The sequence below is a fragment of the Sardina pilchardus genome, chromosome 3, assembly GCF_963854185.1.
Source record: "Sardina pilchardus chromosome 3, fSarPil1.1, whole genome shotgun sequence".
NCBI lineage: Eukaryota > Metazoa > Chordata > Actinopteri > Clupeiformes > Clupeidae > Sardina > Sardina pilchardus.
The window spans coordinates 35,174,079-35,243,790 of NC_084996.1; the positions used below are offsets into that span (position 1 = coordinate 35,174,079).

At 43.5% G+C, this 69,712-nt stretch overlaps 7 protein-coding genes and 1 long non-coding RNA gene across 15 annotated transcripts in view; 4 read left to right on the forward strand and 4 right to left on the reverse strand.

Annotated features, from left to right (window-relative positions):
* LOC134077443 (uncharacterized) overlaps positions 1 to 874 on the reverse strand; it is a 3,426-nt gene extending 2,552 nt beyond the window's left edge. Inside the window, exons 1-3 of the mRNA XM_062533043.1 lie at positions 759 to 874; positions 329 to 424; positions 1 to 143 (exon numbers count right to left, since the gene is read on the reverse strand). The exon at positions 1 to 143 is cut by the window's left edge and continues 91 nt beyond it. Coding sequence (XP_062389027.1) covers positions 1 to 143; positions 329 to 424; positions 759 to 815 — 296 coding nt within the window. The 5' untranslated portion in view covers positions 816 to 874. The remainder of the gene's footprint in view (positions 144 to 328; positions 425 to 758) is intronic.
* A 1,139-nt stretch (positions 875 to 2,013) lies between these two features.
* Positions 2,014 to 10,066, reverse strand: si:busm1-163l24.3 (uncharacterized). 2 transcript variants are annotated; one of them, XM_062533044.1, is made up of 6 exons: positions 9,962 to 10,066; positions 8,282 to 8,479; positions 5,826 to 5,932; positions 2,931 to 5,705; positions 2,497 to 2,717; positions 2,014 to 2,386 (listed from the first exon to the last, which is right to left on the reverse strand). In XM_062533044.1, exons 2-6 carry the CDS (start codon positions 8,463 to 8,465, stop codon positions 2,278 to 2,280), a joined length of 3,396 nt encoding a protein of 1,131 aa, XP_062389028.1. In that variant the 5' UTR covers positions 8,466 to 8,479; positions 9,962 to 10,066; the 3' UTR covers positions 2,014 to 2,277. The 2 variants fall into 2 exon arrangements, with proteins under 2 accessions (XP_062389028.1, XP_062389029.1); XM_062533045.1 differs by having other exon boundaries at positions 8,282 to 8,474; positions 9,962 to 10,046.
* A 430-nt stretch (positions 10,067 to 10,496) lies between these two features.
* On the forward strand, positions 10,497 to 13,710 carry phb (prohibitin). Its single transcript, XM_062533047.1, has 7 exons — positions 10,497 to 10,647; positions 11,167 to 11,269; positions 11,587 to 11,748; positions 11,846 to 11,988; positions 12,725 to 12,841; positions 13,035 to 13,130; positions 13,269 to 13,710. The coding sequence occupies exons 2-7, from the start codon at positions 11,185 to 11,187 to the stop codon at positions 13,479 to 13,481; spliced, it is 816 nt and encodes a 271-aa protein (XP_062389031.1). The 5' UTR covers positions 10,497 to 10,647; positions 11,167 to 11,184; the 3' UTR covers positions 13,482 to 13,710.
* Positions 13,711 to 15,806: 2,096 nt separating this feature from the next.
* znf652 (zinc finger protein 652) lies at positions 15,807 to 31,946 on the forward strand. 4 transcript variants are annotated; one of them, XM_062533048.1, is made up of 7 exons: positions 15,807 to 16,108; positions 16,292 to 16,350; positions 22,092 to 23,728; positions 24,406 to 24,553; positions 24,721 to 24,836; positions 26,579 to 26,723; positions 28,031 to 31,946. In XM_062533048.1, exons 3-7 carry the CDS (start codon positions 22,682 to 22,684, stop codon positions 28,687 to 28,689), a joined length of 2,115 nt encoding a protein of 704 aa, XP_062389032.1. In that variant the 5' UTR covers positions 15,807 to 16,108; positions 16,292 to 16,350; positions 22,092 to 22,681; the 3' UTR covers positions 28,690 to 31,946. The 4 variants fall into 4 exon arrangements, with proteins under 4 accessions (XP_062389032.1, XP_062389033.1, XP_062389034.1 ...); XM_062533049.1 differs by having other exon boundaries at positions 15,807 to 16,096; XM_062533050.1 differs by having other exon boundaries at positions 15,807 to 16,041.
* Positions 31,947 to 34,201: 2,255 nt separating this feature from the next.
* Positions 34,202 to 37,414, forward strand: phospho1 (phosphoethanolamine/phosphocholine phosphatase 1). Of its 4 annotated transcripts, none has more exons than XM_062533052.1 (3): positions 34,202 to 34,356; positions 34,759 to 34,808; positions 35,355 to 37,414. In XM_062533052.1, the coding sequence occupies exon 3, from the start codon at positions 35,440 to 35,442 to the stop codon at positions 36,301 to 36,303; it is 864 nt and encodes a 287-aa protein (XP_062389036.1). In that variant the 5' UTR covers positions 34,202 to 34,356; positions 34,759 to 34,808; positions 35,355 to 35,439; the 3' UTR covers positions 36,304 to 37,414. The 4 variants fall into 4 exon arrangements, with proteins under 4 accessions (XP_062389036.1, XP_062389038.1, XP_062389037.1 ...); XM_062533054.1 differs by having other exon boundaries at positions 35,477 to 37,414; XM_062533053.1 differs by having other exon boundaries at positions 34,212 to 34,352.
* A 1,021-nt stretch (positions 37,415 to 38,435) lies between these two features.
* LOC134076265 (uncharacterized) lies at positions 38,436 to 40,353 on the reverse strand. The gene is made up of 3 exons (XR_009938579.1): positions 40,036 to 40,353; positions 39,135 to 39,273; positions 38,436 to 38,846 (listed from the first exon to the last, which is right to left on the reverse strand). It is a non-coding gene; the product is annotated as an uncharacterized LOC134076265 (long non-coding RNA).
* An 11,593-nt stretch (positions 40,354 to 51,946) lies between these two features.
* LOC134075988 (uncharacterized) lies at positions 51,947 to 53,706 on the reverse strand. The gene is made up of 2 exons (XM_062531011.1): positions 52,992 to 53,706; positions 51,947 to 52,266 (listed from the first exon to the last, which is right to left on the reverse strand). The coding sequence occupies exons 1-2, from the start codon at positions 53,704 to 53,706 to the stop codon at positions 51,947 to 51,949; spliced, it is 1,035 nt and encodes a 344-aa protein (XP_062386995.1).
* A 13,803-nt stretch (positions 53,707 to 67,509) lies between these two features.
* The window catches only part of nmt1a (N-myristoyltransferase 1a), a 10,896-nt gene continuing 8,693 nt past the window's right edge, over positions 67,510 to 69,712 (forward strand). Inside the window, exon 1 of the mRNA XM_062533056.1 lies at positions 67,510 to 67,659. Coding sequence (XP_062389040.1) covers positions 67,550 to 67,659 — 110 coding nt within the window. The 5' untranslated portion in view covers positions 67,510 to 67,549. The remainder of the gene's footprint in view (positions 67,660 to 69,712) is intronic.

The following is a 69,712-nucleotide window of genomic DNA, read 5'->3' on the forward strand; positions in this document are numbered from 1 at the left end:
TCCAGCAGGGCCGCGGCGCGCCGGAGTTCAGCCTCCTCCTGAGCCCTGATCACATCCGTCACCTCGGAGCACATCCTCTCAGCTGAGCCAATCAGCTCTCCAAACACTCGCTCGCAGTCCGCCACACACGTCTGGGCCGACTCCTGATGAGCCACAAAATGGGAACACGACCCTATTTGAACTGCCCTGCCCGTGGCTTACGCACACACACACTCCTGCATGTGCACACGCACACACACAACTGGAGCTTTTGTATGGGGTGGGGTGCATCCTAAGCTCTTATGATCTACTGATCGTTTTGTTCTGTGATTGTATTGCTTGTGTTTACCTTGAGAGAGTCTGTGGCCTTCTTTAGGTCCTGCGCTTGCATCTCTGTCCTCTGGACACTCTCCAGGGACTTCTTCTGGGCCACACCCAGCAGCCTCTGGAAACACATGAATCATTCAGAGCCTGCCGTCATGCACGCAGAAACTGGACAGGAAACTCAGAGGTAATAAAATGGAAGGGCAGTTCGGCTTCTTTATTATAAACTGTAAACTACGCTTTGACAGGCTATATATGACAGTTTGGGTGGCAACAGCTTTCAGTCTATGCTTACTGAATTTTACAGTGTCCAAGATGGATCAGATTAAGAAATAATACCACCAGTCAGTATAAAAGAGACTATTTTGACTCATTATGTACTTCCATGCTCACTACATTCACCCAAATTGCATGCTGTAAATTGTCATGCTTTCAAAGTTCAGATATAGGCTCACCTGCTTGTCAGCACTTTCCACAACTGAGATGGTTTCATGACTCTTATGGGTGTCCATGACGCAGAGACAGCAGATAAACTGGTAGTCAGTGTAACAGAAAACCTCCAGTAGCTTCCCGTGGGCTACACAGATACTCTTCTGCAGTTTTGTGGTGGCACTGATGACCTTGTGCTTGTTCCCAACATTTAATTCATTATGAAGGTTGAAGTGAAGGTCACAGTAAGAGGCTAGGCAGGTCAGACATGACTGGGTGGCTTTGAATTTTCTCCCAGTGCAAACGTCGCAGCTCGCGTCTTCAGGTCCAGGGTACGCGGGCTCTGCAGACACAGGCTGGAGTCCTGTCTCCCTGAGTTTCTCCACCACATCGGCAAACATGGTGTTTTTGTTGAGTGCAGGTCTTTCATTGTAGACCTCCCTGCACTGCGGGCAACGGTAGACATTTCCTGTATTTTCATCCCAGCAGCGCTTAATACAGACTAAACAGTACGTATGTCCACATGGAATCGTCACAGGACCATCAAGCGGATCCAGACAGATTGGACAAGTGATCTGGTCCTGAGACAGTGCGCTGCTGTATTCTGCCATAGCCTGTGCTGTGCTGTGCTGTGATGGAAGGCAAAAGGAGCATAACCGCAGAGCTCTTTCATGCCACAGGCTCCTTTCAGTTTCATTTCCTGCTCAGAGCTTCATCTCTGAGTAAAGAGGTTATGTGGCACAATGTGAACAAGAGAACTAGCCATGTATTTTTTATGAGGTTGCACATTTTACAACTACACAATTACCATGCCTTTCCAATGCAAGGGACTGTTCTTTGTGCTTCAACACGTTTCTTATGGGGAGAATAGCTCATTATACAAATTCTGAGAGAATGACAAGTTGAATACATTGTCTCACACAAGGGCAAAACTGAACTTTTGGATGGATTTTGTGTGTGAGAGAGACTGGTCAAGACAAAATATCTGAATAGAGGAACCACAGACTGTACTGTTGATGGATCAGGTGTTGTACTGACTTATTAAATGTGTAATCATTCTCTCCTTTATTAAATGGATGGACAGGATGGTCCCTAGCCAAGCTAAGTCCTGCTACTTCTCCTAATTGGCTTTGTGAGACCATTTCAATGGGTAATGAAAAACAATTCAGATAGATTTTATAGCCTCTGTCAGATATGCTGGGCTGACACAGAAGAGAGTCACTGATGTTTCTACTCAATACTTTTTTGATTAATTAGAAATGCAAATCCTGAACACAGTACTATGACATTAAATGATTTTACTGTACAAACATTTAAAAAAATACATTTGGTATTGGTATATAAAAAACACAATTTTAAAAGACAAGAGTTGAATATCTTCAATTATACAATTTACCAAATTAAAGCAATCCACTAACGTGGCTGATAAAATATATCAGATAAAAATACTAAAAATATGTATATTTAAAAAAACTCATTTTACACTTGAGGCAAGTGTTTTCACTATTTTGGAAAGGATTACAGTGCACTTTTGATTCTGCTTGGTCATGGTTTGGCTTTGTCCTGAGTCATTGTTACTGGCACGTCTTCAATTCCATGAGCCTTCAGGGCCTCTGACAGACGACTCAGGTAACTGGAGTCTGGATAGCCATTTCTAAACAAACAAACACAATGTTTATTATAGATAAATGAACAAATGAATTAAAAAAATAAATACTTGATTGGTATTTTTGGTCGACTAATTCCATTACTGTGATGACTTACCCACTTTTACCACCCTCCATTTTCGTCTTGTGGGGAATGTTGTGCCACACAACCTTGGCCATCCTGTCATCAGTGGTGTTGCCCATGGAAATGGTAAATGTGAGACCCTGCCGAAAAGCCCTCTCAAGGAGTGGCAGGAAGCCCCTACCTCTTGGACTGAGAGGCAGATAGGCCTCAAAAACTCCCCCTTGGAACGGTGACCCTGGACAGGGATGTCCCTCCTAAAAACAACAGGGGTAAAGGGAATGAAGAGTCTGGATAACTCACAGAGTAAACTGTTCAATGATTTAGAGGATATCTTTGTCTTGAGATCTATAAGATCATATCTAAGATTATGTTTTATGTAGTTCCAAGCAGAGTTACAAGCTGCTCTGGTCTCCAGAACAACCATCACAAATGCATAAAGCTATAAGAACTGCGAATCCCATTCTTACATCTTGAATGCCATCAGAAATGGCATAGGTGATCTTGGCTGTGGTGTCTCTGGCATGGCCGGACAGGCTGAAAGGAAGCTCCACACAGCTCATGGTGCCACGGATACCCGGTACAGACTGTCCCCGTAAACGGCCAGCCAAGGCTTGGTCCTGGTTTTTGTTCTGGTCTTGGCTCTTATTTGGAAGTGACCGCTCTGTCCCTTTATTAGAGCAGAGCTGGCAGTGGCCATGGTGAGACATGCACCGACGACACAAATTCAACCCACATGCCATGCCTGCCAACTGTGAAGAACTCTCCCCACAAATGCATGTGGTCACTGTCGGACTGGGATGAAGGTTAGTCTGTTTGACAAATTCTTGTTCTTTGGACAACGTAGCGGGCAAGGAGGGTGGCTTTTCATCAAACCTCCGTGCCACTGCTCCTTGGCCTGTGTCAGCCGATGGGCTTGGAGATGTGTACGTCTTGCTTTTCCTGCCTGAGGTCCCTGCCCTTTCAACCTTCTCTCTGGTGACAGGCTCTTTCTTTGCTATTGGCAGGCTAAGCCCTCCAGCTGTGGGCTCTGATGTATTGCCTTTCCGTCTGTGGGTGCTTTCTGTAGGTTCTGAGGGGAGTCTCTCTCCTTTCTGTAGGTCTTTCTTCCTGTTTGTATTTTTTTCTGTGTCACTGCTGCTGGAACCTCTTTGGGTGTGGTCGGGGTCCAAGCCATCTTTTGAAGAGACTGGCTGTTTAAGGAAGGATTGAGAGGGGGCCTTTTGCCCAGGCCCTCCAGAAAACACTTCGCGCAGCATTGCATCCACCTGTGAACATAGGAGCTTTGGACCAATCAGGTAGAGGCTTCCTCTGACCTTTCGTTGGCTAACCTTGCTGAATCGCGAACGTACATCCGCGCAGCAAGCTTCAAACACCTCGTCCCCCTCGACAACGCCCAGATCGGACAACCGCAACTCCATAACGCTGAAGTCCGATGTCACCATGGAAACAAGTTTCTGAAGCTCACGCTGGCAGGTGACTACCACTCTTGACTCCGCTCCCTTCAGAACCACCTTAACACCAGAGTCTGCTCCTGACTGGCTTTCTGACATCTGCAAGTCGGACATCATATCATCCAGGCGCGTGTGGTATGCCTCCTTCATGTGGGACCACATCAGCTGTGGCACTATGACCTCGGCCGAGTGAACCCTGGTGATGCTGTTGGATCTGGGTCTGGTGCGGGTGGTGGAGCTCGTTGCCTGCGCAGCCTCTAGCTTCGCCTCCTCCTGCTTCACTCGGGTCCTGCCCGAGAAACTGCTGGCTCTCTTTAGACCAGAAGATCCTGAAGACCCAGGCGGAGGACCAGGCGGATGAAGTGTCTTCACATCTAAAGGAGTTTGAAGTGGAAGGGATGAGAATGAGGTGGCTGTACGAGTGGATATTTTCGTGGACATGGGCACGAACATGGCTGCAGTGGTCTGGGGATCCGTGCCTCTGAACAGAATATCCCCTCCAGTGCGTTCAGGTGGCGAAATGTGGAGTGCTGTAAAATCAATCCCAGCCCCTCCAGACAAGAGCCTGTCTCTACCAACTAACAGGTTTCCTGATGCCAATAGTGGCTCATTTTTAGTAGAGGGCCTCTGCAAATCTAAGTCTCTTTGATCTTTCAGGTCACTCATGTCTCCAGGCTTAGGCCCCAGCCCCCCTAACGTTACTCCAGAGCTCTTAAATCGAGCTGCCAGCTTGTACTCCATCTTGCGATCCCCTCCAGAGGTGCGAAGCATCTTGCCCATCCTAGGATCCTCCACTGTGGGTTTGGAGTCAAACCATTCCCCTTGGCCTGCATCAGAGGGGCTAGAGGCTGATGAAAGAGTGTGCAATGGAGAATGTGAGGGTGATTGAGTAGATGTGACCACGTCCTCCTTTCTCAGGTGATAGCCCTGTGTTAAAAACTGTTTGGCCTGAGACACGTCACTACTCTCTCCAACAATATACACATTTTCATCATCTTGAGTTAGCAGGAGCTTGGGCAGCAAGGACTGAACATTCTCCATGGCTGCACTGAGTCCTCCTCGCGTAGTATTGAGGGTGCTTTTAGTCAACTGAGCCCTACGCAAGGACGCCTCCTGCTGCTGCTGGAGCTGCCGTAGCTCTTTCTGGGCACGCGCCAGGCGTTTTAGTGTGCGTCCTGGAACCCCAGACTCTTCTGTGACCTTTGACCTGGTCTGAAAGAAGAGAGTGGTGAGACCGTGTGAGGTCTCATCCACCACCTCCACGTTGTAATCCCTGAGGATTTGCTGATACTCCTTACACCTCTGCAGGTATTGGAACAAATCAGAGTCCATAATCATGGAGAGATCCTCCACCTCTGCATCGCATTTCAACTCCTCCTCCAGCTTCACCGGGCACCGGGCACTTCTGGGTAGGCTTAGACCCAAGGCACCTCCTTCGGCACCCAAGTTCTCTACTTCCTGCCCTGCAAACGAACCCAAAGCTCCCAGTGCGAGTAGGCTGGAAGGTCCGTTTGACCCCGGCCACATCTGCTCCGACTGTGATGCTGTAGGACCAAACCCATTCTCCTCCTCTGGCCTTGGATTCTCGCCCCGACTGTGCTCATGTAACTCGAGGATGTGGGCCACAGCAGGCTGCATCTGAGAGTACGGTCCACTTAATGAGCAACGGTTCTCCTCTGGGGAGGGGAAGCTGATGTGGAGATCTGGGAATTGGCGCTGCATGCTAGTGAGTGCCTTCTTACCCAGTGGTAGCTGATGGCAATCTACAGTCACTGACATTGTCAAAATAACCTAGAAGACATGAAAAGAGATGTTTGAAGGAGACAGTCGAGAAGAGATTATCTGATGATGGCAAAGGCATATGAGTTCTGTGGCTTGAAACACTGTATACAAAATGACAAACCAGCTCACCATGTCCGGGTTGGCAGATTGTGCACCGGCTAAACTGACAGAAAGTTCGTGCCTCTGGCCATCCAACTCCAGAATGTGGGGGTGGTGGTGGAGCACGCTCAGTGCCACTGTATAACGTCAGAGAGGAGAGATCAATCACATTAGAGACCCAGTCTGACTCAGCACTGCACTAGCTGAATAACTTAAGCCACACACCTACACACACTTATTCACTACACACAAATAACCAGTATTATGCACGTGCATGCACGCGTGCACGCACACGCACGCACACACACACACACACACACACACACACACACACACACACACACACACACACACACACACACACACACACACACACACACACACACACACACACACACACACACACACACACACACACACACACACACACACACACACACAGGGCTCGACATTAACGGTAGCCCAGTAGCCCCGGGCAACCAAATTATGACAAGTGGCAACCAATTCCTGACTCCTGGTTGCCCCTGTGGCAACCAGATTTCCCCATTGTCCCTATAGTTTGATTATTATTGTCATTTTTTGGTATAATTATCAGTAGGCCACGTACACATACAGTATTTCAGCATTTCACAAATGTGGTGGGCAACGTAAACTTAATTTTCTGACTCGGGATGTCCTGGCAAATGAACGCAGCTAGTAGCCTAAACAAATTAAACTTTTTTCAAGTAGGCATAAAGATTAGTGTTGCGCGGTTCACCGGTACTACAAACTAAAAATGTCACAATGCCTAATGCTAGCCTACTACGATACTTTAAAGAATGACCGTGTTCTTCTGAAGTAGCCTAACATGCGTGTGCGCAAGGCACCCTCTCCCCTAGAAGCCTGTAGCTGTGCGTCTTTTCCCCCTCACACACACGTAAGCGCAGCTGTGCCATAAACAGCGATACATGGCAGCTAGTTTAAGTGATGCTATTGTAACACATAATAATAGTCTAATATCGAGTTGATTTGCTCTCTTGCATCACTCAAATTTGTGTTGCTAGCCTGTCTATGGGATTTAGGCAATTTGGGTTTAACGTAATTTAGAAGGCTACGCAACCTTGGCAAACTTTTACATCTGGCGATTGTTCCTACCATGCCGCTAGCTCAAATCATGTACTGTAGGCCTATACAATTCGTGTAGTGGTCACTAAAATCATTAATGAACATTAGAAGACACTTATCTCTTCTATGATCCCAAAAACGTTGTCTTCAACTTGTTATATTTTCGAACATTTATTTCATTTAATGATGATATAGAAAACGATGCATTGCACCTCTGATTGCATCCGTATGATGCGCAACTATCATCATTCACTAGTGTAGACTGTGTAGGCTAATTAGGCTACTCAAACCACGTATTTCTTAAAGTGACAGGCACTAAATTGCACCTACTGTACACACAACCAATGTGCACTCAATTAGCCCTTCAGACCACATTAAACATACTGTAGATACTGACAGTATCCAAGACATTAAAGATATGCCTTATTTTAGTGCACAGAGAGAACTGAAAATACTGGCGTTTAATAATGGGGCAACCATTTTTTTGTATTTGGCAACCAAAACCTCATGCCTGGTTGCCCAGTTGGCAACCACTTTTAAAAGCTAATGTTGAGCCCTGCACACACACAAATACAAAACAGTAAAAACTGTAAACACCCACAGGCACTCAAATACATAGACACTAGCCACAAATGCACAGAGTTCAAATAACAGATTGTCCCAACACTTTCCCCTGTACACATGATATATTCACCGAAACAATCCAAAAACACAAACAGCAATTATATTACATGGGCACAGAGCAAAACAACATTGAAAAATTGTCAAACTCTAACCACCCTACTGTATGGTATACACACACACACACACACACACACACACACACACACACACACACACACACACACACACACACACACACACACACACACACACACACAGCCTATCTCTACGGCAGGTCCCACCCACTCCCTCTAAATCAATTGCGGCAGCTCATAAAAAAGCCAAACCACATCTCCCCACGAGCCAACTGACAAAAACAACAACAACACAAATGCAAAGTTTAAAACAAGCAGGCCCACTGGAGCACCAGTCGGGCATGAAGAATAGAGCGGCAGGGCAGCAATATTTGTACTACTGGTGTAATCAGCAGAGCCATATCCATCAGCTGTCATGACATAAACAATGTCTGGATCGCCTAGAAGGCCCTTTCCCCATTCACTCTGGTCCTGTTTCCAGTCAGCATTCCTGGGCACAAACCACTCAGCTCCACAAGCACTCCCAATGAGGTTAGGGCAAGGACACACACGCAAAGTAAATAAGATGCACAAACTTAACATGCGTAGGCATCCTCTCTCTCATACACACGCACGCGCACGCGCACGCGCACGCGCACACGCACACGCACACGCACACACACACACACACGCACACACACTGACCTTTTCTATCCTCAAAGGTGACGAGGGCAGATTGCGGCCTGCCTTTGCTGACAGTGACAGACAGCACCTCACCTCCCCCATTGCTGGGGCGGAGGAAGTGTATCAGGAGTTTGTCGATGAGACGGTCACGCTCAACGTCACTGGGCAGGCCCACGACGTGTAACCCCCGGCCCAAGCCTGCCATCTGCTGGATCTACTCTGAGAACAATGAAAATATCCAACTGTGAAATTTGCATTTTAACATACCATTCAGAAAGCAATTGGTGCACAGGACAACAAATCATGCATCTCCAAATGCTGACAAACTAGGGATATCTTTCTTCTCTAATAGGAAGAACATAATATTTGTAAATAAAAATGAAAATATTGTGAAAATAAAAGGTAAAAGCACACCCGCAAGCTATATCTAAAGCAATCGATTGGTCCCAGTTAGTTCTAGCCTCTTTGATCGACTTGAATCATTGCTACATAACAACAAAGATACTTAAATACTTTTTCAACCGTCTCTGATAACAACTTGAAGCTTGGTTGTTGGTTGTTATGACAACTCATCAACAAATCCTGTGCTAAACCCTCTTTTAGGTCTATGGCTAAACCTAATGTCAAAAGCATTCTGCATGGAAGCGGCCACAGTTGCCAACCGGTTGTCTGGATGATTTTTAATAAGAGTCACTCATTAAGTTGCACTGTTTGCGCAAGCCATATTTTTGGAACAAATTCCCCAACCCATATTTTCACATAGTGGAACATGTAAGCCATTCTGGGACTCATGCTTGACCAGCCTTGTAGTTATAGGGAGAACTAAACAACCTATAGACTTTTATTTTATACATTATTCAAACAACTGACAACAAGTTTCACAAAGTCTTGCTCAGTGTTTTGCACGAATCAGATGTTTCCCAGTCGGCTTTGAAGGGCAACCCATTCCTGTCACGAAGTAAATCTTTATTCAGGTAGGCCTAGCAGTTCTTGACATTCAGAGACTGGCTCATCTGGATTCATAGACCCTGCCAAATGAACATATTTTGTCTCCCCTCTTCATTGTCCACACACAATTCTTGTCTCAAATATCCAAAGGTTTTCCCAACCTTTTCAACCTGTCCCCTCCCATCCACATAAGAACACTGATCTGATTGGAGGGGGGAATCAAAGCTTCCACAGTGGGACCACCACCTGGCCCCTGCATCCTTCTTGACTGCATCGGTCTATGGCTCGATTAAAATGATACAGTGTGAAATGTTCAACAAAAGAGCGTACACACCAAATCCACACAGGATAATATTACAAACAAAACCAAATTCAGCAGGTGGGCGCTACCTCTTGGTGCGCGCGGGACTGCTAGCTAGCTTACTAATTAACCACACCACACCACAACGTATTATTTACCCCAAAATGCATTGTCTACAAGACAGGCATAAAGGTATGGTTATACGTAACCGATCGATCAAATATTTATACCACCAATAATAACACATAGAGCTATTTTGAGTCCAAATCATCAAAACAAAGTTTGAAATGCAGCTATCTGCAAACAGAAACTGAATATAAATTTGTCACAGGGAAAGACTAGCAATGTGCTGCCCTTGGTACGATTATTCCCCGGTTAGACTGTCATTTAGGATGCATGTATATTCTGTGCGTATCACATCAGTCATCTCTCGGACGAGAAGAGTTGTTTACCTGACTCTGAAACGCAGAGAGAGAGAGAGCATTCGTACTTCGCACTCACGCCGACATCTTCGCAAACCAGGAAAGTGAAACTTCTATCAGGAATTGAGAATTGCATTTTTATGGTTTGCAGCTAGGTGGCGTTTTAAAATGAAACGGGGCAAATTTGAGAAAGGGGTTACAGAAGGACAGAGGGGCAGGGTTTTAGTGTCAGACAGGCTGGCCACCAGTTTGAGTTTGATAAATAAAAGTGAGTGCTGTTGGCCTTGCTTTACTTCCAGGGTTATTGCTATTAGTAGTCTAATTTAAGTGACATCTTATTTGTTTATTATGTATTGAATATATAGAGAAGGCATGCGATATTTTTACTATATTATTATCATTATTATTATTACTACTATTATTTGTTGTGGCAGACATGCCAATGATTAATAGTCTGAACAAAATGATAATTTTTAGATCAGCAAAGACCACCTGAATGCTCTTCAAAAGAACTACATCTACCGACATATCTTTGGCAGTTTGGACAGACCAATGCCATTCCACAGTACATGCTAGACCTACCTATGACAGAAGTAATCTGACCAATAAGACGAATTCTTATTAGGAGTCAAGCGCATGCTCAGTTAGCTCAACATTTCATGTGTGTCTTACATCGTGAGTCCGGTGGAGGTCACAGTGAATTGGTAAAGCATTGGGTAAGTACAGAAATAACAGAGTATGGGTGTGAAATATGTGTCAAATATCCGCACTAACGTATATTTATTACGTAGCAAAAACTCATAACTCTTCGATTTAAGAAAGTAGTTACGTTATTGAACGTTGCTGGAAGACGGACTGAAGAACGTCAAGTTCTAAGCTGTCTTCCATGCTAGTTTACATCAGCTAGCACGTACCCAGTGTAATGTTATCAAATGAGCTTTGTCACTGTATTTCCTGTTCAAGGAAATTGTAACTTCGACATTACTGACACTGAGGCGGTTTTGTAGGTGAGAGGTTACCTAAGCTTCTTTTACGCCACATGGTGTCTGCCTGGGTAGCCAAGATCGGAGAATCTTGTGTTCATTAACGTTATCGCCTGAGCTCCCAAGGATGTCCTAAGCCTTAAGGAACAAGGAAGGGGCAGAATTTGTCAAAATTGACGGTTTGACGTATGTTTTATAGAAGAAGACGTCTACCTTCCTCTCACTGAAATAATTTCTCTATGTATTTTTAAGGACTGATAATTTCCCATCATGGCCAAATTGTTTGAGTCCATTGGAAAATTGGGGGTTGCCCTGGCTGTTGGTGGAGGTGTGGTGAACTCTGCCCTTTTTAATGGTGAGTTAAATGGAGACCGCTTGTCGCATTTTGGATGGAATTTTGCTTGAAGCAGCGATGACTGTTGAATGGTACTTTTTGGTATTTTTTCAGACTTACAGCGTGTAGTACTGATGTGGTAAAGCAAGGGCACCTTGTGTAGGTTTACACAAGGATCTGCTTTCCTAAAATATTCTTTCCCTGAGTTGAATAGTAACACGCATACAATTCATGTATTACTTTCATTAATGCAAGTTAACACTCAATGTTTTTTGCACGTGGAGTAAAAGCCTACATGTTGATGTATGTATGTATGTATGTGTGTGTGTGTGTCATAGTGGATGCAGGTCACAGGGCCGTGATCTTTGACCGGTTTCGGGGGGTGCAGGATGCCGTAGTTGGGGAGGGGACACACTTCCTAATCCCCTGGGTTCAGAAACCAATAGTCTTCGACTGCAGGTCCCGTCCCCGTAACGTGCCAGTCATTACTGGAAGTAAAGGTACGTGCCGCTCTGTACACCTTCTCCATCTCCCCCTCACCGGCCCGGTCATTTGTGTGCATGGGTGGATATCTCAACATTTGTGACCCTCTTGCAGACTTGCAGAATGTGAACATCACCCTAAGGATTCTGTTCCGGCCCATTGCTAACCAGCTCCCACGCATCTTCACCAGCATTGGCGAGGACTACGATGAGCGTGTGCTTCCCTCCATCACCACCGAAGTGCTGAAAGCAGTAGTGGTGAGTGGCTGACTGTTGCCATCCGATGGTTCTGTCCTGATGTGAAGTACAGTAAGGATAGAGAGTGGAAATGAATGACCTTAGTCTGGGTAGTGTGTAAATAATTTTTGCTACATTGAACTATTCCTGCAGATTATCTTTAGTCCTTATTCAAGACACACTTATTTCTGTAAGCTAATGAGAAAATATACAAGGTCAGATAACATGATCAACAATTGGTTAAAGAGATGCTCACCGCTTTGAAGCTTTCCAGTTGTCGCCATGACCAATGTGTCTCTTATTCTGAAATATGTCTGGAGCGGATACAGCTGATGTGTGGCATCGCCAGTTTGATTACAGTAACTAATGTAACAAGTGAACCTACTACAAATGTTTGTTTGCACAAAGATGTGTTATTCATGCAAAAAGTGATCCTCAATCCTCACATAAAAATGAGCATATTGATGTTCTCAAGGTCTTGAATGGTATAGATATTTGCATGAAATAAAAATGTCATAGGCCTAAAAAGTTGAGCCACACAACAAACAGTACCCGCTCATCAAACAACTCGCATCTTAACTTTCCTGCAGTCTACATGTGTAACTGTGACTTATAAAATCACTATATTTATTGATACACTCTCAGAGCCACTTGTTATTAGGCAATGTGATCTGTTTTTGTTTGTACTGCTTTAGTAGAAATTATTACATTTTGACTGTGTTGGACTGCCTATATAATATTTTCTGTGTGTTTGTAGGCCCGGTTTGACGCAGGAGAGCTGATCACACAGAGAGAGTTGGTGTCCAGGCAAGTCAGTGAAGACCTGACTGAGCGTTGCTCCACATTTGGCCTTATTCTCGATGATGTCTCCCTGGTAAGGATTCCTCCGACTTCTTCTCTCAAGACTTTAGACTTCTCAACACCTCCTAGTCTGTGACTTCCTATGTTGCTCTCTCCACCTGTCAATCTTTTCCCTTGGTTTTGTTTGTATGTACATCCATGGTGTTTTGTTTGAGCGGTTGTGTTAGTCGGTTAGTCTCATATTGGCACGCCCTCTTTCTCTGCAGACACACTTGACCTTTGGTAAGGAGTTTACGGAGGCTGTGGAGATGAAGCAGGTGGCACAGCAGGAAGCAGAGAGGGCCCGGTTTGTTGTGGAGAAGGTAAGTGTAAACACAGATAGAAGATTGTAAATCTAACTGAAATTATATGTGTCTCTACATGTATACTCCCCTAAAACATGCAGGCTTCAGAGGGTAAATAAAACGCATCTGTCTCTCTCTCTCCCTCGTTCCCTCCAGGCGGAGCAGCAGAAACAGGCAGCCATCATCTCAGCGGCAGGAGACTCCCAGGCTGCCCTGCTTATCGCCAACTCACTGGCCACGGCCGGCGACGGCCTGGTGGAGCTCCGTAAGCTGGAGGCGGCAGAGGACATCGCCTTCCAGCTCAGCCGCTCCCGCAACGTCACCTACCTGCCCTCCAACCAGGGCACACTACTGCAACTGCCCCAGTGAGGGCAACAACACCCACACCCACACATATTTACACACACACACACACACACACACAGTAATGGACGTAACTCCAGACTGACTTGCGCATAGACTGCGTTGAGCCACTGAAAGGACTACCAATCTCAAACCCAGAACGCAACTCGATTGTGACCTTTACGTTGTCGCTCTCCCACTTAGCATTTCTTTGTCTCTTGCTTACTCTCTCTGTAATAAAAGTATGAGGTCTTCAGATCATGGTTGAGGAGCATAGACTTGAATGCGTGTGTTTGTGTGCATGTGCGTGTGTGACATTAACACTTGTGGTAAAAGCTTCATCTCAATTTAGCAAATGTTTCTGAAGGAAAACACAATTCCCAGATAGTGTCACACACTCACATTACTATGCAGTAACATGCTCCTTTGTGCATGTGTCTCCTCTGGAATGAAGCAGAGAGTCCAGCGTAGCCTTCTTTTCTCTGAGTTTTAAAGGCATAGGAAACACTTGACATGTGAGAAGTAACAAACTGAGTTGTGTTATGTCTGGCTAGAGGACAACGTGCTTATGGGAGGGGGTAGGGGTTACAAATCCAGTTAATAAATTATAAACGCCTCCAATCATTCAAATTCATTACTGGGAAAGATAGCTGTTGTATTGCCTGCTAGCTTATCAAAATTAGCCTTTTAAATTAATCTTGCCATTGATCTGAGGTAGATCTCTACAACAAGACCATATGTAACTATAATATCAAACATGTTGATGTAACAAAGTGATACTGACATGAGAAGGGTTGGAATTGACTTAATCACTTCCTTGAGTATGTGGCACTTGCGGGGAATGGCATATGGATCTCGCTACGTCTTTGAACTTTATTTGGAACGCTAAAGATATATTTCAAAAGATAGTACAAAGTACAGTGATGTGTCTTATTTTTGGTTGGAGTGTGTATGAGAAGTATGTGACTATGTCTGCACTACCAGTATCCTGCCCCTTGAGGGCTTAATGGGTCAAGGTCCTACCATGTCCAGTGCAAAATGTGCCAGAGTGCATTCAGGTCAGATTAGTCATACATACAAACAATATTGATTTGTGTTCGGCTTTGTGTTCTGCTGTGATTGATTTGTTTTTGTAAAAGTTGAAGGTAAATATGTGAAGCCCTGCATTCCGTGCTGAAAACTCAAATTGATTCAATAAAAAATATCATATTTCTACTGGAAAGATCAAAGTAGTATGCACTTAACTACAACAACATGGCTTGGGTTTATACTTCTTTTGTAAAGGGCAGTGAAAATAATTGGTTACAAAAAAATATTTGATGTAAAATGCAAGAGGGGTTAGATTATGTAACAAAGAGTTGGCAAACTCTTACAGTACCTCATGTTGACCACTAGAGGATTGTATTACCTTTATACTAAATTATTTGTACCAGTTGGAAGCCATGACTGATAAGAGTTGTATGATCTATGAGTCTCTCCTCACACATTTCATAAGTAACAGGTAAATAAATCAATAAGCTGTTTGGTACTGAAAGTACCCTAGAGACCGAAAGAATCTTGCAGCACGCTTAAATTGAGATTTGATGTGGTGTTAGTCATGCAGGCTATAAAAGAATCAGCTTCTCTCTTTGAGTCAGTTTAACCAGTCTGTCATAATTCTAGACACTAGACAAGTTGCACCATGGAATATGACATCTTTACTCATCCAGGTATTCCTCATTGCTGAGGAATATTCTGCTCAATATTTAATATTAAATGGCATGTCAATGTCTGAAACCAGCCTTCAGTTCCTAATCATGCGGTTAGAGCACTTAACATTTAGAACCTGTGCTACCCACACAGCTAGCAATGAATTAACCTAACAATCATGCAAGTCCTGTATGAACACATATTTTGCATTATGTTGCAGCAGGTGTACTGCACATATTAAGAGACACAGGATATGCCTCGATTTCCTGTAAAGCATGTAGGCTACCTGTTAAGCCCCCCACAGTGAATTTAAATGCAACCATTTTCCGTTGCAATTTCTTATCCTCATTTTTGTTTTTCAGCACCAGAGCTGATGATAGATTCCAGCCCCTCAACACCGCCCGTTTGAGTGTATCCTGTCTAAAACTATATATAGTTCACACAGCAAGCACTCACAATCTTATCAACTCCTTGTGCTCTGGTTCTCTCTCTGGCACTGACCAGTGGTCTCTGAGCTAGGCCTGGGGTGCCCCTGCGTCGTGTCTGACTTGCACTGACCATGGACTATGAACTGCAAACTAGGTCTAATGATGTGAAAATCAATGGGTCAACTGCGGGCTAATCTTTTCCATGTCCCTCCTATAAGCACCTGAAATATGAATTCTGGCCTATTACTACATAAAGCCACATCTCCTGTTAGGAAACGTTTTAATGCATCTTCATTTACCAATGTTTCAATCACGGACGGGGACGACTACGTGCGCGCGCCCCGTCTGATCAGGGCTCAGGCAGGGCAGGAGACGGGTGAAAATCCTCCGCGACGATATGCGCGCCCAGACCAAGCCAGACAGAAACCGCGCGGCAGCCCCATTAGAGCGCCTCTACGGGATGATGGATGGTTAGTGCTTGAGACATAGGCCGGGCGGCCACGTAGCGATGGCTTGCTCCTGACGGTAACGGCAAAGGTGGGGGTCTGTTTGCAAACACACACTTCTCGTTTCAAAACAGCATTGCGAGATTTACCACCCTATATCCCGTATGCCACATTTACTGACAACCGCAAATTTAGAGTGCAATACACTTGATTCTAAGACCTTATGGGAAGACAGACGCTTTTGAAGATTTTCTTGTTTTGTTTTGTGTCTCAGCTCTGAATCCCTGCAACTCTTGACAGCACGCGATGAGGAAGAGGGCGCTCGCGAATCGGGTGAGTAGCCAACTGAGCACAAGAGCTCGCTACAAGTTAATTTCAGCTTTTTACCTATATCGTTTATTTACAAAGATGACAATCAGCCATGAACTACAACAAAGAGGAAGAAATTCTACCGAGGGCGTTTTCATAGGTACAGCACAGCTGTGCGTGAGTAATTGTCAACAGCCTACTGCGTTTGTGGGTTTCAGCGGGCAAATTGCAATGCACAGGGTTTTGTTCCGAAAAGAGATATTTTAAAGCGTTCTTATTTAGTTGCTAACCTTAATCCGGTTGTCAAACAAAGCAGCACATACGCACAGCTCTGACCTGCAAGTAGATCATGCGTGCGACACCGTGTCAATGCAAACAATTTCAAAATCACAGCAGGTTTCAAATCAATCTGGGCGGTTTTTGGGTTAAAAAAGTGAAAGTCGTTTGCGATTAGGATTCGCTAGCGAGCTGAGTGTCACGAAGGTAACGTTAGCTAGCTAGCTAATTACCTCCAAACACTAGCATTCTTTGTGGTTGAACAGATCATGGCTAGCTACCTAGCTGGTGATATTACGTAAGATTGAGCAAGCAGTTACACAAACCCCTCAGAGCAAACAACCTTTGTAATTTAGTGCGGTGTCTTGTCGTCTGGTTGATGCATCTGCAGACACATCTGTGGTAATCGGTCGTCCGCTAGCTCGCTAACTAGCTAGCTCGCTAGTATAACTTGGCTAACCGAATGGCCTGCTTTCCTGTCGTCTTGACCAACCAATGTTTCGTTCGATTTAACCCTTTCTTTGCGCAGATTTCTAAAAGTTGACGATTGCCACGCAGTACTGTGTGTTTGTCCTTATGCTGGTGCCCTAAACAATTAATATGTATGCAAATGTTTTGAAATCACTCAGTATTTCACATTGTAAATGTGCATAGTGTTGGACTTGCAGGACCACTTTCAGATTCATAAAGTAGGCCCTTATTGAGACGGCGGCTTGGTGAACGTTAGCGGAGTTAGCTTACGTGCTAGCTTCTTCTGGAGAGGGGCAGGAATTTGCAGGCGACGGATGAACTTCTAGGCCTAGAAACCCATGCCAATCTTTTTCCCTCAAAAAACAAAGATGTCGCACACAGTCTGATGGTTTTTGATTTAGTTAATGGAAAACAAACGAAGCTGTCATCTTTGAGGTTCCCCAAATGTTTTCAGGTACATCAAAACGTAGTTTACGTTTATGGCCGTACTTCTCTCTTTGATGAGATAACTTGGATGGTGTTCAGGTATTTTCATACTTAAGCACTTCGTTATGGTTTTCAACATAGCATAGCATGGCGGGTGTGTGTTATGATACGTTTATTCACCTGGGTGGTTCTTGTCAGTGATGACAAAACATTGTTACAAGTGTAATTGAAACACAAAGTTACTACTTGAATTGAATTGCATATTCAACATCGATAGTCAGTGGTCACCATGCAGTTTAACCCACTTCAGTCTAATGAGCAATGAAGGGCATCATTGTATCATGTCCAGCCTATTCCTGAATGTGTTCTAATAAAAGCAACTTGCTTATTGATGCTAGTAAGCCAGAGAATTGTATTGAAACTTATTCTGCTAGTTATATTGCCCGGAGCCCTCCTGGTCGATGACCTTCTAGGTATTATAATTCCATAGAAGAGAAGCGTAGGCAGAAAAAACAAGCCTTTGTGGGGATCTATAAACAGCAGAAAGTTTTACAGAGTGGAAGGGACCACCTGGGGGATTGAGCCCGGTAAGAACTCTTTGCAAAGAATGTATTTAAACTGGGAAGAGTTGATTAAGCAGGCAGCAGCCAGCATGCTTCCTATTGTATCTCTCCACTACTAACCTCCTCCTGCTATCTGTGTTGGTGCTGCTCCCTTGCTTAAGGTCTTGCTAGTTATGTAGGTGTCTGTAATGCTTATATCTCTGCCTCATTCTTGACAACTTTGTCTTTGAGTGGCTCCCTTCATGCTTTGGTGTCTCTCTTCCTGTCTGTGTTTTGTATCCATTTCTTCTTCTTCCCTCCACCTCTAAAGCCTCTGAAAGCTCATTAAAGTTCACAGAGGGAGCTTGAGAGAGTGGACCATGTGGATAAAAAGTGAGCAGGAATTCTCTCTCTCTCTCTCTGGAAAGAAACTCCAACCTGCCTCTAGCTTTACAAATATCAATGCCCCCCCTCTCATTCTGTCTGCTTGGGTCTCTCTCTTTTCCTCGCTCCTCCATGTTTCTTTTTCTTTTGAATAAAATCCTAAACGGCATTGTTTCCTTCCCATCCACACTCTCTTTCTCTAGTCTCTGCTGTTCCCTGTGTTGCCCCTCCTCTTAGCCTTGCGTTGCCTCCTGCCTCTGATGAAAGAGAGATTGTAGAGTGGACATGCTGTCCCTTCTGACCTTGCCTGATGTATCTAAATTAGGGAGCTCAGGCCTGCACTTACAGTTATAGCAGGTCAAGCAGAGGGTCTGGAAACCATCCGAATTCAGAGAAATAAGAGGAGTAAGAGGGAGGGTTAGAGGTAGGACAGACTAAATGCTGAATGGGCCAACAGAGACGAGGGAAGAAAAGTCAACAGAAAGAGTGAGTAAAGGAGATATGTGGTACATTTGTGAAAGTCAAACGGCTGGAGGAGGATTCTCTTTCACAGCCACACAAAAGTGCAGTCACAGTCTGACAATAGGCAGTTATTCAGAGTGGCAGCATTAGATACAGAGTGGAGTCTAGCCACAAACTCTTTAAATCACCTTGTGCAGTCGCATGGGCTTTCTGCTCTGAGAACAGGAGAGTGGATGGTTGGCACTCAAAGCGAGCCCACCTGATCGAACACTTGAAGTGTTTGAAGGCAAACAGGTGCTGTATTAAGCCAGATCTCCTCAATGCGTACGGAGCTCTAAACAAGTATGGTTTGTTTGCATTTAAATGTTGTTTCGAATAAAGAATGGTGCTGAGGCTTGTTGGAAATAGTTACACTCTCCATGGCACAGTATGTTGTTGCCAGTATAATTCATATTCCATTCAAATTTACATTTAAACCACTTCCAGTTTGATTATGATTATAGCCAAAATACTTTTTTTGTTCAAGATGGCTGCCACCATTGCATTACAGTTATGCAATGTACTTAAGTACATTAAGCAGGAATTTTAAAATTATTAACAGCTTATCTTGAATGTTTTTGTCTACAGATATTTGCTTGCATTTGTCGTACTGTTAAGGTGGAAGAAGGAACTCAACTGATGTGCACACATGCACAATTAGCCTAAGGGGGGCTCTGATGTGCTGTGATCGATTGCATGTGCAGCTAGTTAAGCTTATTTCATATTTCATCTGGTGTCAACGAGTTTATTTATCAGCCTAAACGAATCAAGATTTGTAGGCATGGTTTAGTTAGTCAATATGACTATGACCCATATGATTCCATTTCCTCGGCCTACTCTGACTTCGATAGCCTGCAGTATGAAAACAAAGAGGAAAGGGACCATCAGGCTGCCTCTTTGACTAGTCTGTGTAGTTGATTCTATGTGAAGGTCCCCAAACAGTGCAAGGTAGGCCTTCATTGTTGTTTCTCAAGAGCAGAGGACAATGCTGTGTGTATCTGCAACCATACTCCTGCACATACCCATATTGATGCATATGATACTGGACCAAAAGAGCAGCTGTGGTATCGTATTGTGGCAGTCCCACTTCTTCAGCTCAGACCTTGTTAAGGTATCAATAAGTTCCTTTTCTCCCTTCATTATGTAGGCCCTGTAGGTAAGTTTATGAGAGTGGTACATGCTTAAATCTCTACAAACGGGACATTCAGGGCGATTTGGGCAGGCATATGTCTTTGACATAGATTAGAAGTTATTGGAATAAACCTCACATTTTGAACTGGAAATGTAGCAAGTAATCTGAACATGCTTCTTTATTTCCTGTTATATTTGGGGAAAAAAAGGCATTCTCTAGTACATCACAAACGGGTGGGGGGGGAATCAACCAGGAAAAGCTTGCTTTGTTCCATGACCAACCAGATTAAGACCTTGGATTTTTGCCATTGAGGACTTATTGCAACTTGAGGTTACTTCAGTGAGAGTGCACTCGCAGGTGCAACAACTGGAAAGCAGGCACCTCTCCACCTGCTAGAGTTGTTTGTACCTCAGAAGAACTCTGCTCTTACTGAGCATCTCGCGTATGTCAGCGCAGCATTTGGTGAAGCCCTACAATAAAGGCTGAGCGCGCAGGTAGCATAGAAGATATTTTTGCTCTGCATTTACACACGCCACCAGCATTACACACTCCACAATCCCCGCTCAGGCTACACGTGCACAAACGGCAAGTGGTGCTACCTGCCCATTGGTCCCCTTTCTCACATGCGCGCACACACAAGCTTGTGGTTTGTTTTAACACATCTAGCTCCCCTCAGTTCTCAGAAAGCAGCGCAGCATGCACCGGATGAAAGGTGGAGTGGCTGTGGCTTTGTGTGTGTGTGTGTGTGTATAGTTCTGTGAGAATGTAAGTGGAGGATGTAGATATGGGACACCATTTGTTATTCAGTCATATCAGCGTACATTTGAAAAGTAATCAAGATTCCTTTGTACAGCTTTTCATTCATCATGCAGTCAGTTGATGAGGTAGTATTAGGGTTAGTCATGGCTTCATCAGTGTCCTTGATCATGCTTCTCAGGTGAATTTTGTGATGGAAGCCTTCTATGTTTACCAGACATTTGAAATTTGTCTAGCACACTAATGTCACTAATGACCGTAAATGTCTAACCATTTAAAGAGGCAGTCCAATTGGCTTTTGTTAAACGTTGTAGATTTGAGCTCAACAGCCAACCAACTTGCGCGCCTTCCTTCTGTGCCCCTAAACTGCAGCGTTTGATTGGCTGGTGTGTTGTTTGTGACTTGGTTCTTCTTGCCACTACATTTGTTTCCTTTTTACCGAGCTACTGTAGTGCTGTGTACAAAGAGACCACCGGAGTTTTCTTGAGCGCAAACGCTGTACAGACAGCAGGGAGACCACAAGGAGCAATTTGCTGAATCGGCCAAAAGGTGTGTGTGGGTCTGCACCCATCTCAGGCACTATGGCGTGTGCCTTCTGGTTTCTTGGAATGAGTGTTGTGCTGACAGTTAGGGGAGGAAAAGGGAGGGGTGCTGTCTTTGTATTAGTGTTGTTGCTGTTTATTTTGGGGGCCTGAAAGTGACTGCGCTGCTGACATGTGTCCCCAGAGGTCACGCAAAGGTCAGGTAAGGACAGTGTCCACGGATTTGTTCGCACTTTATGGAGTACATTTACAATAGGTCTGGCAGTGAAACAGCCGTCGCACCGTAGACATCCTGAGATTTGCTGATGGCGATGTAGATAGCCGCCGGTGGATGAGCCGTGGCTAGCGATGTAGTGATGGGAACCTACGCTGGATGGGAGAAGATATTGAGCGATGTTGTCGAGATGTGAAACATCGAGGGCTGCTTTGCGTGTGTGGGAGGTGTGTGTGCCTTTTGCTCAGTGCTGCATGTGGTTTTCCTCTGTTCACACACACACACACACACACACACACACATACAGAGACGTGAGCCCGTTGCGGTGAGGCGTGCATGGTAGTAAGATTTAGTGTTAGATCTCGGCATCGTAACCAGACCGTAGTTTCGTGTCACACACTGTAGTGCACTGTAGTGTTATTTGTATGACTGCTTCTCACCTCTCCTCTCTCTCTCTCTCCCCTCTCTCTCTCTTTCTTCCTCTCTGTCTCTCTTTGTTTTGTTTGTCCCTCTCTGTAAAGCAACCCTCAGCGGCTGGATGCTGAAGCTGGACAGGCAAGTCCAGACGACATCGCCTGCAGACGACGCAAAGGCCGAGCGAGATTCATAAACTAGGACTTGAGAGCATCCAAAGCAGCAGACAAGCGGGACAGGAGGAGATAAAAGTGCAAATCAAGCAAGCTCAAATCTAGCTGTCTCCGCAGACTGTCACTGAATGTACTCACTGTGTTTTTCACACCTGTAGCCTTCTTGGAGCGCGTGGTGCTTTTTTTGTACAAAAAAGGAGTCCTCCGTCATTGTCTGGCACCTGTTCCTTCCTCTCCCGTCTCGTCTCGTCTCGTCTCAGCGGAGAGCTCCACGACGCTCACTCGGTAACCAGAGGTCATGGGCGCCCCTCGGGGGTCGGGCTGAGAACATTGCTGGGACGCTGCGGCTTTGACCGTGCCCGTCTCTTCTGTGTGCTTCTCCTCCCAGGGGAGGGGTGGGGGATAGACCTGGTGCCCCCTGCCCCTCCTGAACCATTTGTGTTTTGACTGGACGAGGGCGTCCACCCTCATCTGTGCTGGCCCAGCCGTCCCCTCAGACGCCCTTCCCCAGCTTCGCCACCCTGATGAAGTCCTGCCAGGCGGCAAAGGACGCGGTGCCCGCAGACGGAATGTCCCAAGAGGAGGCATCCAGGACGCACGGCTCACAGCCTTACTACCACCCCGCCGCTCCCGACGCCAACCTAGCGGGCAAGCTGTACAAGCGCGAGGGCGGGGGCAAGCCCTACTCTGTGCTGGTGGACAACAAAATGGCCGCCAAGCCACCAGGTGGGGAGCCGGTGCCCGCCACCAACCCCTCCCAGCAGTTCTTCAGGGAGGGGGGCAAGGAGGCAGCACAGGGCGGGCAGAGCCAGAACGGGGGCTCATCAGAGGAGGAGGAAGACGAGGAGGAGGAGGAGGAGGAGGAGGAAGGAGAGGAGGAGCAATTCAAGCGGGAGCAGATCATCGTGGAGGTAAACCTGAACAACCAGACGCTCAACGTGTCCAAAGGGGACAAGAGTGGTGGCTCTGGCACTGCCAACATCACAGAGGAGGGCAAGATGGGCAGTGAGGAAGAGGAGGAGGACGAAGAAGAAGAAGAGGAGGATGAAGAGGAAGAGGAGGTAGAAGAGGAGGAGGAAGAAGTAGAGGAGAGTCCAGAAGAGGAGGAGGAGGAGGAGGAAGAAGAGGAGGAGGACGAAGAGGAGAACACGAGCCGGACGAGGAGGGCGAAGCGAGCGAGGAGGGGCATGACCCCGGTGCAGCCCCGCCGCAAGAGCCAGCGCGTCTCGGCCGCCACCGCCGTCAGCGCCACCGCCACCACGGGCATGACCACCAGGGGGCGCCGCAAGAACACCGAGGCGCCGCCGCGGAAGCGCAGGCCCGCCCGCGAGTCCAAGAGCTCGACCGCCGGGGGCACGACGGGCGGCGAGGTCAAGGCGGAGGCGGGCGAGGAGCGGGAGACGCTGGCGTGCGAGAAGTGCCCGCGGGTGTTCAACACGCGCTGGTACCTGGAGAAGCACATGAACGTCACGCACCGACGCATGCAGATCTGCGACAAGTGCGGCAAGAAGTTTGTGCTGGAGAGTGAGCTGGCTCTTCACCAGCAGACCGACTGTGAGAAGAACATCCAGGTGAGTGTGCATCCATGTTTGTGTTTTTAATGTTTGTGTGTGTTTATGAGTTTATGTCAGATTGCACCCTTAGAATTGTTGTGGGGCCAAAGTGGAGGACTACTTGCATTCAACATTTCAACTGTAAATCAAAGCATAGAATGAATCGGGGCACCCTGCTATTCCCATACTGGCCACCAGAGGGTGGCAGAGGTTAACGTTGCACAGAGTCCTCATTCACAGCTCTGGCTGTGCAGGTGCAGCTGCAATTTGAGCACTCCTCCTTATCAACGCCATCCTGTTAGTGGTGTTCTGGATCTCCTTTTCCCCTGTGCTGCTGCAGCAGCTGGATACGTTAATACAGCATCAGTCACTGTGCTGCCCACTTAGCACCTGTCTATTGGCCGATGAGATCCTAGGTAGTAATAGATTTGTGAGTGATCAGTCAGACTTTGGTCACTTGCTCCTGTGATCTTGGACGTAGTTCATTGGTGTGTTATGTAAAACAGTGTGTGGGTCCAGACCGAGAGCCTAAGTACACATGTTTACTTTAGTATGAGATGCTTTCACTAAGTTTATTAATCAACTATTTGAAGGAAATAAAATGCTGACACACTTAGTGTTCTTGTTCCCTCCTCTTCCACTATAAAAAGTAATGTCCTAACCTGTGTGTGTGTGTGTGTGTGTGTATTTTACAGTGTGTGTCCTGTAATAAGTCATTTAAGAAGCTGTGGTCCCTTCACGAGCACATAAAGATTGTCCATGGCTATGCTGAGAAAAAGTTTGCGTGTGAGATCTGTGAGAAGAAGTTCTACACCATGGCTCATGTGCGCAAACACATGGTCGGTACGTACGTGCGCACCCACACCCACACAAATCAAACACACTCACTTTGGGACTCTAGTACAGGCAGGAAACCTCCTTGTTCCTTTTTTTCTGGGAAGGTTTTCTTTATTGGATACAAACACACCCTTTTCTCCCTTGTGACTATTGTCCCTTGTCCCCACCTGTAGCGCACACTAAGGATATGCCATTCACGTGTGAGACGTGTGGGAAGTCCTTCAAGCGGAGCATGTCCCTAAAGGTGCACTCACTGCAGCACTCAGGAGAAAAGCCCTTCCGCTGTGAGGTAAACAACCACACCCAGTCTTTCCCCAACACACGCACACACACACACACACACACACACACACACACACACACACACACACACACACACACAAACACACACACCTACACACACACACACACACACACACACACACACACCTACACACAAACACACAAACACACACCTACACACACACACAAACACACAAACACACAAACACACTCACACATAAACAATCAAACAAGAAATATTCAGACCCTTGTATGTGTACTGTTGCAATAAATGTGTTGATTGTTGGCTCTATCTATTGCAGTCTGGGTTGGAACATTGTATATTTGTGTTCTTTTTATATAAGCTGTTTGTCGAAGTCAAACCCTACAGGATTTACTCTTTGGTTAGATTTGTTCAGGATGTTTGGAGGTGTCTGAAGGCATTGGTGGACATAACCAATTCTTGGACACTGCACTGTTGAATTTGTCTAAAATTTGCTAAGGCCTACCAAAAACAAACATATTTATTATTTCCTGTCAAAGAGGCTATTTATTTAGACTATGTGACATGAATTTGGAAGGAATTTGGTTAGCTATAAACATGTTGAGTCGCCAGGAAATTCAGATTTGCTTAGTTGACAGCACAGACAGTGCAGGTGTTTGGATTCACCCAGAAGAGGAGCGCTAAGCAGCAGACAACAAGGGCACTACATGCTGAAACGCCAAAATATGCCTACACTGCACTGTACAAACAAGGGGAAACAAAACTGCCCACTTTGGTGGACGGACGCGTAAGCAGAACCGTGGATAGTTTAGGCCTTTCCAAACCATCGTCATGGCTTACCAGATGTTCTATTGACACAGAAAAAAACATGGCAGAAATGTGCTCAACTCTCTGTACACTGAAATAGTCTTGAACGAGCCATAGAACATGAGTGAACTCCTGAGTGTTGAGGGTGGACGTGTATGGCTCTCGGGTGGCTCTCGTGTATGCATGGGTGTCGTCAGGCGGGTGCCGGGGGATGTGGAAGGGCAGCTGAAATAGCAGCGCACTGTAGAGGGACGGCACTCTGCCGCTTCTCTGACGGAGCTCTTTTGGACATCCTGGCAAACAGAAAGCTGCCTCGGCATGCTGATGCACATCCTCCACACGCACCACAGGTCACAGTTGTCATAGAGACGGGGGGACCTGATGGGTGTGGTTGAACAAGGGTGGTCTGGGTGGGGAGCCGTTTACTCTAACGGATATGCGTGTGTGTGTGTGTGTGTGTGTGTGTGTGTGCTTGGTGGGGCTGCATGCGTGGGGCTGCGTTGCCTATAAATAGTGCTGTAATGACAGTGCTATGCGCAGTAATAGAAGGCTGCTGAGGTCCTGCCTCACTGCTTTATTACAGACTGCCACCATGGCCCAGTCTCCAGTCCTGTCTGGCCCTCCTCACTACTGATCTCAGATCTGCTCTCCTGTCTCCCCTCTCATCCACACGTGTGTCTCTACACATGTTCATGGGAAATTAAAAGAAGACTTTCAGTGCTCTGTGTGTGTGTGTGTGTGTGTGTGTGTGTGTGTGTGTGTGTGTGTGTGTGTGTGTGTGTGTGTGTGTGTGTGTGTGTGTGTGTGTGTGTGTGTGTGTGTGTGTGTGTGTGTGTGTGTGTGTGTGTGTGTGTGTGTGTGTGTGTGTGTGTGTGTGAGAGAGAGAGATTGTGAGTGTGAGAGTATGGGTGTGAGAATGCGAAGGTGTATGTGTTAATTCTTCATTATCGCCTGTGCAGAACTGTGACGAGCGCTTCCAGTACAAGTACCAGCTGCGCTCCCACATGAGCATCCACATCGGACACAAGCAGTTCATGTGCCAGTGGTGCGGCAAGGACTTCAACATGAAGCAGTACTTCGACGAGCACATGAAGACCCACACAGGTGACACGCACACACACACACACACACACCTGTGTGCATACAGGCTTACTGCACATAAACACTTAACACAGACGAAAAGCAGCCAAAAGTAAATCACGCTCACACACACACACACACACACGGGCTTGTGTGCATGCAGGCTTACTGCACATGAACACTTAACACAGACGAAAAGCAGCCACAAGTAAATCACACACACACACACGCACACACATCTATGTGCATGCAGGCGTACTGCACATGAACACTCAACACACAGGAAAAGCAGCCAGAAATAAATCACATTCATACACATAAACACACATCTTAGTGCATACTTTGCATGAACACCAATGCACTGAAAGTCCTCCACGAATGAAACACACACACACACACACACACACACACACACACACACACATAAACCCAGATGTTTGGTGTGCCTCCGCTGTGCGTCTCTTTCATGTCCTCTCCCTGGCTCCCTCCCTCTCGTGGCCAGATTTAGAGTGTTGCGGTGGCGGACCCGCCCATGAGGCCAGGCCGGAGCGCAGCACAGCGCTCGTGCTCCCCCTCAGACTTTAGGGCAGGCAGTAGGATGGCAAGACCAGCCGGGAAAAGCTAGGATCCCTCTTACTGACATGAAGTGAAATCTGCATGTATATTGTCAGATGTAAAAAGTGTTCTTCAAGCATAGTGTAAGCAAAGTATAGTATCACTCAAATATCACTAGCTGCCGCTGTAATGGGATGTAGAGGATTTTTAGCAGAGTGGCGGTGGTGGTGGTGATGAGGGGGGGGGTCATTTGGTTCAAAATAATTAGTCATGAGAAACTGCGCAAGAGAAAATCTGCATGAGGAAGGAATAGACTGTCTCTGAATAATGTGTGGGAGACCAAATGTGTGTGTGTGTCATGGTGTGTGTGTCGACTTGACAGATTTTGTGTGTGTGTGAGAGCGGGGCTGGGTGAAAGAAGTCTCAGTTGTATAATTGCATGCTAATTCAGATACCTATTCACACATTTGCTGAACGTCACCACATCCGGCATGTTCTCTCCTCATCACCCTTTCATCTCACCTTCCCTCATTCTGTTCTTCCTCCCTGCCCTCCGCCTGCCCCATCCCTCTCTCCTCTCTATTTCTGTCTGATTCATCTCCGGGCCCAACTATCTAACTTTCTTTTTCCATTTTCTCCTCCCTCTCATCTCTCTCGTCTCCCAACCTCCCCCCTTCTCTCCCTCTCTCTCTCTCTCACTTTCTCTCCCTCTCTCTCTCCCTCTCTCTCTCCCTCTCTCTCTCCCTCTCTCTCTCTCTCTCTCTCTCTCTCTGCAGGAGAGAAGCCGTTCATCTGTGAAATCTGCGGTAAGAGCTTCACCAGCCGGCCCAACATGAAGCGGCACCGGCGCACCCACACGGGGGAGAAGCCGTACCCCTGCGAGGTGTGCGGCCAGCGCTTCCGCTTCTCCAACATGCTCAAGGCGCACAAGGAGAAGTGCTTCCGGGTCACCAGCCCCGTGACCCTCCAGCCCTCCGCCGCCACCGCCACCCTGGCCATGCCCCTGCACCTGGCGCCCGCTCCCGGTCCCGCCTCGTCCACGCCCGGCCTGCCCCAGGGCCAGGTGCCCCCGCCGGGCGTGAGCCCCGTGGTCAGCGCGGCCTCCCTGGGCATGATGGGCGCGGCGCCCGGGGCGCTCCAGCATCGAGGCGGAGGTGGGCACGGCTTCTCGCACCTCCACCTGGTGCCAGGACAGGTGCCCGTGTCCACCCAGCAGCAGCAGCAGCACCACCTCCCGCCGCAGCAGCAGGTGCAGGTGCACGGCGGCCACGCCCAGCACGCTCTGCCCATCCCAGCGCCACCGGTCAGCCTGCTGTCCCCGCCCCCCGCCCTGTTCAAGAGTGAGCCAATCAACCACTGCGGCCAGGAGGATAGCTACCTGCGCCACCTGACCCAGCCCGACAAAGGCACGGGACCTGGCCAGCAACACCACTGAGCCCTGACACACACACACACCCCGGTTACACACAACCACTCATCTCCTCTAAGATACACACCTCCTGAACCCTATGCACCATCCTTTTTTGGAGAGAAATGAAATGGTGACAGAAATGAAATAGAAACAAAAAAAATAGAAACAAAAAATGGCGCTTTCACACACACACACACACACACACACGCATACACACGCATACACACGCATACACACACACACACACACACACACACACACACACACACACACACACACACACACACACACACACACACACACACACACACCAATACGCAGAGTGTGAAGCTCAGCTGCTGACTTCCAGTTCTCGTACGAGATAAGCATTAGAAGCTTGCATCTTCATGTGAGTGACATACGAACATGACCAAGTGCTGGGTCAAACCATGTTCCCTGTTGAGACAATTGACATTTACAATGCACTTATGTAGGCACAAATACACACACACACACACACACACACACACATGCAGGCTCAAGTCTCAAAAGCATTATAACAGCGCTCACATTACACAGGCCTCATTTGAAAGCGATTTTGCTTTATACTAGTGAAACAGTACCTCTCTCTCTCTCTCTCTCTCTCTCTCTCTCTCTCCCCTCCTCTCCTCTCTCTCTCTCTCTCGGTCTCTCACAAACTAATGTCTACTCAGCTGCTGCTGCCTATGGTTCTACGGGTTACTTTCTTAATCAGAAACAGGTGCCGGTTATAGGTGAGGACTTGACGTGAGGTTTGAAACCGGTCATTCCTCACAACTGTCTATTTAAAAGAATACTGAATGCAACGAACACAAACCTCTCCACACAGGTCTCCCTCAGCGTCTCCTAAGGAGAGGGTCAGGGCTTCTTCAGTCATACGGACGCACCCACAAGCGTCTCTCCATGTTTTTTTCTTTCCTCTTTTACACTTCACCTACACACACGTACACACACACACACACTCACAAACACACACATGTACAATCACAGACCTGTTGAAGGTGTGCGGTAAGGGCACTTCTAACTGATTCGGACATGGTAACGTGGATCCTCTGAATGTGACCTCATGCGGGGGATTGTCTTCAATCAAACTGGTTTTGGCAGGTTGTTATCGGAAGAAAGGAAACGTCTCTGGGTCTTGCCGCAAGATTGGGGGAGAAAACCAGCTACGTGAATACCAAGATGAAAGAGGCAACGCTGTCGTGCTTTAATAGGACTAGTTAGAAGAAAAAATGGAAATTAACGGTTTTATATTCTAACACACTCACCTAATTTTTGTAAGCGTATAGACATATTTACTGTTTCCTTGTTGTGTTTTGTTTGTTTTTTAAGGAAAATCTCATGTAAGTGTAATCATCATACTTTGCGTGTATACAGTATATGTATGTTTGCTTGTGGGGCGAGTGTTGAGGCTGGAGTTGCGGAGACAGATGAGTCGACATGTGCTTTGATGAGTTGGACTGACTCCCTCTAGAATGTTCTTTTAATGGACTTTCCTTGTGAATCTGTGTGTGTCTGAGTGAGTGTGAGTGTGTGTGAGAGAGAGAGGGAGATTATATGAGCGAGTATGTAAGCAGTGATGTATACCCCCTGTGGTGCTGTTCTGAAAAGCTGCTTTCTCTGTCTTGAGTTTGGTGTAGGGGGGTTGGGGCTGGTTGAAAACAGATATTTGTCATGATTAGGTTGCGTGCGTGTGAGGGAGGGAGGGGTGGATAGAGAATTGTCTTACTTTGGTGTCCTTTGATTCAGCTGCTAGAGGTCTTGGGTGGTGATCCTGTTGGGATGAAGAGAAGGAAGGGAGGAGGAGGTCGAGCTGTAGGGCCCCTGTGCAGCAGAGCACTCACCAGCCCCTGCCAAGAGCACAAGGCATCACACCACTGAAGGGAACTCGCAACGTTCGGCAAATGAGTGAGCGATTTATTAAGTAGCCCAGGAAGAGAGCTGGATTATGGCCTGGCTTTTTCGTGATAATTTTTTTTCTTTTTTGAGGAGGGGGAGGGGAAGGGGGGGGCTGTTCAAAGTTGGTGTAGTTGTTTTTATCCTAGGCACTTTACTGCTGTGAGAGACGGGCACGGTTGAGGTTGGAGACTGACAAAGCATTGTTGTGGGAGAGTGTGTCCTGGGCCGTGTGCGTTTGGGAGGGTGAGTGAGAGAGTGTGTATGTGTGTGTCTAGACGGCTGAGACATGAGAGAAAAGGAGGAGAATCACCTCGGAGGTGCTGAGAGGGTTCGAGTCCTTCGAACAGCATGATCGATATAATGTTCATCATCACAATTAGTTCCATTCTATTTGGTCCCTATTTTTGGTGTATTTTCTCAGCCCTCCCACTCACTAGGTTGTTTGCCATAAAGTGATCTAAGAGGGTTGTTGCCCATATTCAGTGGTGGTCCATCATAGTTGCTCATAGCATGATGGAAGTTAGAGATCGACTGGAAAAAATGCATATTTTCTGATACCTCAGATAGCTTTCCAAATCAACCAAATTTGATCGCTAGGTGACCTATTTGAGGATAGGGTTAACGTTAATGCAGTATTACACCTCCTTAGATTACTGAACACACACAGGATTGCAACTTTTATGGTTTGAATTTCTTTTCCAATGAAATGAAATGTAATAAAGGTTTCAGGAATGTTATAGGAACACGATAAGAACAATATTCTAACGACACCATGGTCAAGTAAGTTAGCTTTTAGTAATTATACGGACTCACTAAGTGAATCCTCCAGGAAAAAAAAGAAACTGAAACATTTTTTTTTGTTGTGTCCTCTCTGCCTCATGTAGCCTGCTCCTGATGGCTGTGTGTGTCAATCATAAGGTGGGATGGCTAAATAATAAATCCAAATGCTTTTGGGTTTGTTTTTTCTTCTGTATCACCTGTGTCTGATTCTCCTCCTTTTTTCCTTGGCATATAGAATGCACTTTCTACTAAAATCTCGCTAGTTAAAAAAAAGACAAACAATAATGATGTATATTCTTTAAAGATGTGTTTTAATGTTTGTTGGTTTTATTTTCTACTCAATACTATTCATTTCCTGCATTTTAACCACTTCAGTGTAGCAGTGAGTATTTTATCATTGTGAGTCTGGTACCAGTCTGTGCAGCTTGACCACATTCTGCAGTTTTTGTTTTCCTTTTGACTGTTTATGCGACAATGTAAGAGAGATGCATTTATGATGTAACGATGGCCTTTTTTTGATAATGTACATTTAACACTCAGCTAACTTTCAGAAGTAAAAAAAACTGTAGCCATAATTACAGCAACTGAATTGTGAGTCTCATTTCATATCTGAAAGTGTGCATGAGCGTGCCTGGTTTATATATTTGTTGGAAAGTGTGTAGGCACCTTTACACAGTTACATCAGCATTATTGGGATCTGAGAAATGTCAAAGGTCATTTACTCAACAACCAGTGACCATGCATTCACTCTGGTGGCAACTAGTACTGTGCCATGGCAAACTAGAGCTAGTACTGTGCTATATAACATCAGCTGCACTTCATGACTGCATTAGCACTTCGATCGTGCATTATTTTATTTTTCTGATCCCTGAACGCCATGTCATCCATTACCCCTTATGTAATGTGCAAATCACAGTCTGCAACATAGCTAGCTGTCTATCTCAATCTCCTGTTTACAGAGGGAATACACACGTCTGGAGTGTCTAGAGTCAGTCCTGACTCGAGCTGGCTTTTGGAATCGTGTCTTCAGCAGATTGTACAGTTTACCCGGACTAAGGACATCATATGTTCCTTTACACATGGTGATCTTATCAATACAACACTCAAAGGTCCATGTTATGGACACCTGGGGCTAGGAAGGAACTGAGGTGTTAACACATTAACATTTGTAAGAGTAGGTATGAGGCCAGGCCTTTGAGAATCATCCCAGTCAAGGTGGAGATGTAATTATTATGCAGAACAGAAGTTGACCAGTTAACCATTTTAATCAAATGTTTTTTACACATGTATACCTGGCAATTAGCTGAGTCTGCAGGTGTGGATAAGGAGTTAATTGGGCCACACCTATTGTTGTGCTCTTTAAAAGGGTCAGGGTGTATGCAAGTTATGGTGCTGTCCATTTTAAAATATTTTGATAAACTAATGAAAGATGTTTTTGACTTTTTTATCTTTAAAAAAACGAAAACAACAAGATGAACAAGAACACTTTTTCACAAGCGGGCCTGATGGATTAGCAACCTAACTCATTTACAGTGTAGGAGGGACTTCTGAAACAGAATATATGCCTTGAGTTGGAGAAGCTCTGTGGTCACTCGTGAAGGTTCACTCCAGATCGGTGCCCGCAAGTACGCCCCCCTTCTGTGATTGCTTTTTATTGGGATAAGATTTGAAGCTGCTTTAACCGAAGAACCATCCCTTTTCCTTATGAATACATTGTGTTTTTCTTGCATCATTCCCTGGTGGAGCCTAGAGCTCTCCTCCCTCTGCCTGTTGCTATGAAGTAACATATCACTTTTTATTATTTATCTAAAATTCAGAACCATGTCATGTTGAGTATGAGGACTTAAATAGGACAGCACGTGTGAGTGCAGTGGTGGGGTTAAGGTAGGTCGTTTCCATGGGGCAAGAGCAAGAGAACCCTATTCAGTGTATTATCTATATCTTATACATGTGTATTACCTGGGGTGTGCCTAATCAGCTGCTATTTCTCAGCAATGCTGTCCATGGATGATTGACTTGTTACAGTTGAAAAGCGAGTGTGTGAACGACTGGCCTGGATCCTGCTGTGGTGTAGGAATGCAGAAGCTGGTGGTAAGCAGACACGTGCCTTGGGGTGAACTCACAGTAGAGGCCGAGTCTGTGACAAACACCAAAGAAAAGTAGGTCAGAGGACTCCTGCACTGCGCTCCTGTGTTTGTGCTTTCTGTGGGGTCCGCAGATAAAGGGCTTTTTCACAGACCATCAGTCCATTTTTCAACAGGAAAAGGCAAAGGGAAAAAAGCACGGAGGAAAGCTAAGGTTCTCAACATGTTCTTCCTTCCCCCCCTTGTCCATAGTCTCTCTCTCTTCCATGTGCACACACTCAAACCAATTTAAATAAGTGGAAGTGCAAGTCATTGTGAACACAGACTGGCAGAGGGGTGGGTGGTCCAAATCTTTCATTTCCAGAGAGGGGTGGAGGGGATGGTAATGATACATTAGGCACCCTGTACTTAGCAAGCACACCGTGATTATATGACCAATCTTGCACCTAAAATAGGACACAGATGCACAGCATGACCTCCTATTAGAGCGTTTTTTACTCTATTGGTGGAGCTGGTATTCTTTGGAAACAGTAACACTGTATATGTTGTGCATGTAGATCTATAGTTTATTGGGATGTTCTGTAAGGGGTGCCAAATATGAGGTCTGAACCGAGGTTACCCCGGTTCTTCATCAACCGAGAGACTAGTCTCTCCTTCTTCAAAAAGTAATCACGGAGGGAGGAGCATTTGCAGAGCACGACAGTGTACGTCACCCAGCCGCCTGAGCTGTGGTTTGGATCGGGGTTTAAAGCTCTGAACACTATATTCGTTCCTAGAAACAGGCGGAGGGAGGCACGGAGAGGAGCGCAGACCGGTGCAATGAGGTACTGATGGGAGAAGGCGAACGCATATCTTGCGAGTTGCCATTAAAGTAGCACTCTGCTACGTCTCGGAGGACATAACCCAGTAGGTATGCCACATACAACTTTTGACAACCTTTTCTCATCCTATTATGTAAATTATAATTCCTAATATTACATTCTGTCTTAATTGAAACAATGTAGAAATTACAGAATAAGTAAATTGTATGTTGCTGCTAACCGCGCGCGTAATTGCGCACGTCAAAATGTCAGTTATATATATTTTTTCTCGAATCCTTATTTCCTATTTTTGTTTGAGAAACAGATGTGAAAGAAAATGATTGTTCAACTATTGTACTTACAACAAGAGTATACGTAATGACAATCAGTTCAAAACTGGTTTTATGCACAGTGAGACCTTAACCTATTATAAACTTGAACATATGATTTTACCCAACAACTGAAAACAACTGTATCAAATGTTCCTTAACTCTTGACTGTTTTTACTTTAGGCTATACTGCATGCTCAGATTTTATCCACCGCGGGGAAATTTGTGAAAAGGTAAGAGGAGACAACAGGGATGTGTTTGTGTGCTTTACATTGTTCTTATGTTTGTGCGTACAATGTAAATGTTGGATAATTTTCATGACATTACGCTTGTAAAAATAGGCTTATCAGACACACTGCATTAGATCGTGTAGGTTACCCTTTTCCAGAAATGGTCAGTGTATCATTATTATACATAGACCTGACCTTCGCCTTGTTAGGGATGTCATTTGAAAGATGTGCCACCCACTCGAATATGTGAGTCATTCGCTGACTGTTACGTGATGAGTGGCAAGACAGGTCTGTTTCTGCATTATTGTATTGACTATGACAGAGAGACACTGGCCAAATAGAATCACGACATCTAAGATGTAAAATATGCCAGCTCTTCTTCTGTCTGTGATTTCCTGTTTCAAAAAATAATCATCCTGCTCTATGTAATTCATCTGGCATTTCCCAACTATTTACATGTTTCTTTGTTTTGTCCTTTCTTGTTTTGTCCCTTTCATTTCTCCTCTTCTGTCCTCACACTCCGATTCTCCAATCTCCCTACTGACTCAGGTTAACAAAGTGCAGGCGCAAGAAATTAAAGAATAATCAGTAGTGCCAAGAGCAACCAAAGAGTGCGCCGAACCCCCATGCAATTATGCGGGATTCTGTTTTCAATTGCTGTTTTACCCCAGCGCATCCCTCAGCCGCTGAGGTTGAGCTGCCAGCACACCGCCATCGCCGTGGAAACATGGCCGAGGCCCCTCCGCCCAACGACCGCCGGTTCCTCATCTTCTTCGACTTCGACGAGACGTTGGTGGACGAGACCAGCGATGACATGGTGGTGCAGGCCGCTCCTGGAGGGGTGCTCCCCGGGTGGCTGAAGGACACCTACAGGCCCAACCACTACAACGAGTACATGCAGCGCGTGCTCGCCTACCTGGCCGAGCAGGGCGTCACCGAGGCGACCATGCGCTCCATCATCGAGAAGATCCCGGCCTGCCCGGGGATCCCGGCGCTACTGCGATTCCTCCAGTCTCGTCCGCCGCGGGACTTCGAGGTCGTGTGCGTGTCCGACGCCAACACCTACTTCATCGAGTCGTGGCTGACTCGCGCCGGCTTCCGACCGCTGTTCCTGCGCGTCTTCAGCAACCCCGCTCAGTTCGACCGCGACGGCCAGTTGCAGCTCCGGCCCTACCACTCCCACGAGTGCCAGCGCTGCCCGAGCAACTTCTGCAAGTCCGTGGTGGTGCGCGAGTACATCGCCAGACGCGTGCGGGAGAGGGGAGGCCGGCCGTACCAACGGGTCTTCTACGTCGGCGACGGGGCCAATGACTTCTGCCCGTCCTTGACGCTGTCGCCGCGGGACACGGTGTTCCCGCGCCGGGATTTCCCCATGCACCGACTCATCCAAGAGATGGCTGAAGCTCAGCCAGGGAAGTTCAGGGCCAACGTGGTGACCTGGGCTAGTGGGGAAGATGTGATCAACACACTCAGGAAAGTAGTAGAGGAGAGGGGGTAGCAAGGCCTGTAGCTTACACATGAAACAGTCAAGGGGACAGACACACACACACACACACACACACACACACTGTCTCACATCACTCTGCACTACACAGATCACAAACACAGACACAACAAATTAACACCAACTCCTCACAGCATAAACCCATTAACTCAGTATTTCACAGACACAAGTAATCAGCCCAGCTGCCAGCAGGCATCTCAATAATAGTTTCATGTGCAGCTGAATGAAGGTTGAGCAAACAGCGTATCGCAGGGATTACAAGCTGCTTCAGTGACTTGCAGCATTTTGCAGGTGCTCTTATGAGGTGCTGGTCCAGCAGAAACAGATTGTTGCTAGGCAAATGAATATGACCTTTAGGCTGGAGAGAACACTGTCACTATAAGCAGGCCCCTCTCATCCAAGTGTCTATGCAACACTTGCTGTTGCTATCGACCTGGGTTGTTAATTAGTTTGCACACAATAAATGGGACTGTAAACTACCTGGTTAATATTAACCCATACTTTAGTCTGGCCAGCCCAACCTCTTGCCTCAAGGAACATTTCAGCCACATTAGGTGACCACTGATCAGGTCAACATTGAAGATTTCAGATGTCATAGTAGGAGTTGTCAATCAACATAACAGCCTTAAAATTAGCCTACCAATGTGTACTTTACTAATGTCTATAGGCCTACATGACAGAGATTGTGCATGAGGCAATACAAATCAGTTGAGGAACAATAACGTCAAGCTGTTTAACCAATCAAGATACAACAACCAATTCTTTGGAATATGTGGAGATGGGATTTCCTCATTCTGAATAGACTTGGAGATGGTCAATGAGTAATAAGCACCAGACTGTCCCGGTTTCTTTTTAATTAGTGCCTGGCATTTGCACACACATTCACGGGTTGTTGGTTGGATGATCTACAGAAGATGTTACTTGTGAAAACATGTATTGTGCCTTTGAATAGTCTCTGGCTGCCTGTCAGTCTAGCTGTTTGTTTAGCTTTGCATGTTTGTATGACTTATTTGTCTTTTAGTCCTAGTGTGTTTGTCTGTCTTGTATGTCTCTTACTCAGGGTCTGTATACAGCTGACCTCTTGCCAACAGGAATAAAGCCATTCAGAAAAGCTCTGTGTCTGAGTCTGTAGTGTGTGCAGGCTGTGCCATAGGTCAGTGTTCAAATGATACTGTTGTCTGTCTGTGAATGTGGTCCACCAAGATCATCTAAAATACATGGCTGTTGCACACTACACCAGAACTCCTTCCTCTACATCTTGGACAATGAGTCACTTTATAATGTTCAAAGCTCAGGAGAGATGACCAAAAAACATAACAGGGAAATCTGTGACCCTGATTAAGTCGATATAAGGCACCTTTCCCCTTCATAATTAGTTAATTTAGGAGACTGGAGCAAATGAGGATAGCTGAATTAAGATTGCTTGGGTAATAGAACTTCTTAATAGATAGGCCTAGATGAGCCTACAAGTAATACCATCAACCTGCAAACAGTCAACAGATCAACTATGCTGACCTGCCTCTTACATCTCATATATAGCCTAAATACTGTATCAGAGGTGTACTTATAAAGTCACAACTGAACTTGTCAAGTGGTACAAACTAACCACTGAACTTGAAAGCCACAGAATATGGGCTTAAAGCAGACCAATGCAGTTTTATTACATTGAAATAACGACTTGCTAACGCACACTGAACAAGGAGAGTGACATCTCTGACATTGTTCCTACATGTCTAGAATACTTCACATTGCTTTAGGTGATACATGGGGCAACATTTTGTACAGGGCAACACTGTTAGACTTTTTATTGTATTTTTACAGTATCTCACTGGCAACACTGTTGCCAGTGACTTACTGTAAGTAATCTTCTACAGTAGCCTACTGTAGTTGTGTTTTCCGGTAATTGCTACCCTTACCGCAATTTAGGTGTACAGTAGAGACACTTACCGCAATTTTAGTGTACAGTATAATGCCCTTACCGCAATTTTTGTGTACAGTAAGATCCCTTACCGCAATTTTATTTTACAGTTTGATGGCTTTACAGTAAATAATACACTTACCGCAAATGTCCAGCTTTGCGGGCAATAATTAAATATAAATCCATGACAATTATAGTTAATATAAATGTTTTATTATTCTTTACCATTACAAATTACACACATAAGCTGAAAAATACTTTTACATTAAGTCAATTGAACACAAAAAAAAAGAAAACAGACATGTTCATATGCCCATATCATCCCCCAATCAGATATTGTCTTATTATTTAGCAATTATGTACTAAATCTTCATGTTACTGTATATGAGATATTTAAATAGTTAACCATCTTTACTTAACACCACTGTACATTTCATAAGTTGACTATCAATTGTGAAAAGGTTTGACCCACCCTGTGAATAAATGAGTGTTTACAGTAACAGAAACAGAAACAATGACAAAGTTTGCTATGTTGATTTGGCTTGTAATACAGGCACAGAGCTTACAACGTCCATTGTAGACTTGTCTTCAATCCTGGCCCACTGGTATTGGCACGTTGCTGACAGTTGATATGTGGAGAAAGAGAAGGAAAACATGTGAGATGGTCATGGATTTATCTCATTTTAATTGCTGACAGCTAACAACCTGTGTACAGTAAGAGGACAAAATGCAGACATGTTGGTGACCATATTAACAAAAAAATCAGTTCTGAACATTCCACGAGAGCCAGGTTTTAGAGATGAGACGCAAAGACTGTTCAGTATATTCACGGTTTGTTTTCCTTGTTAGTAAATATGGATTGCTCATACAGTCCTCATGTGAAGTAGTTTATGCAGTTGTTACTCACCTCTGTGGATGCTGACTGTTGATATTCAAGACTGGACCATGTGCTCTTTGTGGGAGACAATCAGGCTTCAGGCCCAGACTCTACTGCTTCTAGGTGCATTATTCTTCCCATCACTCTCAATTCATGACTTTTCCAGTCGCTGTTCTCCATGTAAAACAATGAAAAATACATAGAAAACAATTAAATGTAGGCTACATTTGTAAGTGCACACATTTTAATGTGTAATGTGACAGTGGCCAATCTACCATGGGATAATAAGACAAGATAACATTTGCATGATGTATTGGTAAACTAGGCCTACCACAAGCAAATCACATTATCAAAAAGGCTAAATAGGCAGTGGGTTTCCATTCAGCTCATATACTGTTCATGAAAATGTGCAATATTTGCGTGTTTCTATCCAGTTTTACAAATTGACATTATTCAAATTCTAACTTGGGATCAAAACTAAATGTTACTGCTAGTTAATTAACAAATAGCCTAACTAAACGTAACCAACCATTCTGGGGGCGCTTCCCAAAACCAAAGTTAACAACTTCGTCGGTTGCAATGCAATTTCCCATTGCCAACCGACTAAGTTGCTAACAGGGTAGCAACAATGGTTTTGAGAAATGCACCCCAGAATGGTATCAGACTACGTTACCAGAGAGGGTTAAAGTAATCAAGGATCTTTGATGTTACTATAAAACATGATGACCCACTCAGATATCCATTGGTCGTCGTAAAAATAATTAAAGGACTAGAAGATTAGCTAGTTAGCTAATGTTAGCAAGCGTTTAGCTAACGTTAACATACTTAGCACATTTTACTCTAGCAGTGCTAAGTGGACAAGCAGCCAAAGCAATTTTGTGAAAAAGTAAGCTGCAAATACCGTTCTGGTTTAAATGTGGTTCATGCTTACCTTGGGTTTAGTGAATGTTGTCACCCAGCAGTTAGATAATGGCGCGAGTGAAATGAGCTTCACAGGCTCATGGCGAGGCTACACCGGCACGGTCACATAACTGAAGTGTTCCGTTCAAATCCGTTGGCGTAGCTGCTAGCTGCTAGCTAGTGCCTGTCTGCTGCCACCACTGTAATAATGTAAACTGGCTACACAAAACTAAACTAAACTAAACTTAACTAAAACCTCATACATTTTTATGCGACGTGAACGGAGCTCTTCGGTTGCTCAGCCGGGGTATCTGTTAATGGACAGACATTTAAAGTTACAGTAGCACTACTGTTGTTTGTATCTACTGTAAAAGTGTTTAACAGTAGTGCTACCACAAATTACCTATTTCCCAGTAAGTTACCATAAATGATATGAAACGTCATCAAAATGCCCATAATGCAATGCAGAATACAGTAGTGATACTGTAATGGTAAAGTGATGGTATTTTACTGGCCATTTTGCGGTAAGCATACTGGGAAATTACAGTTAAGTCTAACAGTGAACCACAACTGGTTTTATTTGTTATTGGATGATCATGTTAATTTACCTATTGATGATTAAAGTGACGATTAAAGATTATTGATGATTAAAGAAGAATAAGTTGCACTAGAAGGGAGTGTGCCAGAACAACAGCAACAGTGCTCAGAAAGAGCCTTGTAGCATCAGCTTTTGGAGGATGCACATTACAGTCAGTTGTTCCAAAGTTCTACCAAAACAGGCAAATTTATTGCCAAAAGTATTCGCTCACCTGCCTTGACTCACATATGAACTTCGGTCACATCCCATCCTTAATCCATAGGGTTTATGATGACGTCGGTCCACCCTTTGCAGCTATTACAGCTTTAACGTAGGAACACTTTCCACAAGGTGTAGGAGTGTGTTTATGGAATTTTTTGACCATTCTTTCAGAAGCGCATTTGTGAGGTCACACACTGATGTTGGACGAGACGACTGGCTCTCAGGATCTGCTCTAATTCATTCCAAAGGTGTTCCGTTGAGTTGAGGTCAGGACTCTGTGCAGGCCAGTCAAGTTCATCCACACCACACTCCGTCATCCATGTCTTTGTGGACCTTGTTTTGTGCACTGGTGCACAGGCATGTTGGAACAGGAAGGGGTCATCCCCAAGCTGGGCTTGGTCCCTTAGTTCCAGTGAAAGGAACTCTGAATGCGTCAGCATTAACCAGATTTTGGACGATTCCATGCTCCCAACTTCGTGGGATGTTTCGGGGTGGCCACTTCCTGTTTCAACATGACTGTGCACCAGTGCAAATCACACATATTTGTAAATGGTGGAAGTATCTGCATTCAGACGACCAGGCCTGTATACAATGTTTATGGTCTGTAAAAAGGGTCAGTATTGGTTTATTAATTGTTTATTTATTGGTCACGGAAGCCACGTGTCCATTTATTGCTGTTTATTGCTGTGTATGCACAAGATGGGTACTAAAGCACAAACATACAGTATATGAAAATAAATTAAAAAGTAAAACAGAAGAAAAGTGATATTACTAATTTTGATGCTATACTCATTCAATACAATGCAATAATATTCAATTGCCTTAAAACAATCCAGGGGTTTAATGCAGTACAATTCAGTTAAGTGTTATCGTGTATTATCATCAGCAAAGTGCATTAGACCAGACAATCTTGCCGGTATTGGGCTGACTTTTTTCGGTTACATCTGAAAGCTTAAGTGGAATGTTAAAAAAACATTTCCATCCACTCTGACACTCACCAGACATTCCCTCTTGCAGGAACTCTGGCCTATTGCTCTGTGCGACCGCATTCAAACATGCACAATAGTGGCAATGCAAACGGATCCAATCCCCATTCAACGGATTATGGCATCCATAAACGGTATACCAGTGACATGCCAGACCAAACCTCAGATCAAGGAGGGAGGGGGGAGTTAAACATAACTGGAAGGGGAGTTAATGTGGCCTTAACTCACATACTCCCAAGTGCTTGTGTATATTCAGCAATGTCTACAAACGGGGGCTCATAGGGAGGCCCTGACAGCGTATGCAGCACGTCAAATCCCAAACTGGAAAAGAGTGGGACGAGAGAGCCTACGACTGCCGCCATGAAGCGGGACATCCGCAGGTTGCAACCCTGGGCTTGTCCTTTCAATACGGAAATTAATGACATACTGATATAACTGCTAGATACAGTTTGAAGGTTGAAGCAGCTTTCCCTTGTTCAAATAGCTCTTGAAGAAAAGATAAGACCCTTCCGCCTGAGTACTGAAAAGGCCCGCCACGACCCAGAGATGGTTTTTACCCACTGTAAAAAAAGATGTCACTCAATGTACATGGAACATGTAGAGGGGGCCCTAGCACTTTTGCATGGTCTCAACCACTGCATCATACAAGGCCTCACCCTCTCAGCTGTCAAGCCACCAGTTCCCACTGCGCCAGCTGAGGGTGTCATACTGGGCTGTGTTAACAGGTCCCGCTGAGGGGGGGGTTCATACGGGTTCCCCATTTCCAGTCTTCACGGGTCTCAAAAGCAGTTCTGGATGGGTCATCTTGAGGGAGAAGAGCCGCCGCATATACATGCATATGCATGCGTACAGGGGTGCTAACGCACACACTCAGTGTCCTCTGAGTGTTTTCTTGTGATGCAAAGAGGTCGATGTCCACCCTACTGAATGCATGTCCAGATGTTTGTTCCTCTCTGTCTCTCCACCAGTGCAGGCCAGAGTGGCCTCACATTGCCGCCTGCTGACTGGAATTGAGAATTACAGGTGTATTTGTGAGGCACTCACAATGCTTTATACCTCAAAAGCAAGTATTTATGCCAATGAAACTGCATTTAGAATGAAAAGACTTCACAGCATTGTTTATGAACAACATAGTCACAATAATTGTGCAAAATTATATGATTCAAAGTGTTTACTGTACTGTACTGTTTGTATCACAATTTGTTGACAGACATTATTCAAGTTTAAATAAAACAAAGGCTTTTACCGCATTGTGGGAAGGACAAATCACATAATTAAAACTACATATTTTAAACACCCCATTGGGCAGAGCTGTGCTGTAAGCCAGATATTGTAAATAAATCTTTTTACACATACTGATGTTTCTGTCTGTCAGGTCGCATACAGATTATGACAAGTTCAACACTTGACTCGTGAATGACTTGAAGCAGTGAAATAAGGCCTATTTGTTTTATGCATGGGACCAGTAAAGTGCATTTTTATCCAATGTGACATTAGCAATTGAACATGTAAAAAAACAGAACACATTACACAATCAGTTGCTTTTGCTGTTTGCTCTATTGTGAGAAATTATTCAACATGGGAAACAATGTATCCACCAGCGTGGGAGGAAAGTTTGGATCCAAAGTCTAAATGATCCAAATCAACAGCTGTGTCATGTCCTCTCAAGTTTATTTCCAGTTTTCAGTAAGGAGTGGAAGGGTTTCAACAGCCTGCTGCATGCTTGTGGAAGTATCGCTGTCCCATAGACTTTCAAATGAACTTTCATATCAGGGTATCAAATTATGCTCTGCTATTAATGCTACAAATAAATGCAATACATTGGTTTCGTTGACCAAACATGACAAAGACACAGTTTGCAGAATTGAGCAAGGCCATTTTGAAGGATGTGAATCTTACACCTTGGCCTACAGTATCTCCCTGGCCATACCCCCTTGTTAGTCAGATACTGCTCTCTCAGGGAGCAGCCAAACTTCCATTTCTGTGGCTGCCAGCAAAGTCGTTTCTGATTCTCAAATTTTGATGAAAGGATTTCCTAAACAGACATAAAGTGCCTCTGAGATGGTTTACTCCTGCTGACAAGGCCATCAAGAACCCGCTTCAGCACTATTTTCTTCTTCGTGCTCTGAATACCCGTGCCCTCTCTGATTGGATAAGGCAGAGTGCAACTGTCTGGTGACTACACTGATTCAATGATTGCCTGGTAACTGAGTAGGACTCTTCCCAATCTGATATTCTCATCAGTGACATCCTTCTCGTAACTTCCCCCTCACACAAATGTAATGGTGTAGTCAATCACAAGAGATGACCTTTCAGGTTATGGATATGGTTGAGAGACATGTTGATTAAATAATTTGTCAGCTGATGAGAATGAAGCTGGTACTGAGGGAGCAAAAGAGGACACAGCTATGGAATGTTGTTCCTTCTCAATCCCGTCTCTGTGGTGGCAACCCTGGTCACTATGGTGGAATGTTCTCTGGACAAATGAAGAGCTTCTTCGAAGAATTAAGATATTATAACTCTTTTTGTTGGAATGAATAATATCCAAGGTCACAGCATCTTCTATACCAAGATCCGGAGAATCTAATCTGACACCTCAAGCTGTGAGCCAGACATGGCTATGGACTTCGCATCTCAAAAACTTGGAGACATGGTGAATCTATTCACCAGGGTTACGGTTCACAAAGCAAGGGACATCTATCAGTCATGGATCTGCACAGAGACCAGACTCAAGTTCCTATTGCAAGGCAGGAGATAGGCTACAGGGTAGCCCCAGGTTTGTTAAACCTAAATTTAAGACTTTTTAAGACCTTTTTAATGCCTTTTCAAGTGAAATTTAATACCTTTGTCGCACCCATTATCCGATACTATACATTACTAGTTAACTATAAATCACACACTATACTTGTAGTAAATACTATAGTAAGTCACTACTGTAGTAGGCCTATATTATAGTAATGTATAGTATACTACACTGTGTAGTGGCTTACTATAGTATTTACTACAGTATACTACAATGTCTGTCTGGAAAATTACTATAGTAAATCATTACTATAGTAAACTACACACTATATTTGTAGTAAATACTTTTTCATATTTTTACTACAGTACACTACAATGTCTGGAAAATTACTATAGTAAATCTACAGTACACTACAATGTCTGGAAAAATACTATAGTAAATCACACACTATATTTGTAGTAAATACTATAGTAAGTCACTACAGAGTGTAATGTATAGTATACTACACTGTGTAGTGACTTACTATAGTATTTACTACAGTACACTACAATGTCTGTCTGGAAAATTACTATAGTAAATCATTACTATAGTAAATCACACACTATATTTGTAGTAAATAGGCCTACTATAGTAATTACTACAGTGTAGTCCCAGCAAACAATTAACGTTCTGCTAACTTTCACTAACGTTAGCTTTTGGTTCCCCTATGGTTAGTTTTTCAGCAACCTACTAATAACGTTTAGAGAACGTTATCTCCAGGTTGTCAAAACAAATAACGTTCCCCTAACGTTTTTACAACTAAAGAAAAAAACGTTATATTCTGGTTGAATCCCAGCAAGCAAATAACGTTAGCCGCTGGTTCTCCTGTGGTTAGTTTATCAGTAACCTTCTAATACCCTGGAGAGAACGTTAGCTCCAGGTTATCAAAGTTTCCCGAACGTTATTACAACTAAAGAAAAAAACGTTGTATTCTGGTTGCATTTCTCTTTTCACACAACGTTGCTACTTAGTTGTTTTTAGGTATCTTATTTGTATAACCATATCGGTATTCTCTGCATGGTTATGTGCGTGGGGTTGATTGATGAAAATCGCCCCAGAGTTTCTATGAGTTTCCAATTGAACACGGCCAGCAGCCACACTGCAAAGTCGGAATAATTTGTTGCAAAATCGACATATAGCCCTATTCTATTCTTCCCCCCTCTGTTGGATTGATATTCGGCCGACCAAAGCCAGCCCGTCAGCTAAAGGGGCCAGCGCGAGAAGCTAGGTTGAGAAACTTTCATCTCGGTCCGTGAGTTCTGGGGTGTTGGTGTTTTAGCAGACTCAACCTCGCTAACTTTAAGACATTTGGATAACACAGAGATATAAAGTTACTCACGTAGGCTGGCTGTATGGTATCGATCACATTCTTCACATCTTCTCCATGCACTTGTTCCATTAAGTCCAACAGGCTTTTAAAAAACACTGTACAGGATAAACCGGGTGGAAGAGCTAGCTAGCCATAGTCCCAGGCAGGCACACAACGATTTCATGCTAACTAATCTGACGAATAGTTTTGGATTAATCCATAATCGATTAGAATGGCAGAAATGCATTCATGTTTTTAAAGCTTTATTTGTTATGAAAATATGATGATGAGGACTCCAATGAATTATTTCTCAAACGTTGAGACTGCATCTTAAACAGCACAATGTTCCCGGGGGAGAATTGTTTTATATTAACACGTAGTCCAAGTTATAGCCTATACTGTGCTGTTCACTCAGCCTATCCCACAATTCCCAGTCCCAATTTAAAACAAAATAAACCAAAATCCATCATAATTCTGAACCGAGGACTTTTAATGGCATACGATGCAATAAAAACAGCCAGTTTTGAATGTTGAAACAGTGTGTTAGGCTATAGCGCCTGCTCTGCTTATGTTTTGATCTGACTAATCGTTTATTATAGGAAAAGACACCGTAGACAAGTATTAGACCTAACCGCATTTAAATACTTAGCTGACACATAGTCATATTAACGGCCCGTATTCGTCGCAGTTCAGCAAGCAGCTAATGGTAAGTGAATATTCATATACTATAATCATTGCCTTAGCCATCAGAGACGTTCGCTCTCCCAGGTTACAGCTAGGCTGTCGTCGCAGACGGCGATTGTGCAGCGAGCCATGCAAGGATGTCACGATAATTCTACATATTTTTTCCCCCTTTACACTTTGTTGCTGGGAGGTTAGGGGAACGTTAATGCAACCAAATAAAGTAAAGTTCCCTAAAGGGTAGGAGAACGTTCTGCTAACCAAAATAAACAACCAGAAAAAAACGTAGTATTTTCGTCAAGAAAACTTTCCTGGGGAACCTTGTGGCAACATTCGCAACTTTCAGGCAACGTTTTCCTAACCAGGAAAAAAACGTTCTAAAAACGTTCTCCTAACCAGAAATTGTTAGCTGGGGTGGCTTATAGTATTTACTACAAATATAGTGTGTGATTTACTGTAGTAATTTTCCAGACATTGTAGTGTACTGTAGTAAATACTATAGTAAGTCACACATCTACAGTACACTACAATGTCTGGAAAATTCCTATAGTAAATCACGTGTAGGCTACACTACATTTGCAGTAAATACTAAAGTAAGTCACTACACAGTGTAATGTATAGTATACTACACTGTGTAGTGACTTACTATAGTATTTACTACAGTACACTACAATGTCTGTCTGGAAAATTACTATAGTAAATCATTACTATAGTCAATCACACACTATATTTGTAGTAAATACTTTAGTAATTACTACAATGTAGTGACTTACTATAGTATTTACTACAAATATAGTGTGTGATTTACTATAGGAATTTTCCAGACATTGTAGTGTACTGTAGTAAATACTATAGTAAGTCACTACTGTAGTAGGCCTATATTATAGTAATGTATAGTATACTACACTGTGTAGTGACTTACTATAGTATTTACTACAGTACACTACAATGTCTGGAAAATTACTATAGTAAATCTACAGTACACTACAATGTCTGGAAAAATACTATAGTAAATCACACACTATATTTGTAGTAAATACTATAGTAAGTCACTACACAGTGTAATGTACAGTATAGTATACTACACTGTGTAGTGACTTACTATAGTATTTACTACAGTACACTACAATGTCTGTCTGGAAAATTACTATAGTACATCATTACTATAGTAAATCACACACTATATTTGTAGTAAATACTATAGTAACTAGATGTACCGCAAAGCGATACACAATATGACCGCCGCTCAGTCCTGAACATTCTCTCCGCAAATATCAATCACGCTTTTCGCTTTTGTTCACTACTGTATAAGAAAGGAACTGTGATTGTGAATAGAGTATGTTACTGTAGTTTCGCTATGGATTATGGTCAAAATTTGCCAAACTACAGTAATAAAGTTTAGCTGTGAATCAAAATACAGTAAATATCAATCTGACTCCTCCCTCTTATCAACTTTGAGAAAAAATCCAACATGGCTGACAATCGTTTGGGGTTTTCTAGGACTAGGTTTTCTGCACTTAAATTAAAAGTTAGGCTATATTCTGTTCTAGAATCTTTGGTAAATACCGATGTGATCCTCCGACTCCCGCTCGAACTTGCTGTAGACTGATTCACAGCATGAACGAAATTACTGTAGAGGGAATCCCACTTGTCCAAGAGAATGATCATGGCGAGTGGAAATGACAAAATCTGGCTCCACACACACCGAAGTCCAGTAATTACAAGTGTGCTAATTCTGAATTCCACCCAGGGTGACCCAAAACGAGGTGAGCGATATTCGCCAGCTGCAGCCAGTTACTGTAGCTACTACTACAGCAACTTACATTAAACAGCGTTTGAACGTACTGGAAACTACAGGCCTTTTTTTTTTATCCAATAACCTGCCGATTCGATTGATCAATGCTTAGTCCTCGCATAAAGTATAAAGATATAATAATAATATAGCCTAACTTTTAATTTATGTGCAGAAAACCTAGAAAACCCCAAACGATTGTCAGCCATGTTGGATTTTTTTTATTAGTTTCAATGGGAAATAGTTTTTTGCGAATAACTCTTGAACGGCAGGTCGTAGACTCAATCTGATTTGCTCTGTCAGACATAATTCGACCATGAGGAACAAGCAAGAAGTGAATGTTTGTTGCTACGACCTTCCGTTCTATAGATACAGCCTTTTTAAAGTTTATTTCCTGTTTTAAACCAACTTCCAGTTATCACAGGATATTAGGGACACAGTGGGTTCAAAGGCCATCGTAAAAGGGGTTATACATTTCATATAGTGTTCTCCCTCAGTATCTCATCTGTCTTATATTATATACTACAAATATAGTGTGTGATTTACTATAGTAATTTTCCAGACATTGTAGTGTAGTAAATAGTAAATCACACACTATATTGTAGTACATTATAGTTAACTAGTATAGTACTACACTGTGTAGTGACTTAATATTGTATTTACCATAGTACACTACAATGTTTGGAAAATTACTATAGTAAATCCAATGTCTGGAAAATTACTATAGTAAATCACACACTATATTTGTAGTAAATACTATAGTCACTACACAGTGTAGTATACTATACATTACTACAGTACACTACAATGTCTGGACCGTGCAATCGTGGTTGAAATACTCAAGGACACAAAGCAAAATATTTCTGTATCAAGTAATCGGATGTTGATTCATTACAAACAATATGCTAGCAGTGGTGGAAGGGCATTATGAAGGTTAAATTTCACTATAATCTCTGAGCTAGCGCTATACGTCCCATCAGAACCCATTGATTCGACTCGTCTTCTTGCCGTCCAGTTAGCTATTTCGCTGTGGCGCGAACTTTTATGACATCATTGGCAAGGGGTCAATACTCTTTGGTGTGGGGTCAGCTTAACCAAAGATCCTTAATTACTGACAAGATAGAGCAACATAATGCATCTCTATGGAAGAAAAATTCGAACAGTTCCTGTCTGCTTAAAGAGGCGTGTCACAAAGACATCATAATCGATCTCTGTCAGATTGGTAAGCAGCTCAGTTCGAATGTTAACAGGTCTGCTTAAAGGGGGATTTAGCCCCCCTCCCCTTTGCAAAGACCGAACGCGGAAATGATCGAACGTTTGCGCCTCTCGCTCCGCTTTAACCCTCTCTGGCTTAACTAGCTTGGGAACTGAGAAATCTGCCGGCCACAGAGCTTTCGCCTTTCGCACACCCTATTTATGGAACGGCCTCCCACTCCATGTTAGGGAGGCTGGCTCTGTTGACACTTTTAAAACCAAGCTGAAAACCTTTTTGTTTTCCATACATTATGGCAAGGCTTAGCCATCTATATTGTTTTATGTAAATGTAGTGTGTGTACATTTTTTATCTCTTCATTTTATCTTCATTAGAGGTTTTTATGAAATGTTTAACTTTTATTTTCTATCATTACTGTGTCATTTTATTCATATGTATCAAAGTGTTTTGAGACCATTGCCAGTGGTGATATTGCACTATAAATAAATTGAAATTGAATTGAATTGAAATTGATGATGTGCAGTGCTCCACCTCCTCCTGTGTGGCATCAGAGAAAGAGCAGAGGGGCTGGACAATCTCAAACGGTGGGTCAGCAGTTGGGAGGGGTAGGACAGCATTGGCAGAGAGGTGAGAGCGGATGTTATTAACTTTTTGTTTGAAAAAAGTAATGTGCATGTTGCACCTCTCCTCAGTGGTCTCAGAGTGGGAGGAAGAGGGTGGCTTGAGAAGGTGATTTATTGTTGAAAAAAGTTGTTTAGAGTCACCTGGGCTGTTGTTGATAATGTTGGAGTAAAACTTGGACCGTGCATCAGTATCAGTATCATCAAATATCAGTTTACAAATCGCTTTTGCACACCTCTTTTGTAGGGACAGGTGCGTCGGAATAGGTTACCCAGTTAAACTTGTGAAAGAGAATCCCGCACACTGTCTATTACGCATGCATACATTTCTTTACGTTTCCTCAGGTGAAAATTCCGGAGAATGTTTAATATGGGGAGAACTGCCACTGTCGTTATACTTCCGGTTTTGAAATGGTTGCAGTACCACGCTGGTTCCATATGAGGGCTCTCACATTTGGAGTGCAGAATGAATGGAGGTCTATGGAGCTATATCCCTCAAAATCCACTTTTCTCAGAATATAATTTTTTGTTAATTCATTTGAATGTTGTTTTCGAAAGGGGATGCAAAGAAATGACGCATTGCGTGGTGTTTGATTTTTTAGAGTCACTTATTTGCTTTAAAAAGTCTTTTAAAGTGCAATGACGTCATACACTCAAGCTTCATTAGCAGAATGTTAGCGTGGTATGGGCAACAACAACTCTTCAAACAAACTACAATCAAATCTGAGATTTCTCAACGACAATTGGGTGAAAGAGACAAATTTAGCTGTCTAGCTCCATAGACTCCCATTCATTCTGCACTCAGGCGATCGCCACCAGTGGAACTCTGATGGAACTGCAACCAAAAGTCGTTACAATAGGACTTAATAGAGTGGCAAGGCTCTCCGTAGAGAAAAAAAAAAAAGAAATTCATTTCATGACAAATATTTTTTAGGCTACCTTTACACGGAAACGATCTGAACCAAAAACGCAAAAGTGGCGTTTCGTTTTCACTCTTAATTCCTCATAGACGAGCGTTTTTGGGTGAAATCTGCGCGCAAACGGAAGCGCAAAAATGCAGTATACACGCCAGATGGCTAGGTGGCAACACTATCAAGACCAAGCGCCTGCATATAATCTTTCTACTTCTCTTCTACCTGTTCACTCCTAACCCGCGAAATACAGTAAACAAAACAACTAATTAATGAAAGGACTTTTGAATGTTAATTACAGCGCCTATAGGGCAAGTTGAAGCTCTGCAGGGATTGACATGTTGATGTTTTCGGGTGTTGTTGCATGCTTGTCACGCCATTTCTATGTGACGAGAAACGCAGCTTTGCTTTTTAATTTTTTTACACGGTGGCGCGAGAGCGGAGCGTTTTTAAGATTTCCACTCTGGAGGGTGGTTTCACTTTCTTGCATTTTCAACCCCCCAAAACGCCGTTACCATGTAAGCGATATAGGGCATCCGCAAAAATGTTTTGCGTTTTTAACCTGTTTTCGTTTCCGTGTGAAGTGCCCCTTGGATTTAGATGGTTTTAAAGTTGATATGTCAAAAGAATATCAAATTGGTGTGAGTTCTGTCAGGACCACTTAAGTCAAAAATACACAAGACAGAAATATCTTTCGAACCAACTTTATTTCATAGCTCATGAGCTCATGGAAAGCCAAGACAGGGAACAGCAGCATCCTCAGGGGGCTAGGATGTGGGCTGGGTTTGGAATAGCCAATAAGAAACTGACAGCAGCTGACAGCGGGCTTGACTGCGCGGTCTGCCAGAACTAACGTGTGCTTGATTTTTTGTCCTTGAACCAGCCAATCATCTCTTTCTTCAACAGTTTGTTCTGCCTGGAGTATATTGTTGTGCCATTATATGCATCAAGGATCTTGTCAGCTTTATCATTTCGTTTGAGAACGCGGGCCAACTGGGCTTGGCTTTTGGCATATTTCCTGTCCTCTTTCCTCTTCATCTTTTTCTCTTTCTTGTCTTTTTCCCACTCAAGCCAGTACGACTCCATATTTTGCCTTTTTGCCTCTGTGTCCAGTAGGCTCTTGCGCTTCTCCTGCTCTCTTTTGGCCCGGCTCGTGAATCCTGCGAAAGCTATAGAGAGAAAAGATTTGATAACTCATTAAGGCATTAAGGTTAGCAGAGAAATTAAAGGATGATGAAAATATGAAGGCACACAATTTAGATGTAGCCTGAAGTAGCCATGTAGGCTGGATAAACCCAGCCCGATCTACCGGCGATTTTGATTTTGCCCTGCAGCTCAGGCTGGAAACCTACACATCTATCTCTCCTGCTTACTGCCTGCTTGCTGGGTCCAATCACCAACTGGCTTGTCCACAAGGCGCACCCAGATCGTTGGTCTGATTGGTTGAAGGACTATCCAAGCGTACAGTGTCATTTGAACTATGCCCATTGATCACGCCTCTTGTGCAGTAAAAATAAAATGCAGACTTCCCAGACAATCTTAAAAGATTAAGCTTAGTATGATGATAGCCAGACTAATAGCCATACTCAATTCAATTCAGAATTTGAGTCTGATACTGCATCATTGGGGTGTGATTATGGGGCGTGTTTCAACTGATAGGGGGGAGAATGCCTTTGCACTCAATTAGATAGACCTAACGGCCAAACAATTTAATCAATGTGAACTTGCTGAACGAGCAGGCATAGTTGCTTCTCAATGGAACTAGTTCAGACCGAATTTCCCAACCTCAAGTTTTGTGGGCGGGGTTACATTTGGGCTGGCTTCCAGGTAAATTTAGATGTGTATCTAAACAAGGATCTCAGTCAGAATATTTACAGATTTATTGGGTACTTACGTTGAAAATAAGGTTCTTCACCTTCCTCCTCTTCTCTCTTGATGGTCCTCTCAATTTTTCTCTCATTCCTCTCTTTCACCTTTTTATTGACCCATCCCAGGACCCTCCTTCTTATACTCTTATCTGGGACCGGAACATCTGTCTCATCCTGTGATTGGCTCTCCTCACTGTTCTCATCACCACTCTCATCACTATGCTCATCATCAGTTTGTTGGCAAAATGTTCCCTTGTCCTCCTGTTGCTCTTCCTTGGTCTTACTCTCCAGTTCTTCTTGTTTTTGTCTCTGCATTTCTTCCTCATGTCTCTTTCTCTCCATTTCATCTTCCCCCTGTCTCTGCATTTCCTGTTCTCTCTCTCTTTCCATTTCCTCTTCCCTCTGTTTCTGAATTTCCTGTTCTCTCTCTCTTTCCATTTCTAGCTCCCTTTGTCTGTCCAATTCCTCCTGTTTTTCTAATTCTAGTCGGCGCTGCATTTCAGCCTCCTTCCGTTTCTCTTTTGCTCTCTGAAGTTCAGGCCTCATTTTCTCCTCATTTTCATTATCTCTTCTGTTTGATTCTTCAAGCCTCCTGGCCTCTTCTTCAAACTTTTTCTCCAGCTCTAGTTGTCGTTCCTGCTCTTTCTGGATGGCCAACTTTTCTTGGTACTTGCGCCATTCCTCTGGGTGCCTAGACCAGTATTTCTCCTCTTCGTCTTTCTTTTCCTTCTCCTCTCTCATTTTAAGCTCCTCTTTCCATGCCTCTTGTGCCTCTCTCGCTCTCTCTCCTGCATTCATCCTGGCCTCCCTCTGTTTCTCCCGCTCTTTCTCCACGAGTATTTGCCATTTTGATTTGCGGGGCAGTTCAGGGTTGAGTGTCTGTGCCCTAATTTCTTGGTGCTCTACCTCAACCTCTGTCTCCAACAGAGTTCCCTCTGCCTGGGCTTTCATTTTTTCCTCATGTGCCTTTTCGTCTTTGTTGATTTCTTCAAGTCTCTTTGCCTCCTTTTCCCACTTTTTCTCCAGCTCTTGTTGCCATGCCTCTTCTTTCTGGATGGCCAGTTTTTCTTGGTGCTTACGCCATTCCTCTGGGTGTTCATACCAGTATCTTGCTTCCTCATCCTGCTTTTGTTGCTCCTCTCTCTTTCTTTGTCTCTCTTCTGCCTTTCTCATACGCTCACTCTTTAACTCCCTCTGTTGTTCTAGGATAATGTCCAGTTTATTTTTTCTTGCTTCAGTGTCTTTTCTTTTCATATCTCTGTCTGTCTCTTTTTGTCTCATTTCCATTTGTCTGTTTATTTCATTCTTTTCTGCCTCTGCTTCCATTTGTCCAGCGTCCACTTCTTTCTTTTTCATTTCCAATTTTCTGTTGTCCATCTCTGCTTGCCTATTTTCAATTTCGCTCCTCTGGATCTCTAGTAGTCTTTCTGAATCTCTTTGTTCTCTCTCATTCTGTACTTTAAGCTCAGACTCACTTTGTTCTTTCACACTTTTCTCAGTTTCCTTCAGTTTCTCTGCATCTTCTCCCCTTTGTAACTCTTTTTGAAGTTCTTGTTTTTGTTCCATCTCTCTTTGTCTTTTCTCATCTTCATTGTCATCGTCCATTCTTTTCTGATCCATCTCTCTCTCTTTCTCCTCAATATACCGAAGTCTTTTCGCTGCTTTTCTCTCCATCTCCAACTTTTCCTTTTCCATCTCTCTTTCTCTCTCCTCAATATACTGACGTCTTTTTTCTTCTATTTTCTCCATTTCTAGTGTTTTCTGTTCCATCTCTCTCAGGCTCTGTTCCATCTCCATTTTTTGCATCTCTAGGAGTCTTTCTGTCTCTTTTTGTCTCTCCTCTTCTATTTGAATCCGACTTTGCTTTTTCTCCTGCTGAAGCTGTTTCACTCGTTCTTCCTTCGTCTTTGCCTCTTCTTCTGCCTCCTCTCTTTGTTTCTCAATCTCTCTGCATTTCTTTTTCCACTCATCCTCCTTTTGCAGGGCTACTTTTGCCCTCGCCTCCTCTGTTTGCTTTAAGTCAACATTGTTTTTATCCTGTATCTGTTTTTCAATGTCCTTGACCCTCTTTTCTATCTGTGTTTCTACAACTTTCTGTAACTCCAATTCCTTTTGGTTCTCATTCACTTCACTCTGGCTTTGCCTCAGACTCTCCTCTTTTTCTTGTCTCTTTTTGTCCAACTCTCTCTTCTCCATATCTCTCTGTCTCGCCTCCTTCTCCATTCTTTGGATATCCATCAATTGTTCTATCTCTTTTTCTTTTTCTTTTTCAATTTGAAGCTGTCTTTGCTGTTCTCCCCTCCTTAGCTCTTCTAATCTCTCTCTCTCTTTGATGGCATCCTTTTCTGCCTGTTGTCTCTGTTTTTCTATCTCTCTGTATTTTGCTTCCCATTCCTCCTCCTTCTGTTGGACTTTTTGTCCCCAGCTTTCCTCCATCTGTTTTAGCACATCTTTATTTTTCAATGTCATTGTTTTCTCAATTTCTTTGAGCTTCTCCTTTTCTACAGCCGCTGAAGCTTCTTGTAATTGCAGCTGATGTTTTTTCTCGTCTACCTCCTTTTGTTGGTCCTCCAAAAGTCTTTCTCTCTCTCTTTGCTTCTCCACCTCAGACTCGCTTTGTTCTTTCAAGCTTTTCTGAATTTCCTTCAGTTTCTCTACATCTTTTTCCCTTTGTAACTCCTTTTGTAGTTCTTGTTTTTGCTCCATCTCTCTTTGTCCTTTCTCATCTTCATGGTCCATTCTTTTCTGTTCCATCTCTCTCTCTTTCTCCTCAATATACCGAAGTCTTTTCGCTGCTTTTCTCTCCATCTCCAACTTTTCCTTCTCCATCTCACTTTCTCTCTCCTCAATATACTGACGTCTTTTTTCTTCTATTTTCTCCATTTCTAGTGTTTTCTGTTCCATCTCTCTCAGGCTCTGTTCCATCTCCATTTTTTGCATCTCTAGGAGTCCTTCTGTCTCTTTTTGTCTCTCCTCTTCTATTTGAATCTGACTTTGCTTTTTCTCCTGCTGAAGCTGTTTCACTCTTTCTTCCTTCGACTTTGCCTCTTCTTCTGCCTCCTCTCTTTGTTTCTCAATCTCTCTGCATTTCTTTTTCCACTCATCCTCCTTTTGCAGGGCTACTTTTACCCTCGTCTCCTCTGTTTGCTTTAAGTCAGCATTGTTTTTATCCTGTATCTGTTTTTCAATGTCCTCGACCCTCTTTTCTATCTGTGTTTCTACAACTTTCTGTAACTCCAATTCCTTTTGGTTCTCATTCACTTCACTCTGGCTTTGCCTCAGACTCTCCTCTTTTTCTTGTCTATTTTTGTCCAACTCTCTCTTCTCTATATCTCCCTGTCTCGCCTCCTTCTCCTTTCTTTGGATATCCATCAATTTTTCGATCTCTTTTTCTTTTTCTTTTTCAATTTGAAGCTGTCTTTGCTGTTCTTCCCTCCTTAGCTTTTCTAATCTCTCTTTCTCTTTGATGGCATCCTTTTCTGCCTGTTGTCTCTGTTTTTCTATCTCTCTGTATTTTGCTTCCCATTCCTCCTCCTTCTGTTGGACTTTTTGTCCCCAGCTTTCCTCCATCTGTTTTAGCACATCTTTATTTTTCAATGTCATTGTTTTCTCAATTTCTTTGAGCTTCTCCTTTTCTGTAGCTGATGAAGCTTCTTGTAATTGCAGCTGATGTTTTTTCTCATCTACCTCCTTTTCTTGGTCCTCCAAAAGTCTTTCTCTCTCTCTTTGCTTCTCCGCCTCCATTTGCATCATTCTTTGATGTTCTGCTCTCTCCTGGTCTTCAGCTTTTCTATCAAAATCTTTGTTCTGATTTTCATTTGCCATGGCCCTTTTGTTCAACTCCTCTTTCTCCCTCAGTTCCATGTCTCCCTTTTCCTCTCTCTTCATCTCTTTCTCTCTCTGCTGTCTCTCTTCCTCAATCCTTTGTTGTCTCTCATTCAAACCTTGTTCCATTTCTTTCTGTTTTTGAAGAAGTTGCCTTTCCATTTCTATGCGCTTTTCCTCCATTTCTTTTTCCATTGCTTTCCGTTTCTCTTCCCATTGTTTTTTCAGTTCGTCCTGTCTTTTGACTCCTTCCAATTTCTCATAGTCTTGTTGTCTTGCCTTTTCTCTTTCCATTGTTTTCTGTTTCTTTTCCCGTTGTTTCTGCAGGTCTTCCTGCCTCTTTAACCCTTCTAGTTTATCAACTTGTTGTCTTGCCTTTTGACTTTCTAGTTCTGTCTGTCTCTCTGTTCCTGTATGAATTGTTTTCCCCCTCGTCTCCAACTTCATCTCTTTGTCACTTCCTGGGGCTTTCAGGTAGTCTATCTGTACCTGCCTTTCCTTTTCTCTCTCCATTTCTTTCAGTCTTTCCATCTTTTGCAGCTTCTCTCTTTCTCTCTCCAGCTCTCTCAATCTTAAAATCTGTATCTGTCTTCCCGTTTCCTGATCCAGGTTTTGTAACTGTTCTGTTTCTCTCTGTATCTCTTTGTCTCTGTTCAACTCCATGCATCTTTCTGATGCCTTCAGTGGCTCCCTCTGTTTCTGTGTCTTCTCTCTCTCCATTTGTTTGAGGGCCATTTTACATTGTAGCTTCTCCTTTTCTCTCTCCGGGTTTATGAGCTGGTTCATCTCCATGTCTTGTTTATTGGTATCTTGATTTCTTGACCTAAGCTCAGTTGCACGTGCCTCCCTTCCTCTCTCCAATGCAAGAAGTCTTTGCTCAGCCTGTTTCAGTCTTTGCATCAGTAACTTTTGCTCCTGAGCTCGCTCAATCTCTCTTAACCTCTCCATGTCCCTCTGCAATTGGAAAATATTTTGGATGGCTTAGAGGGGCCATTTTAATTGAACAAAGCACAGAGTACATGAATGTTGCAAAGATGTACAAATATTTTTTTTGATGTAGAGGGACTTACCTTCTCTCCATCACCTCCACATCCACAAGACTGACCAATGCCCCACAGCCCTATCCGATCAGAGCCGACCAGTCTCTCAATGTCTCTTGATAGAGCTCGCTTTCGCTCTTCCTCACTCCTCCTCTCTCTCTGTTGCCTCTCTGCCATTTGTAATGCTGCCATTTGTTGCTTTTTCTCGAGGGCTCTCCTTCTCTTTTGGTATTCCTGTTCCAGTTTCCGCAGTCTATCCAATTCTTTGCGAGCCTGTCAAAAAGATGGGAAAGCGTTTTATTTACCTCCACACAGGGAAACATGGCTGTCAATAACCATGAAAAGACAGCTGAAATATACAAGTAATTACAAATGCAATATACAATTAATTGAGCAAAAGTGCAAGGGGGCAGTAAATAAATTACTGTACTGACAAATATTTAGTATAAAAGTGAATTATGGAGCAGAAAAACAAAATGATCCACAGCGTATTTAAAGTGGTTTCTGTTCCAAAGCATGTTGTTCAAGCAGCGTTTAAAGTGTCCTACCATCTCATGCAGTTCCTTGTCTGTTTCTGACACCTGTCGGATGAATTCCTTCAGTTGGTTGATGTCACGGGACAACTCCTGCTCCTGTATGGCCACCTCTCTCTGTTTCTCTGCCTTCTGTTTGGCCCTGATGTTCACCTGCCTCTGTGTTCTTCTCTCCTCATCCACCTGCTGCTCTTGCCTTGCCTCAACTGACATATTTTGGCAAAGCAATGAATTTATCCAACAGAATTATGTCAGATCAACATGAACGCTGTCCGTTTCTATTTTAGTCGCGTCGCGCCGCCTTGCCATTAACTTCTTCACGACGTAAGGTTCATTAAAGAATGTTAACGCATACAATGTGGACACAAACTATCCGACAGTCGCGCAGTCACTTACAATTAGGACACGGTGTTAGACTTCAACTTTGAGTCTTAAATATCAAATTTATCTTCCTTTAACAATGATGTTGCAATTCTAATCTGGCTGTCTACTTTCAGTACATGCCACCTGTATAACACAATCATGTTGAAATAACATGAATATTTAATGTAAGCCTTACTTGATCAAATTGGGTTATAACAACAGTAATACATTTTGTAAACCGAAAGAGAAATTCGATACATTTCATTCATGTGCAACCAATGTACATTATCAAATCAAGTAAATCCAGCAATTTCTTTTTTTTCAGTGTATGTACCTGTCACTGGAAAATGTCTGGGCTCAGTCTCATCCAGGTGTCGCTGAGAGACCTTGGGCTTCGAATTCTGGTATTAGTAAACACATCAGATATAATGCGCACTTTATTGAGCACTTTTTAAAAATAAACCTTTTATTATCTCCCCTAGCATCCCATTTACAGTACTGTTTTAAAGTTATATCTACACGGACACTATATTAACTCACATTCAAAATATATTGAAATCTTATTCATTTCTACTATACCTTAGGCTTTGATGCCTGCCTAGCTGCATTGTTAGCACCAGGGCTAGCTGTTTCCATTATTTCCTTGACCATGTATCTGGTCTCGGATCAACGGTGTGTGTGGGGAACTCCCACAGTTGGTCGGTCAACTCTCTGGTCCTCCTACAGTTGAATGTGAAATTTTGATTTAAGACTGACAGTGCCATGTCTTTACCATTTATTTCACACTAGAACATACTGTACATGTCTATTCATATGTACACGTAATTCAGTATCATTAATAATGATCATACTCCTTTAAATTATGTTTGGACACATTCCATACAAATCAAATGAATCTGTCTGTCCTCATTCTTTAGGGTCATGAAATTTAACCGTCTGTCCAACAGGTGTCACCATTATGTGCTATTTACATGGCAGAAAGGCCTACAATTTCCATAACAAAGTATACATTTCCAAAAGGAACTTACCAAAATGTAACGGTAGAAAGTCTGAACTTCTTTTGCTCAACAAAAGTAGGCCTATTATGCATGCACATTCAAGTGTGTTTCTGATACAAATGACACGTATGTTTCCATATTCTGTTGTGTTAATATGTTATGCACCATGGCAACATGCTTATGATCTTATGTCCATATTGTGACGTCATAGTTCTATTACTAGTTCTATTATTAGTTGACACCAAAGATTCTAGAACAGAGCTCTGTTCTAGAATCTTGGGTTGACACAAACACAGGGCTGCCAAGTTTCAGAAAATGGCAAGCGTGAGAGTTCGTCCGGCGAAATTTTTTTTCACTGTCACACTCAAAGCGTGACATTTGGCAGCTCCGATTACAGTCGATTTTTCAAGTGTGAACTTATCAAGAAAGAGCCACATAAATGTTACACAGCTCTGCAACAAGTGACAATTATAGACTTAAGCCCAACGCCCACCAGAAGCGGCGTTCAGCGGTGTTCGGCGGTCTGGGCTTGCCGCGCAGGATTTTATAATAGTTTTCTATCTCTGTGCGGCTGCTGCGCGACAGACGTTTCCTGTGGGCGATGCTCCATTGAAAACAATTGAATTCTATTTTTTTTCGTGGCGCGGTGCGCCGCGTACGCTTCTGGTGGGCGATGGCCTTTAGCAGCCTTAACGTTAACTTGGAAAATCAAGGAGAAACAGCGAATCAACAGTGAACAAAATCTAGCGTTTTAAATCTTATTGTCGGAGTCGGCGCTGTTGTGTGTTTGATAAGTTAGAGGCGACAAGACCCGCCTTACGTTGCTTCTGATTTGTTTATATTGTGTGATGCCTTCCGTGGTTGGTGAGATTTAGGCACAAAGGACTGATGGATTGGTTATTGCTGTCAGTCAATCAGAGCTCGAACTACGGCAAGGCAATGACCAAAGTTTATCATCATGAAAAAAAATATAAATATATAGTGCACTGAATGGGGAAATATTTTGCGTGAGAAATGTCTAGTATGGCGTGTGGTGTGAGTATGGGTCAAATTGCGTGACTGTCACGCTCAAAGCGTGAGACTTGGCAGCCCAGAACATGCATAAATGCCTTTGTCTGCTGTAATAAAACCCACCTTCTACCTCAAAAGCTCTCTAATGAATTGTACATGTATCTGCGTTGCAGGTTATTCACAAGTGGCTCCAGTCTGGTTTGGGGGTCTACGCTTTCTCATCATGTCCTGCCACCCAAGTAAAGTAAGCTATACAGTTTTACATTTGATTTATTTGACTTTTGGTCTAAACATTAATAATAAAAATAACCATATGCCTCTGTAGCTGGTGTTACCAGTTCAGGATGTAGTGAAGGTTAATGTCAACATGCATAAATGTCTTTGTCTGCTGTAATAAAAGCCACCTTCTACCTCAAAAGCTCTCTGAAATGTATATTTATGTATCTGTGTTACAGGTTATTCACAAGTGGCTCCAGTCTGGTTTGGGTGTCTACGCTTTCTCATTCTGTCCTGCCACCCAAGTAAAGTAAGCTATACAGTTTTACATTTTATTTATTTGACTTTTGGTCCACACATTAATAATAAAAAAATAGCCATATGCTTCTGTAACTGGTGTTACCAGTTCAGGATGTAGTGAAGGTAAATATCAACATGCATAAATGCCTTTGTCTGCTGTAACAAAACCCACCTTCTACCTCAAAAGCTCTCTAATGAAATGTACATTTATGTATCTGTGTTACAGGTTATTCACAAGTGGCTCCAGTCTGGTTTGGGTGTCTACGCTTTCTCATCCTGTCCACACACACACACACACACACACACACACACACACACACACACACACACACACACACACACACACACACACACACACAACACTGCCTGGTGTTCATTTTCATGTATCATAGGTGAACAGATGTTGTATGAATTGAAAGTGAGTTGTATGAATTAAAAATGTTATATTTTTTACTGTATTTAATAAAAAGCTTTTAAATTACATCTTGTTTGGGCTGCTCTTATTATCAGTAGTGTATATAAAAATGAAGCGATACAATACTGTGAAAATGCTGTAGAGTGTTGTTTAAACAGTACTAGTACTGTGTACATTTTGTAGAGTACTGTAACTTTACGGTACTACTACTGTGTAAGTATTGCAGTGTACTGTGATACATTAAACAGCATTATGCTGTAGTTGAAAATTACCGTAAAAAAACAGTAGAATACAGGTAACCACAGCTGCCAGTAGCATACCGTGATTTTACAGGGACATTTTTTACAGTGTTTACTGTAGTAGTGTGGTATACTGTAGTAATAAAACTTCAGTTTTTGGTAGTATACTATAGTTTACTGTAGTAAAACTACTATAGTAAGGTTCAAAAACACTACAATATTATAGTATATAATAGGGTATAGTTTATCTAGAATTTTTTCAAGTGGGAGATTCGAGAGTTTCACCTTCACTTTTATCATGGGCACAGAGAATTTAGTTCACGTGTCTAGTGATCATTTGACTAGTGATGACTCTAGTGATAATTTCTTTTGAAAATTAAGACCTCCGTTGAAGAATGTTAGACTTGGAAGATTAAATGTAATACTTTAATTCTGGAAAATTGAATTCAATACTTTTTTGATACTTTTAAGACTCCGCGGGTACCCTGAGATAAGTGAAGTGGATCCCTCCCTAGCCTGTGGGTGTTTCTCAAAGTCAAGGATTGCTCCTTCCAAGCCACTTTTTCAAGGACGTTACGTCATCAAATCTCGTCAAGCACTGTTCCAAAGTCAAGGATGCTTTCAAATTCTAGCAAGTGAGTCCTTCGTTCTGAGAATTTCGGAGAATTTTGGAGGATGCATCGATGGATCCTCGGAGTGAAGAAATAACCCACAATCCTTTGCGTATGAACAATTAGAAATTTTCTGACTGTGCGGTTTAAAAAAAAAAGAGAGAGAGGGAGATGGAAAGTAGATGCAAAGAAGCAGTGCGTGTTAATGTAGGCTAAATATGATTTATCAAGTGTTTTGTTAATGCCATCGTATATTTGCTCAGGCATTTATCAAGTTATTGTGCATATTCATCATAAATGCATGTGCATGAACAAGTTGTGATATACTTGTTATTAAGTTATCTCAGAATTTCGGCCAATACGAACTTTGTAGAAGTTTAACATTACCGTTGCTGTTGCCAATTACCGGTATAACTTTCCATTGACACTAACATAATTATAAACGGATTGTGATATGTGAAGACCAAGTCGAATGTGGAAATACTAGGCTGCCTACTCCAAAAAGTTTATTTAGAGGAAAGTGCAGCTGCAGTTGTCGGAACTCCTGTAAAAGCAGCACAATTTCCACGGTTCTAATTAAGCACGCAGCCGGAACTGTGCACAATTGACGTGCACTTCCACACTCGCTAGGCTGTTCCATTGCATGTGATCTTGACGGCTGGAGGGGGTACTGGGAAGGTGTGTAGCCTTGTCTCTCTAGCACTCGACTTGAAAGAAAGCATTCTATCAAGGACGAGCTCTTGACTTTGAGAAAAACCCTGTTTCTGGTTCAGATGCCAGACTGCCAGTGAACAGTGGTCACTGTCCTGATGCTTGCATCATGGCTGTTGGTCAAAATCAGAGGTCAACCAACAGCATCTGTTGATATAATGGGATCCCTCAAAGAACTGATTGAGATTGTGTTTGGTTCAGCAGTGCCTCAGGAAACTTCTACAAAACCATGGACAAGTTTCTTCTGGGGGAGTGTGGACCTGAGACTGTCCTACAGAGGGCAGTGGAGACACAAGACATGTCCTCTGATAACGTCTTGCTCTCCGCACTGAGAAAGGAGCTGCTGCACCAGTGTGATGTTGAAGCAGCTGCTGCCATAGTCCAGATTGCTCCACCCTCCACTTAGTACTTGCAGCAGATAAAGGGTAAACTGATTAGACTAGATGCCCAAAATGAAGTTGAAAATGATGGTGTATAAGATATAACTAATCATATTTTATCATGCTGTTTCTCAGTCGCACATCATCATCTCAATAACATTTGTGTTTGTTCCAAACCATCAGATGGAAAAAGAGGCAGTAACAAAGTGGCTCCCACCAATGCCTTCATGTATTCATGATCACCGCTATAGTGGTCACATAGGGGTTGTCAAAGTCCCCCCCCCCCCCCCCCCCTCCCCCACACAAGCACACACCATTATGGAAAACTCTCCTCGGGGCCAATACTGGCCCTCAAAATCCCCAAAAATGGAGCACAGCGTTAGTTCAGGCAGGTCACGGAGTCTCGCTAGCTTCCCTGAATGGCCCAGCTGATTGCCAGCTGAGTGCCAGCCGGCCAAGCCTTGCTTTCATTGGTGGAGATCATTCAGAGCGCTTATTTAAACTGCCTTTGCCAATCTGCTGCCATCTGCTTTTTCTGCAACTTTGCCACCCACCTCCTCCCCTTAACCCCCTCATACTTCTGACTTATCAATGTTGTGACATTGATGTTTTGTTCTGTTCTGTACCCCATGGGGGGTTTATTGCTGCTCTCCCTGCCTTGGGCTTTCCATGTTTGAACATGGAAGGGCAGGGGGCCCCCAGAACAGAACATACCGCCAAGAATGTATTTCATGCAATAGTAAATAAAAATATTTTATTGACAAAGTGGTCCTGACTGAAATGCAGTTTTCCCTAACTACAGTGCTCAGCATAAGTGAATATGCCCATGCTACGGTTGACTTCTGGATTAATTAAAAAAAATCATCTTTAGGAAATCGATCTTAATGCCATAATTAAAATAATGAAAAAAAATCCAACCCTTAAGGACACCTGTTTTCTTTTTTAATGAATAATGTTTCGTACATAAATAAATGTTCTTCCTTAAAATACCGGGGGCATATGTGAGTACAACCCTATGTTAAATTCCCATGGAGACAGGCAGGCCAGTTATTTCATGGATCCAGGATCCTATGCATCCTGATAAAGTATACTTTGGCCTTTGGATTAAAATATGGTTTTATTTCAGTTAGCTAGCTTTCAGTTATTAGTTTCTAATAGCTTGTTTGATTTGCATTGAGAGATAACCTTATGGGAAGTACCCCATTCCAATCTCTAGATATGGTGAAGGCGGGTATGTGATGATGCAGGGCTATTTTAATTCCAAAGGCCAAGGTAACTTTAGGGGTTTGATTTTTTCTCATTTTTCAAATTAAGGCAGTAAGATCAATTTGCAAAAGATGATTTTGTTTTTATCCCTCTTTTAAGTCAACTTCAGCATGGGTGTATAATTTATTCTGCTGAGCACTGCATGATATCAATTATTCAGAATATTATTTTAAAAGAAACGGATTTGCACACTTACACGAAGGTGGCAAAACAAAGGGAAGGGATGAACAAAGTCTTGATGAGATATAGCCTACCAAGCAAAAGTAGTATTCTTTGGAAACACAAATGTGCATAAGAATCTCTATTTAGTGGGATTTTCCAGAGGTGCTGCTGAGTGCTCTATTAGTTTATTGTCTGGAATTGTATTGTCAAAGTTCATAGCATTTCAAGTGAGTCAATGGTTAATGGTAAAAAACTCTAATCTCTTCTGAGGAAGGAACTCTGTTTAACTTGAAGTCTTTCCAAGTTTTTTTTTGAAGAGGAAGCTTTTCAATTTGTTCACTTCTATCCATACTCAATGGGTGAGGCCATGTGTCAATATTGCCTGAAAGGGCAAGGACCGAATGCACTAATGACGTTTTTGTCCACACTGCTTCCATGGTCCAATTCCGTCACTTAGTCACTCTTAAGAGGACTGAAGGATCTTCATCAAACTCTGCACAGTTATTCACTATACGGGAGCGAGGGGTTAAAGGAAAACACCACAGTTTTATGAACTTGGGTTATTCAATCACCGTGGTCCCCTTAGATTAGTGAGCAAAAGCATTTTTGTCTCCATGTAGGCTTATCCATTGTCTTAGTCCGGCAGTGCCCTCGTTAACTTAGCTTAGCATATGAATGGAGTCTCTCGTTGCTACATACTATGTCGTGAGTAAGGTGCTGTGTCCACCAAACGCGTTTTTTACAGCCAGAGCACCCACAACCTCCTCCTCTCGGCGCTTCGATAAGTGTTTATTGTTGCTAAGTTACCAAAACCAGAGACGGTTTATAACGAGAAGTGCCATTGACGAGCCCGGCGCTGTTCTAAAAGTTGAACAGATTTCAACTTTGAGCGCTCTGAGCGCTGCGACAAAAAACGGTCGGCGCCGGCGTTTTTTTCCGCCGAGGGCGCTCAGCGCTGTGAGTGCTGAGCTACATAGACTTAACATTGAAAATTGTCGCCGTCGGCGCAAAAAACGCGTTTGGTGGACACAGCACCTAAAACTGAGGCAAAAAAAAAAAGACTCTGTACACTTGGATAGTCCTTCAACCAATCAGACCAATGATCCAGATGCATCTTTTGGATAATCTTTGTGATTGGATCCAAAGGTTGTGGACAGGAAGCAGGGGAGATGTGCAAGTTTGAGCTGAGCTTCCGGGCGAAATTCAAATTCAGCGGCAGGTCAGGCAGGGTTCACCCAGCCTGGGGAAGCACGTACTGCTACTCTGCGCAGAGATTGTTTGTGCTGTGGCGAGTGAGACAGGGTACTCATGTGTTGAGTGATATCTAGATATTCAGTGTTTGCAGTGTTGCCAGATTGGGCTTCTTTTATATCGTTCAGCGGGGGGAAATAAGCTGTAGGCGGGTAAATAACATTTTGAATTCAATGGTTCTCTATGAGAAAAACGTCATCGGGCGTTTTTTTGCTGAAGACGGCGGGGCGATTGGGCGGAAATCAGTCAACCCAATCTGGCAACACTGAGTGTTTGCACAAGTTCTCTCAAAAGGTTTGAAGATTTTCACCGATCGCTGCATGACTTATCACTACAAGGCTTCATGGATTGATTGGGTACTCATGGGCATGAGGTATAAGGTCACATACTGTATAGTGCCTATTTCTTCATTGTGTGCATATATTACCATTAACACATTACTGTCAACACTACAGTATCTTCTTATACTTTTACCCAATAATAATGGTGGCATACACTATAGGCTACACATTCAATAGGCCATCCTTTTCCGTCAAGCTCGTTTCACTGAGGACATTTTTATATAGAATGGATGGATCAGCATGGATCAGATTATTTTTTTTGGAATAGCCTATGTGTTCGGCACAACATTTCCTTAACAAAACCCTTTCTGGTCACTCACTTTAAAAAAGGTTTCTCCCCAACGGGTAGGGGTGCTCCCCAACCCATCTTGTTTATTTATTTATTTTTTTATCATGGTATCTATTTAGGCCTATTTATTTTTCTTTTTTAATTTATTTCTGAAGTTGAATGGACACTTGAGCACAAGGAATTTCAAAATGCTTATTTATGAGTATGTGACAATAAACATTGAACTTGAACTTGAACTGAACTTGAACTCACAATTCTCAGTAGCCTAGGCTATTTCAACAAATGATCTACCCCATTGAAACATACTGCATCAATCATGCCACAGCATGTCTAATAGGCTAACCGACAAAAACTGTATTAGATTCAATTTTCATCTACCCATCTATGCACCACATACCAAAACTACCATTTTAAAAAGCGATTGGATCTTGCTATTTGTTTTACATGCAATTATTTTTTGCTTATGACAACAATGTCATTGGCATTAATAGAGGCGCCAGGGTCAGTGACATTTTCAACCTGACAACAACATTTATTTGACAATATTCAGTGTACATGTATCATCCTCTTCTGTGATAGGCCATGTGTTTCGCTTCTTCCAGGACCACGCAATTTCCTACTTCCTGGTTAAAGATGGCGGATGAGAATGAGACAGCACCGAAGACGGAGAAAGAAGTAGGAATAGAAGAAGACCATGGACACTGCAGTGACTGCGAAAATGAAGAACATCACTTTGATGATGGGTGAGGTTGCATTCATTTTTGCTGCTAAGTTGAAAATGTGGCGAACGCATGTCTCAAACACTTGTAGGGATTCATTCAGCTAAGCAGATCTCGGGAAACCAGAGACGGGAAACCTAATTCCAAGGAAGCACGCCCCCCCTCCTTTGTGAATATTGGTCAAACGATGATATTGAAGGCTGAATTTACGCATAGATTGGCTTATACAACCGTCAGTTCTCCAAGGAGGTGGGACTGGGACTTGTCTGTCGTTATCTGGTGTGGACTAAAATGTGGTAGAAATGTGGAATGCAATCACACGTCTTCAAGGAACAACGAAATAAAAGGGGGAAAAACAACAAACACCCCTTCATGCCGGTTGCAATGGCATGTTGTACGTTTAATTTCAGTATGGTTGATGTTCCCTGCCACGCGACGTGGAAATCGAAAGCACAGTTGCTTTGCCCCAAGGCGTAGGAAGCTAACGTTTGCTAGCTGGCTAACTTCACTAATGCCCCTGTAAAGAGCTAGCGTGATAGCTAACTTCGTTAGCCAGCCATGTGATGTTAACAATATAGCACAGCTTGTGGAATTAATGCTAACAAAGATTATTTTCTAGTAAGCGGCTTTACCGTAGTATGACTGACCGTGTCTTTCGTACAATGAAACACCCCTGCTTAGCCAAATTACGTTTCAACGATTAACGTAAAAACGGTCTTTTGGAGCATTTGAGTGAGATTCATTCAGCCGGTTACCTCCGTGGATTCAGCCCATCATCGGCTCCGGCTATGAATCCTTGTTGTCTGTACCGTTAGCTAGCGATTTAGGCACGGTTGACTCTTACGCTAGGAAACCCAGCCGTCATTGCAGTGCCACCCTTTAAAATGTTCAGTATATCACTAAACATGAACGAAGTGCGTCTCTGTCTCTGGCAGAGCATAATAATGTTGTTTTGCATATTGCATATTGTCAACGTTCACGTCTGACAACATACACTGCTTGTTTGAAAAGAACAGCGAGCCAGTCAATTAACGCTACCGAGTGGTCATAAATTAGCGTTACATCGACATAACGATACACTCAGTGCTAGCTCAATTATTAATTGAGTACCAGCTATGTTGGTGAAGATAGTCAAGGTCATGCACGGCCTATTCGTTTTAACACTAACGTTAACGTCAGTAATGGTGAAAGCATGTGGGCTATCTAAACTGTAGGATTAAATCCGCCCGTCTATAGCGAGGCCCTTTCCTCCAAATTATGTTCACTCTATGTTACCCTTACCTGATATGTATGTGTGGGTGAATACTACTTTACTGATGTACTTTTGAAGTCAAGCAAATAACGTTTAAACTTGGCTAGGTTAAGTCCGTTAGCTAGCTAGCAGCATACGGTGCTGCTAACGGTGCTTATGGTGCTTATAGCTAGCTAGCTGTGTCAGCTGGCGTCTCCCATAAGATACCAATTACATCATTACGTTCTTTTTGAGTGATGGAGAACTAACTAACTAAGCAGTGAATATTGTTGGCATCAACATTTACCATTCTAATAAAACAATTGTCATTAGTGTTCAGGCCAGACAGATCTATGGGTAATTTTCAATCTCGCTTTATTAGACCTTAGCTTGTTAATGGTGTAACGTTAATTGTGTTTATTTAACTCTTTTACCCTACCCAAATTCGCGGTCCCTACTCTTATCCATCTGTTTTAGATGAGAACTGTACATTTTTGCTGTTGTCGTTATTTAACTTACTGGACTGACCATAACTGCATGCCTAGTTACCATCAGTGTGACAGCAGTTCAATACAATCAAGTACTTATTTTCGTTTCCCAGGATAGGATTATCTATGGATCATGCCCAACCTAATATTGGTGGAAGGCTATGGAACAACTAACGTTATGGATGGGAGCTGTTTTGTGTTTGTTACCCATTGTGTTACACCAAAGTCAGTGCCCCCCTAGACCCCTGAACCATGTGACCCACCATCTGTACTGGTGTAACCAGTGTACTGGTTGCCCGAGCCTCATTCCTCACTCCCCCCACGGACACTAATAGGATTAGCCTTCTCTCTTCAGTAA

What these genes read in the sequence shown, in the direction of transcription:
- znf652 (XM_062533048.1), top strand. Translation starts at nt 22,682, where the DNA reads ATGAAGTCCTGCCAGGCGGCAAAGGACGCGGTGCCCGCAGACGGAATG. An exon ending in ACTGTGAGAAGAACATCCAG is followed by an intron (nt 23,729 to 24,405) that starts GTGAGTGTGCAT and finishes TGTATTTTACAG; the next exon opens with TGTGTGTCCTGTAATAAGTC. An exon ending in TGTGCGCAAACACATGGTCG is followed by an intron (nt 24,554 to 24,720) that starts GTACGTACGTGC and finishes CCCCACCTGTAG; the next exon opens with CGCACACTAAGGATATGCCA.
- si:busm1-163l24.3 (XM_062533044.1), bottom strand. Translation starts at nt 8,465, where the DNA reads ATGGCAGGCTTGGGCCGGGGGTTACACGTCGTGGGCCTGCCCAGTGAC. An exon ending in CACCTTTGAGGATAGAAAAG is followed by an intron (nt 5,933 to 8,281) that starts GTCAGTGTGTGT and finishes GACGTTATACAG; the next exon opens with TGGCACTGAGCGTGCTCCAC. An exon ending in TTTCTGATGGCATTCAAGAT is followed by an intron (nt 2,718 to 2,930) that starts GTAAGAATGGGA and finishes TGTTGTTTTTAG; the next exon opens with GAGGGACATCCCTGTCCAGG.
- phb (XM_062533047.1), top strand. Translation starts at nt 11,185, where the DNA reads ATGGCCAAATTGTTTGAGTCCATTGGAAAATTGGGGGTTGCCCTGGCT. An exon ending in GAACTCTGCCCTTTTTAATG is followed by an intron (nt 11,270 to 11,586) that starts GTGAGTTAAATG and finishes TGTGTGTCATAG; the next exon opens with TGGATGCAGGTCACAGGGCC. An exon ending in TTCTCGATGATGTCTCCCTG is followed by an intron (nt 12,842 to 13,034) that starts GTAAGGATTCCT and finishes CTTTCTCTGCAG; the next exon opens with ACACACTTGACCTTTGGTAA.
- LOC134075988 (XM_062531011.1), bottom strand. Translation starts at nt 53,706, where the DNA reads ATGAGAGAGGAGAAGGAAAAGAAAGACGAAGAGGAGAAATACTGGTCT. An exon ending in TGAAGAACCTTATTTTCAAC is followed by an intron (nt 52,267 to 52,991) that starts GTAAGTACCCAA and finishes TTCTCTCTATAG; the next exon opens with CTTTCGCAGGATTCACGAGC.
- phospho1 (XM_062533052.1), top strand. Translation starts at nt 35,440, where the DNA reads ATGCGGGATTCTGTTTTCAATTGCTGTTTTACCCCAGCGCATCCCTCA.